The following is a 72,089-nucleotide window of genomic DNA, read 5'->3' as shown; positions in this document are numbered from 1 at the left end:
AGCACTATTGTTGCCACAAATCCATAAAGAAATATAACCATATTGGTGTAGTTGGGATAGTGGAGGTAAAAAAGACTGGAGTAAATTGATGATTGTGGCATATGTGTAATCATTGTGTCTCATATATGACATAGTACAGTGCTAAAATTTGACTTTAAAGGGTCAACTTTTCCGAAACAAAATGAAAAGGTGAAAAACTGGGTGGGGATTTGACATCCCTGCTCTTCTTTTTGCAGCACCTCCGAGATGGATCAGAGCGATGCTCTGTGCCGACATTGACAAATCAGAAGTGCTCTGATCTGCCCCGAAAGTCCTGCAGAAAGAAGAGGGAGAAGAGCAGAGATTTCAAATCCCTGGAGTGCTATACCAGCTGTGCAGGCACTGGTAGCTCATCACTTTCAGAGGTAAGTACAGTAAGGACCTGGGTGGTGGGGGGTACTTTGTTAGTTAGCCTTTTTCATTTTATTTGATTTTTACACTTTAAAGGAGATGTAAAGCCAAACCTCGTTTGGGTGTATTTCTCCTGTGGATCAAAGGAGTGCAGTTCGTTCTACCCTCCTGTAACCCGTTTTCAGCAGACAGCAGGCTTCAGTCTGCTGTCGGCTGATGTCACAGAAGTGGTCCAGGCTTGGGAAAGATCGCAACCATGAATTCCAGGGACTGCATTTAATTTTGCAAATGATTTATCAGCATTTAACAAATACACAAGCTCATCTCTCATACTTGAATACTTGTCTAGAGAGCTGTTATTAAATACTGATCTCTTAAATACCAAGATTTCTGATTTTGGTTACATCAGGCACTCATTGGCTGGTAGCGCTTCAGTGGAAAATTGTTTCTCTATGCTGAATTTTCATGCTCAATTTCTATTGTTCTCCTGAGATATTCAAAAGATAAGCTGGCTCCAGAGGAACATGCTCGGTGCATTGATATGAACTAAAAAATTATCACTTGACAGTTAGACTGTGCCGCCATGTCATCAAACATGTGGTCAATGGTCATCACACGTCTATGACTACCTGGGTTTGTTTTGTTTAATGAGATGTTAAAGTCTGTTTTTAACAATGAGCCTATTTTGCTGGATTCATTGAGTGTTTGTTCATTGAGCAGCACTAGAACTAGACCTAGAGGGGGCAGTTGTATGCCTGTGAGTCCCTATCTCCAGCAGATCTTGCATTCCTCTGTACTGGCTGAGTGGCTTCCAGTCTACGTGTGCCTGCCACACTTCACTGCCTGCACTCATGTGTGCCTGACTCAGAGCTTCTGTTTTATGATACACACGTCAGTTCTCAGAAAGCTACCAGATAAACCGTATCACCAGGGAAAGCTTATTTTTTATGGGTCAGAATATACAACAGTCAGCTTGACAGTTTTACTGTCTATGTTGCTCAAACACCAACCAGGGTCCATTATATGGGGCCACTGTTTCCATGTAACACACAAGTGTGGCGAAATCATTTTAATGTAACTGTGTTGAAGCTTACAGATACATTTTCAAGATCCTGAATCTACCCTTATATATGAATTGCAAGATACTCTGCTAGGCATAGTTTTCTGTAGTAGTATTCTTTTCATTTTAGCTGATCCTCTTACAATGTGTGCTAATTAACGCTTAGCTAAAAAAATGCTAAATCATAACAAGGGACAGTAATTACAATCAGTGTGTGTTATGCTGCTGGCTGTTCTCTCAGTTGAAATCCAAAGATCTCTGCCTATACAGCCCGCCCCTCCCCCCCCCCCCCCCCATAGCGGTACCCATACCCATGCAGTTGTAATGTTTCAGCGCTATGGAGGAATACAATAAGCCGGAGCTGAGCCTAAGGCCGCGTACACACGGGCGGATTGTCTGCCCAACTTAGTCCGCTGAAACGTGTTTCAGCGGACAATCCGCTCGTGTGTGGGCTTCAGCTGACTTTTTCAGCGGACAGTCTGGCGGACTAAGTCTTTCGGAATTTCCGTAATTTTGTCCGTCCAAACTTGGTTTCAGCGGACAGTCCGCTCGTGAGTAGGCAAGTTGGACGGACTAAGTATGGCGCATGCTCAGAAAGGATTTACACGGCCGAAGGTTGCATTGCAGTGTATTGGACGTCGTATTTCTAGTCCCGTCGTACGTGCTGTACACGTCATCGCGCAAGCTTTCAGCGGACTGTCTGTTCGTCGTGTGTGGTCAAGTCCGTTCATTTAAAAGTTGGACGGACTGTCTGTCCGATTGTCTGACGAACTTAGTTGGGCAGACAATCCGCCCGTGTGTACGCGGCCTAACACTTGTCAAGAGTGCTGACTATGTCTGCCCTTTCAGTCCCCCTCCTCCATTCATAATATAAGTTGAATCCTTTCCTAGACAGTTGCAGATACAACTGACATTTTTTTAATTGAATGGCTTTCTGCCCTGGTGACAATGATCAAGAGAGAATGAATCTCCCCAACAGGATAACAGACATTAACAAAATGTTGGCATAATAAATTGCTAATATATTGAATGATGTATTTTTTTATTTATTATATATTTCTATGGATTGATTGTATATTTAGGGGGAGCAATAAGGAAGGAGTTTCCCTATTTGTTGCCCTGTACAGAGTTCCATGCACAATAGTAGTCCACGGAATTCTTATGAATATATATTATTTCTAACAATTATACAGATGATTCTGGGAATTTGGTAGCAGGAAAATCCCACTTTTTGATTTTATTAACTTTGTAAAAACCTATGAGATGTTGGAAGGTGGGAAGTAAAATGTAGTGTACAATCTATGTGAAGTGCTACCCCCAAAGGAGCCCCTTGATAATTTGGGGCATCTGTTGTGCACCTCGACTCCAAGAACATCCTCAGCCCCTCTGACAACCTAGCTCAATGAAAGTTGCTGAAAGTACTTATAAGAACACGGGTATAGTTAACTTTAACTCGGCTGTGAATTTGAACCAGGAAATGGACAGTTTAGGGGTAAATGAACTCAATATATTGGTACTGGTTAGAATAAATGGTTGTTTGAGCATAAATGAACACACAGAAGTTTGGTTCAGACACAGTCCGCTAAACGATATAATTACTATGCCAAGGAAATTTAGAATAGAGTTATGTATTACTAGACTGTGATTAACTCATGAATCAGCAAAGTCAGCATTAAACAGTGCATATAAACAAATAACTGCAATGTGAATAATAATGCTATAACTAGTATCGAGTGAACTCTAGTGGAATAGCAAGGATATGATGCAATGTCCCCTGAGAAGTACCTCTTAGCATAAGCAATAGGTGAAGGTCTCTGTCTAGCAGCTATAAAGGGACAATCTTTAGTCCTGAATCAACAGGCTAGGGTTGGGGCCCAATTTTGCCACTGGTGCACATAAGAATAGTCCCAGTCAAGCCTGCAGGCAGCTATATGGTTACAGGTGCCTATATGGTTAGTTTCTAAAGGGCTCAGTCTATCTGCCAGCAGATAGTAAATTCCCACAGCAGCCGCTCACCAGTCCCAGCGATACTGCAGTTCACCTTCTGGTCACATGTATCCTGCTCTGGCCACCGATATGCAGCAGTGTTGGTGCACATTGGACAGTGATGTACACTCTCCAGTCTTCCTCATGCCAAGAGGAAGCTGTGTCCTGTACAGCTTGTGAAAATGCAGATCTTTCTCTCCTCCTGGCAATCTCCCTCTGGGAAATGCAGTTCAAAAGCTCTTGATTACAGTAGTCTCTCTCCTCTGAACTACAGTTTCCACAGTACAGTGCTGCCTGGCTCAGTCTATTGAACTCTTCCTGCTCAGCACTCACTCCTCTTGCTGATATAGCTGGTAATCAGTTCATCACTGCAGGGCAGCAAATACAGAGAGCAGCTGCAGATAGTGTTTCTCTCACTCTTCATTTACAGCCAAGACCTTCTCTACATACACATATCTATCTTTATAGGAAGGTAATACAAATCTGTTGGATGTTCTAACCTAATCCCTACTCTATTCAAGTTGAAAAAATGCATAAGATACACTTTAATAAATTAAATAAAATGAAGAGAAAAATGCATGAACACAACTAATCAGCAACCAGGGCAATTAGTCACCATTCATCTTTATTTTTCTACTGTAAAGATGTCAGCAATTTACATCTCATTTAAGGTATAGACCATAAATATCAGCTAACGTGGTTTAAGCTGTTTGGTTTTAGTTACCGTATATACTCGAGTATAGGCCGACCCGAATATAAGCCGAGGCCCCCAATTTACCCCCAAAAAACTGGAAAACTTATTGACTCGTGTATAAGCCGAGGGTGAGACATGGCTGTCCATCCCTGTGTGTCCGTCCATCCCTGTGTGTGTGTCCGTCCATCCATCCCTGTGTGTGTGTCCATCCATCCATCCATCCATCCATCCCTGTGTGTGTGTCCGTCCATCCATCCCTGTGTGTGTATCCATCCATCCATCCATCCCTGTGTGTGTGTGTGTGTGTGTGTATTCATCCATCCATCCATCCCTGTGTGTGTGTGTGTGTGTGTGTATCCATCCATCCATCCATCCATCCCTGTGTGTGTGTGTGTGTGTGTATCCATCCATCCATCCATCCATCCCTGTGTGTGTGTGTGTGTGTGTGTGTGTGTATCCATCCATCCATCCATCCATCCCTGTGTGTGTGTGTGTGTGTGTGTGTGTGTGTGTGTGTGTGTGTGTCCGTGCAGCCTTGTGTGTGTGTCCAGCCTACCTGTGTCCCAAGCCTCTGTCCCGAGCCGCCGTCGTCCCGAGCCTCCTCTGTCCCGTGCCTCCTCTGTCCCGTGCCTCCTCTGTCCCGTGCCTCCTCTGTCCTGTGCCTCCTCTGTCCCGTGCCTCCTCCGTCCCGTGCCTCCTCCGTCCCGTGTCGTGCCGATGGATCGCCGCTCCAGGATCGCCGCTCTTCTCGGCGGCCATTCTACAATTCAAAAGCCGCGCCTCCGTCCTCCGCCTGTGATAGGCGGAACACTCAATTTCCCAGCAGCCTGTGTTCCGCCTATCACGGACATCCTCTCATACTCGTCCGTAGTATGAGAATGAACGGATGTCCGTGATAGGCGGAACACTGACTGCTGGGAAATTCAGTGTTCCGCCTATCACAGGCGGAGGCGGAGAAGGAGGCGCGGCTTTTGAATTTTAATGTCCGCCGTCTGTCTGCTCGATACGCTGATCGAGCAGTCAGACAGCGGTGACTCGAGTATAAGCCGAGGGGGCACTTTCAGCCTCAAAAAAGAGGCTGAAAATCTCGGCTTATACTCGAGTATATACGGTAATACTAATTTATTTTCAATTGTTTTTAGATATGAAATCCAGCTTTCTACACTTTACAAGTCATCAATGTTTTTTGCACTCCATAGTTGGCTAAGCCCAAATTACCATCATGATTTGGAACTTTTAGACTGGAATCCAAGGATCAATATTTATAAGGAATAAATAAAGAAATCATTAACTGAGAGTCAAGTCAAGTGGTGGAAAAGTCTTTTCTCTTTCGTTCATTGACGAACACAGCTTTAATTCTTGACCTTAGGGTTATCACGCCACCTTCAGGAGAGGACTAGGCAGAACATGTAACACATGTAAAAACAGCAAGACTGCACAGCAACTCCAAGAGGGCGGTCCCTCTGGCTATAACCCCTCACCCTGCTTCCTGCAGCTCAGTTTTTTTCTGCCTAGTGTAGGATAAGGACCTGGCTCCCTGAAGGGACCATTGGTCCTGGGAATTTTTTAATTTTTCTACAATTTTGATCCTGTGATCTACAATCAACAGCCAGGCTGGGTGACAGGATGGATAATATAGATCCTTGTAGTCTCCCCAGCCTGGCCATCAAGCGTGAGCAGTCCCTAGGTATGTGCTGGGTTGGCCACGACATGTCCCTTCTACTCCAGGGTCAGCCGGTGAGCTATATGCTCTAGGACACACATATGACCGGGCTATTGCTGTCCGTGTCACAGTGTGCCGAGGCCAGCAGCCCCCCCATACTGCTGGGGTGATGGGTCTGTGGTGGAATGTGTCCAGCAATCCTGACAGGAGAGGTAAGTACGGCTATCCCTGCCTCAGCAAGGTAGAGAAGCTGGGCATTCCCTGGGAGGTTGACTAGGGGGTCTCTTACTCTCCCTTTCCTCTCTCGCTATCCCTCATTCCCTCCTCCCCCTGCTGGGGCCGCTGTGTGACTGAGCATGAGATGCGGTGTATGTACCTGGCCGGGGGGCTGCGCTGGCTGTTAGGGTCTTTTTCTTCTTTACTGCCTTTTTTTCTTCACTGTGAGTTGCTTGAGTGCCGCGCAGGCCGCGGCCATTTTGCTGAGGCAGCGGCCATTTTCCTGTAGTCTTATGCAGTGTATGTGCTGTCAGTTTTTTCTAGAAAGATTGGCGGGCATTTTCTTGATGACATTTTACTAGGAGGGCCGGCGGCCATTTTCTTGTAGCCTCAACCTAGTGCTGGGTCTGTGTACCTCAGAACAGCGCGGTTTTCTCTCTGGGCACTTTGTGACTGACACAGGGCAAAGGGGTCAGTGGCAGCACAGTGCAGCACTCAGTCAAGGTGGTGAGTCCTGCGGAGGGGCCCCCTCAGTCTGCGAGCAGCTAGGAGGGTTGGATTTTGTGTACCTTGCCTTAAGTCCCTAAGTTGTGGCAGGCGAGTGAGGGTCAGCATGGCATTAGAAGCTGGCGCTTCTTCCCCAGACATCCCTGCTATTGCAACCAGTTCACCTGACAAAAATGCATTGCCTATGGACGCTTTGTCGGCTGTCCTGGAAACCTTTGTTGCCAGGGTGGAAGCGGCGTGTGGGCGCAAAGAGGGTAAATAACGCCCCCTTCCACCTTGTCTTCTGGGGAGAGCTCTGATTCAGACTTGGGCCCCGCAGTGACTGGTGGCCCCTGTTCTGATGTGTCAGAGGATGCAGAGCAGGACCGTTCGGACAGTGAGAATGACTCTGTGTCCAGGTTAGCACAGGAAAAAGCTGGAGCACTTATCACTGCAGTGCAGGATACCCTGAAGATACAGGATCCAGCAGGAACTTCTGCTGAGGTGGAGGTCCCTTTTGGGTCCTGCAAACCTGCCCGCACGCCTAAGGTGTTTCTGTATTTGACTTATTTTGATAAGTTCATCTACAAGGAATGGGGAAGTCCGCAACGGGCCTTTTCAGTCCCAAGAAGAATGGCGGTGTGTTACCCGTTTGAGGAGAGCCTCCTGAAAAAATGGGCTTCTCCACCGGTATCCAGGTTAAATAAAGTAACCACAATTCCGGTAGAAGGGACTTCTGCCTTCAAGGACCCTGCCGAAAGGAGGGCCGAGGCAGTGGCCGGTCCATGTTTACAGTGGTGGGGTCAGCGTTCCGACCTGTGCTGGCCACGACCTTGGTGTTGCAGACGCTTACTGAATGGGCAAAGTTTTTGCACCATGAATTGGAGAAGCAACAGTCTCCCCCGGTCTACGTAGAACTGGCAGATCAGTTGGTGCATGGACTTAAGTATGTCTGCGATGCGGCCCTGGATACGGTCCCCCTGCTCTCTAGAGCATCAGTATCAGCAGTGGTGCTATGGTGCCTGATTGGCTGAAATTATGGTCTGTGGACCAGGCATCTAAAAAAGCACTGGCGGATTTGCCCTTCCAAGGTGAGAGGCTTTTTGGAGCTTCCCACGATGACATTATTAAAAATTTTATTGGTGGGAAGAGCTCATTGCTCCCACTGTCCAGGAAGGGTAAGGAGCCACGCCATAGGCAAGGGCCTTCTTTTTCCACTCAGAAACGGCTTTTTCACCTGCCCGGGTTGACAGATAAGCATTCCCAGTCCGACAAGGCACCTGCTGAAGGACAGAAGCGTCCCTGGTTTTGCAAGCCAAACAAGTCTGCAAACAAAAATTTTACCGCATGAAGGTTTGCCCCTGCCCAACTCTCGGGTGAGGGGTCGTCTTCAGGAGTTTGCAGCTCGGTGGATTTCCCTACTGTCCGACCAATGGGTTTGCAAACTGGTTTCATCGGGATAGAAGATATAGTTTCTTTCTTGTCCACCAAACTGATTTTTTCCCTCCAACCTACCTCTACTTCCGGCTCATCGGGAAGCCCTGTTTGGGGGCAGTGCGGGACCTGCTACTGCACGGGGTGAAAGTACCTGTACCGACGCTGGAAAGGTTTCAGAGATTCTACTCCAATCTGTTTGTAGTCCCCAAAAAGGAAGGGGTACGTCCAATCCTGGACTTGAAGGCCCTCAACAGCTTTGTGAAAGTGGAAAGGTTCAGGATGGAATAAGTTTGCTCCATGGTCGCTGCACTCCATTAGGGGGACTTCCTGGCGTTCCTGGATATCCACATTTAGGCATTAGAGGTTTCTGCGGTTTGCAGTCGGGGAAGAGCACTACCAGTTTGTGGCTCTCCCTTTTGGCCTGGCGTCAGCACCCTGAGTCTTTACCAAAATGTTGTTAAGGCAATATGGGATCACAATCATGGGTTACCTAGATGGCCACCTTCTGAGAGCAGCTTCTGCCTCAGAATTAAGGGGATGTAGCGATCACCATGCAGACTCTCCGGGAGTTTGGTTGGGTGCTGAACCTAAAGAAGTCGGTCTTAGTGCCAACTCAATGCCTGGAGTAACTGGGCTTAATGTTGGACTCCTCAGAAGCGGGAGTTTTTCTCCCTTCAGACAAGCTGCAAACTCTTCAAGCTGCGGTGAAGTTGTTGATGAACCGCAGGTGGTCATCACTGTGCGTCTGCATGCGAGTTCTGGGCCTCATGGTAGCCACTTTAGAAGGGGTACCATACGCTCAATTTCACACTCAAGTCTTGCAGAAGGAGATTTTGTCAAAATGGAACAAATCTCCATTGTCCATGAATTGTCAAATTTGGGTGAGCCAGTTAGTCAGGGATTCCCTTGTCTGGTGGCTGAGGTCCGAGAGATCGTTCCTTCCTCTCCATTGGACAGTGATCACAACGGATGCCAGCCTGACCGGTTGGGGGGAGTTTTGGGTGTACAGTCAACCCAGGGCCTCTGGTCATGGGAAGAATCCCAACTGCCGATCAATGTGCTCGAGCTTCGGGCGATCAGAAGGTGCCTCTCCACATGGTCCAGGAGGCTACAGGGGCATCTGGTCAGGATCCAGTCAGACAACGCCAAAGTGGTGGCATATGTCAACCATCAAGGAGGAACGAGGAGCTCAGCCTTTCTTTCAGTTACAAGTTTGTTGTGAACGCATCTTTGATGCATAAGTTGGCCGCAGGTTATGATGGCGGCCGTTTAAAACGGCAACTCCTCTGTTATGGTGTTCCTTTTGTTGTGGGTGAAGTTATGTTTTTGCTGTTTCCACCCCTTGTTTTTTTGACACTACTTGGGGACATCCCTAAGGTTGAGAATAAAGGAGCTGTGTCCATCAATGAATGAAAGAGAAAATGGGATTTTGTACTCACCATAAAATCCTTTTCTCTGAAGTTCATTGACGGACACAGCACCCACCCCTCCTATTTATGTTTGTACTGCTTTTTGACGACCTGAGCTTCAGGAAGCAGGGTGAGGGGTTATAGCCAGAGGGACCGCCCCCTGGGCAGTGTTGTGCAGTCTTGCTGTTTTTACATGTGTTTCATGTTCTGCCTATTCCTCTCCTGAAGGTGTCATGATAACCCTAAGGTCAAGAATTAAAGGAGCTGTCCATCAATGAACTTCAGAGAAAAGGATTTTACGGTGAGTATAAAAAATCCCATTATTTCCTTAGCATAGCTGAGACATTGAGTCATCACTTTTATGCTACAGTCTTAGCGTCTACAATCTTCTACATTTTCACCCACTTTTTAACTAGTTTAAATGTTGACATAGTTTACAGTTTTACTGTTGGGAACTGATTGATACTCGTTATCAAAATAATAAATGAGTCTTTTAAGTCCCAATTCTTATCAATGTGATTCATTTAACTATCTCATAAAAATTCCACACTGCTCAGTGTACACACAGTTTCAGTCCCTAGGTAGGTAAACCTACAAGGAAACACCTATACTGTGAATGCCCCCAAGGTAACCACCCTGAGTAAATGTATCAAGAAAGGAGATATTATACTCTTAATGAACACTCTACAGGTCTGGGTATACTATACACTAAAAACATTGCTTTATATTCTTCATGTCAATTACTAATTGTTTTGGGTTGTGTTGTGGCCTCTGCTTTTCCTCCAGTGCTGTTTCCTAGAACTACTGCTAAAGGCCAAGCTAGGTGCCTGGAAACCCATTACCATGCCATTTGCTCCAACATCAAACTCCCATGATGGCAGTGTTGACTTTAAACTTTACTAAAACTGTGCCCTGCTGCACTCCAGGACTTATTTGAAAGAGACTATTTCCCTTTATATATTTCTCATAATTATTCTATGAATATTGCACACCTCTCAAAAAAAGCAATGCATTTGGTGTTCCAATTTATCCCCAGGGTGTTTAGTAGGGTTGAGGTGAGGGCTCTTTGCAGGAATCTCAAGTTCCTGATCACCAGAGTTCTCACACCATATCTCTTTGGAACTGGCTTTGGTGAATGGTTAAAACGGTCATGTTGGAACAGTATAGGGCCTTCCTCAGACTGTTGGCAAAACGTAGGAAGAGCACAATTTTTAAAAATATTTTTGTATGTTGTATCATTAACAGCACCTATCACTGGAAGCACCTTAACTCAATAGGGGGAAAAGACTAGTTACCGGTATTGGCTTATGGTCTCACTGCAGCTGATCTTTTCCTATTATTGACTCACCATGCCTTGTTCTGCACTGTGTTTCTGATGGAGGTAGCCATCTTGTTTAAGGCAGGGCTTTACTTTCTCATGTGAGAGTCTCCAGCAAGGAGAACAGTAGGCAAGTAGTGATATCACTAAAAATCTCTCACCAAATCTCACAAAACTAACAGGCAGCAGTGACTTAAATCTAACACTGAAGGTACGCATCTATGAAGCTTTAGGCACAGGAGTGCATAGTCCCTATGTCATGCCAGAAAGTGCACCTTTATTCTTTTAGGAAGACAAGACAAAAGGTAGATAGTTATAACTAGGAATGAACTTAGGTTCAGTCTGAACCTAAGTTCAGCTGAACTAGGAAGGAAACTGTCAGTGCTGGCCCAATGAGCTGCTGCTGGAGGATTCTGTGTCCTACAGCTGTACATAAATAAAGGGGCAGGGATGCATATTAAATCATTACCCTATTATGGCAGTGATGTCACAATTTCTAATTAACACAGGGGACACAAGCACTTTTGTTACTTAGGAGTGATCTGCTTTGTTTTCTATGCTGTCTGTCACATCTCCAGACACGGCATAAAGAGCAGGAGAGCTGAAACTGCTTGCTCTGGATCTCTCTGAGCTGCCCCATACTCCCCCCACTCACCCGTTTGCAAGGTCAAACCTGGTGAGCATCTGTTGCAGTTTTATTTATTGAAAACTATTGGGATCCCTTTATTAATTAAGAACCCATGTCAGTTTCCATTTCACTCTAAAATAGAAACTTGTGTGGTTGGTGCAGAGACTTGAAACGGGTCTGTTTTTGTTAAAGAGGAGGGCCAGTTTTGAAAAAAAAAAAAAAAAGTCAGCAGCTGCAAACACTGTAGCTGCTGACTTTTAATAAGTAGACTTACCTGTCCAGGGTGCCCGCGATGTCGGCCGCCCGAGGCTGACCCGTCCCTCAGTCTCGGGTCCCGGCGGTGCCATTTTGGGTAAGGGAAACAGGCAGTGGAGCCTTGCGGCTTCACTGCCCGTTTCCTACTGCGCATGCGCGAGTCGCGCAGCACCTTGTGAATGGGACGCGCTGTGTTCTGGGACACACAGTTCCCAGAACACAGCGTGACCCATTACCCAGAAGACGCCGCACAGAGGAGGGAAGAAAGAAGATCTCCGCGGAGGAGGAAGAGGCAGATTAGGATGATGTGCCTAGCAACAGGCATTTCTGGTAAGTAAAAAAAAAATATATTTTTCTTTTTTTTAATGATTTTTTTCACATTTTTAATGTATTTTCTTTTTTCAGGGTGGCCCTCCACTTTAAGGTGGTGCACGCCACTCACATCAGTTTCCTGTGTCATTATGAGGCTCATGCACACTGGACATTTTGATATCTCTCCTAGACGCTGTTCCTCCTGGCAGCAGTGTTTTGGGAGAAAAAATGGTAGATGCCTGTAAACACAGGTAACGTGTTTAAGCACACCAAGCTCTTGGGTGTTAATTCACTCTATTTGCCAAAATAATATTCTGCGCGTGTTTAGTAAGAATGGCCGGACTGACCCCTGTTCGGTTTGCACCAGAACTTTTGAAAAACAATGCAAAAGTTCAGACCTGAATAACGAATCCCATTAAAGTCAATGGGACCCGAACGTCGAAAATCAAAAGTGCCCATTTTGAAGGCTTATATGCAAGTAATTGAGCATACAATGGTTATAGGGGTCCAGATTTGTGAAAAACATAATTTTTAAATGAGCAGTGTTTTTTTTTATTTTTAAAGTGCAAGCATAAAAATGAAAAATGCTTTCCAATATACTGCCTGGGGTGTCCCCTTAGTCTACCTGTAAAGTGGCAGATCTGTACCATGTCCAGAATCTGCTGCAGCAATAATTGCATTTATAAAGCCCAAAAAAAAAAATGTTCCCTGCAAACTGCCTTGATTTTGCTCAGCAACAGCAGGGGAGCCAGTGTGTATGATGAGGCCACAATGGTGTCACTTTGGCTGGTAGAAGTAATGGGTGTGTAAAAATTGGTCTTTGGGTGTAGGTGGCACCTTCCCACCTCAACCCTATAGAGGTACTCTTAATGAAATCAAGAATTGGCCTTGCTGTAAAGAATTGCAATGATATGCACCTGTCAAACAGGTGCAGAAAAATGTGTCTTTGGGTGTTGGTGGCGCCTTTCCACCATAACCCTATGGAGGTACTCTTGATGAAAGCAAGAACTGGCCATGCTGAAAAAAATTGCAATGATATGCACCTGTCAAACAGGGGCTCAAAAATTGGTCTTTGGGTGTTAATTGTGCCCATGAAACCTATACCAAAACATTCTTCCAGATGAAATGATTGAATACCCTCAAAGCTAAGCAACCTCGAAATCCCGCAGAGATTCCACATCCAGTAATGGCTAGGCATCATCAAGGAGCAAGTGGCTGACACTTTTGGTCACCTCCATGGCTGTTGTTGGGCTATGGCAGGAATAGTTGTGGACAAAGAGGCAGGTTTATCCATTCTGGCAACTGCAGGGGACTGCACACTTGTCTCTGCTTGCATGACAGAGGATGAGGAAGGTTTAATAAGCCAGTCCACCACCTCCTTTGCATGCTGTGGCTGGATAGCACAGGCAAACTCACTAAACTGACCACCATGTCCACCTTTGCCTGTGGACACATTTATTGCTGGCTCCCTTACAATGCCAAGGGAACGTCTGCCTCTCCTTGTTGTCCTCCCAGACATTATTGGGAGGGAGAAATCTGTATGCAGATGCACTTTAATCAATGTAAAGTGGTGTTTGGTGCACTTTAATTTGAGTACTTACACTACACAGACACACTCCATGGATACATTATAATATACTGCAATATAATGAGCCAAGTGTACCGTACCTTATTATATGGCGCTAAACTGGCAGTAAGGCACAAAAAACTATATGGCATTAAACTGGCAGTAACGCACACATAAGTAAATGGCGTTAAACTGGCAGTAACGCACACAGAAGTAAATGGCGTTAAACTGGCAGTAACGCACAAAACTATATGGCGTTAAGCTGGCAGTATTGCACAAAGAACTGTATGGCATTAAACTGGCAGTAACACACACAAAACGATATGGCATTAAACTGGCAGTAACGCACACAGAACTATATGGTGTTAAACTGGCAGTAATGGACACAAAACTTTATGGCGTTAAACTGGCAGTAACGCACACAGAACTATCCCTAGACGGACACTAAACTAATATTCTACACTGACAATTGAAGCAAAATAGCACAGTATAGCGCACTAACTAACTAATAGCGATGAATGGAGCTCTGTTCTATCCCTCTCCACACCAAAATCACACTGAAAATGTCTTCTATTGAAAGAATACTTTCATATTGTGGGGCAGGAATGAGTCATGATTGGATAAAGTCATGATGACAGTGTCCAATCGTGACTCTGACACTGCTCTTTGCTCCGATTGGCTGAAGCTTTCACTGCTTCAGCCAATCAGGGCTTGCAATACACTGTTCAGTGCCTCAATGCATTGTGGTCAGTTGGGGGGAGGGGGGGTGAACAAACGGTTGAACGACCCATTTGTTCGGATGTCCACCAAACGTCCGAACAATGAAAGTTCGGCCCGAATTTATGCTTGGGCCGAACCGTTCACCCATCGCTAGTGTTTAGGCATGTTTACAGGCATGAAAATTTTTTATGCCAAGATACCACTGCTCTTGGACACACTGCCCGTGGATTTTTTTTCTGCCTCTAAACGCTCCTGTGTCTAAACTCCTCTAAACACCTATGTGTTCATGGACACATAAGCTAACATACAGGGGGGTTTACAGGCAAGAAAAAAATGCCAGAAGCCCCTAGAAAAAAAAAAAATCCTGTGTGTATTATAAGACCTAATGGCATAGGAAACTGTTAATTATCATGTCAACTATGCATCAATACACTTAGTACTGACAACTAGTAATGTAGGCAAAGCGGTTTGATCTGGAGGGCCCGTATGGAACTATTAACTAGGGAAATGTATTATTGACAGTCAGGAAAATTATGTGTTGAGAATTGTGTGCTGCCCAATTCTGCCACCCTAGGCCACGGCATCTGTTGGCTATAAAGAAATGTGGTCTTGACTGCTTCAGATACATACAGTATAGCTACTGGCAAGGAATGAAAGTGAAGGTAAATCCAAAGTTTTGGTTTTCCACCAGAACAGGAATAGAGGGGAAATATTAAAATGGGACAACTCACAATTTAAACATATCCTTTCACTTCCTGTTGAGTCTACCGGTCAACAAGAAAAGAGAAATCTTCCTAAGGAGACAAAGATTTTATTCTTATAAAGACATTCTAATTGGTAAAGTGGCCAAAAAATAAATAAATCTGACCGTGGGTTTTCTCCTGTATTCCATAAAAAAATAAAAAATAAAATAGATATTCTTTAACCACTTCAATACCAGGCACTTAAACACCTTCCTGCCCAAACCAATTTTGAGCTTTCAGCACTGTCGCACTTTGAATGACAATTGCGCAGTCATGCTACGCTGTACCCAAATGAAATGTTTATCATTTTTTTCCCACAAATAGAGCTTTCTTTTGGTGGTATTTGATCATCTCTACAGTTTTAAAAATACCGAAAATTTTGAAAAAATATATGTTTTTTTTGTTTCAGTTTCAAACTTTGTAAATAAGTATGTTTTCTCCTTCACTGATGGCCACTGATGGGGCTACACTGATGGGCACTGATAAGGCGGCACTGATGGGCACCAATGAGGTGGCACCAATGAAGTGGCACTGATGAGGTGGCATTGATGGACACTGATATGTGGCACTGGTGGGCACTGATAGGCGGCACTGATGGGTGGCACTGATGGGCGACACGGATGGGCACTGATAGGTGGCACAAATTGGCACTGATAGCTGGCACGGATTGGCATGGATGGGCGGCATGGATGGGTATGGATAGGCGGCACAGATGGGCATGGATAGGCGGCACAGATGGGCATGGATGGGCACTGATAGGTGGCACGGATGGGCACTGATAGGCGGCACAGGTGGGCACTGATAGGCGGCACAGGTGGGCACTGATAGGCGGCACAGATGGGCACTGATAGGTTGCATTGTATTACATTATACTGTACTAATGGATGCCAATCAGTGCCAAACAATAATGCATGCCAATCAGTGATGCCCATTGTGGGCACTGATTGGCATCCATTATGGGCACTGATTGGCATCCATTGTGGGCACTGACTGGCATCCCTGGTGGTCTAGGGAGGATTACCTTGTGCTGTGCATCCCTGGTGGTCTGGTGGCGTCCCTGGCGGTCCAGTGTGGGCATCCTGGGGGGGGCTGCACTGATAATCGATCAGCACAGACCCCCCCTGTCAGAGGAGCAGCCGATTGGCTCTCCTCTACTCGCGTCTGCCAGACGCGAGTGAGGAAAAGCCGATCACCGGTTTTTCCTATTTACACTGTGATCAGCCATGATTGGACACGGCTGATCACATGGTAAAGAGTCTCCGTCGGAGACTCTTTACCGAGATCGTAGTTGCGGGGTGTCAGATTGACACCCCGCAACAACGATCGCCGCAATACGCGCCCCCAGGGGCGCGCAGCAGCTCAAAATCCTGATCACGTCATATGACGTCCGGTCAGGATTTTGGAACCACTTTGCTGCCGTGTATCTGCTATAGGGCGGGCGGCAAGTGGTTAAAACCACTTCAGCACCGGAAGAATTTACCCCCTTCCTAACCAGAGCACTTTTTGGGATTTGGCACTGCTTTGCTTTAAGTGTCAATTGCACGGTCGTGCGACGTTGTATCCAAACAAAATTGGTGTCCTTTTTTTCCCCACAAATAGAGATTTCTTTTGGTGGTATTTTTTTGCACTATAAACAAAAAAAGAGCGACAAATTTGAAAAAAACGCATTATTTTTTGCTTTTTGCTATAATAAATATATTTTTTTCCCTCAGTTTAGGCCGATATGTATTCTTCTACATATTTTTGGTAAAAAAATAATAATAATCGCAATAAGCGTATATTGATTGGTTTGCGCAAAAGTTATAGCGTCTACAAAATAGGGGATAGATTTATAGCAGGGGAGCCAGCCTGCTGCAGTAAAACTGCGGCGGCTGGTCCGGAAGTAGTTAACTGTAGGTAGGTAAAAGCACTCTCATATATGTATTTAAAGCTGAGTTCCAGCCCCCCCTCCAAAAATTAAAAGTCAGCAGCTACAAATACTGTAGCTGCTGGCTTTTAACATTAGGACTCTTATCTGTACAGGGATCCCAAAATAACGGCCCCCCAGCAGATTTTTCAATCGACTTGTAAGGGAAACTGGCAGTGAATCCTTGCTGGCTGACAGGGCCTGAAAGAAACAATACTTCCAGAAGCAACTGACCTGGGCAGAAGGGGAGGCAGCAGGTAGAATACTGGCCCAAGTAGCTTCTGCGCAATCCCACTTCAGTTGTGGCTCTAAAAGATCGAAAGGGGCAGGTATGTACTAGCATAAGTTCTATTCTTTCTATTTTTCATTCTTTTTATTAGAAACTATTTACATAAGGGGTAAATATACTACTACTCTTCCTGCACTATTACAGGCAGATCAAGAATTTCTTAATGCCCCCCTTATTGCCCTCCCAATGGAATCCTTGAGGCTTCACAGCCGGTTCCCTACTGCGTGTGCGTGAAATGCACTGCGCTTTCTGAATGGACTGGTGGAAGGAGGAGGGGGGCCGAACTTCTACGGGAACCGCGCTGCGGCAAGGTCTCCTGGAAGTGGGAATGGGTACCTAACAAAAACAGGTACCCGCTTCCACCTGAAAGGTGCGAAATATGGCAGCAGACGGGGGGTGGGTGGGGGAAGCAAACAAGTGTAGCTTCCCCTTTTGGGTGGAGTTCTGCTTTAATCTGTGTGTTTAGCTGTTTGCTTAGAGTTCATTAAGGCAGAGTAAAAACATTTTACGGGCTCTGAACAAAAACTCTATACAGAGATAGCATGTAATTAGAATAATAAAAAAGCTTAACGACAAAGTGACAACATTTTGAGGTAAGCGTTGTTCATTAGCACTTTGGTGAATGAAGTCAAGAAATATAACTATGAGGAAGCTACAAATCTGTACCTGAAGTGCAGTTTCAAAACATTAAAATATAAAAAAATGATAAATACACTTTATATAAATATTTCAGTAATTCTTCAAAATGTAGATTTATTGAAAAGTCCCCCTTAAGGATGAGCCACACCCTTCTTACCCTGATAGAAAACATTTCAACTAAAGTTGCTGGAGATAATATTCAAAGTTATGGGCACCAGACAGCTATTAAATGAAATGTGCGGCCTTATCAAGTTACTCAAACAGTTTGGACACAAAAGAGTTTCCATACGTGATCTAAGATTGCCTGGATGTATAGAATTCCATGCTGTCTCCCCATTTAGATTCAATTGTATCTGTTCTTGATCACAACAAACCAAATAAGACACGTTATTTCATTTCAAACAGTGTGGATTAATATAAGAGTCTCTCCTTGCCTTGTGATTTTTTAACCTAAGGGGGAATTCCAGCATACACTGGCTTATTTTAAAGTATAACTGAATGAAAAACTTTTTTTAGTTTTTAGTTTTGGATAGAGTGGAGAAGAATTAGAATCCCGGGCAGGTCTTTATTGTGGTTAGTGTCCCTGGTGGGGAGATTTATTGTCTCTATTTGTGATGGTGACTGTTATCACTAAGGCCGCGTACACACGCGCGGACTGTTCGCCCAACTTTGTCCGTCAAACAGTTTCGGCAAACAGTCCGCTCAAAATTAGCATGGACGGACATGGCCACACACGACGAACGAACAGTTTGCTGAAACCGTGCGCGATGACGTGAACGGCACGTACGACGGGACGATAAATACGACGTCCTATACACTGCATTATAACTTTCGGCGTGTAAATCCTTTCTGAGCATGCGCGGAACTTAGTTTGACGAACAAGCCTACACACGGGCGGACTGTTCGCTGAAACAAGGTTTCAGCGGACAGTTTTACGGAATTTCCGAAAAACCTTGTTCGTCAAACTGTCCGCTGAAACTGTCCGCTGAAAGCCCACACACGAGCGGACTGTCCGCCCAAACACTGTTCAGCGGACAAAGTTGGGCGAACAGTCCGCGCGTGTGTACGCGGCCTAAAAGTAAAAGAAAATCCTACATTTTGAGTGATTACCAGAACAAGGAATAGAGGGGAAATCTTCCAATAGGCACCCTTTTTTAGTGACCCTGTTGATTCCCTCGCTTTGATGGGATTTGTTTTTCACTTCCCACTGTGGCTATGGGACAGGATGTGAAGGGAATTTCCCCCACTGGGACATAGATGGCAAAACCTGACAGGAGTTATAACTAGGGTTGCCACCTGGCCAGTATTCACCCGGACAGTTCGGGTTTTGAATCATGTGTCTGGGTTTCAGACCCCCAAAAACCCGGACACAATATTCACAATGGATTTTGGCTCCCCAAGTAACCGAGTACCACATTCGCTGAGTGCATAGGGCATTTCCATACATGAACAGGAGAGGAGAGAGAGCTTTACCTACTCCTCCTCCTCCTCCCACCCCTTCCCCTCTGTCTGCCCACCCACACACTCCAATTCCTGGTGTTCTGGTCCTCAGGAAAAGGAATGTGTGGGCTGGAAACGGGCAGATACATTGTGGATAAAATGTGTCGATACCTGAGCCTCCATTCTCAGGTGAGTGAGCTCACGATCCAATGTCTGTGACTGAAGTCTCCCCCCACCCTCCCTTCTCTCTCTTGCCTCTGAGCGAGTGAATATACTAAGATAAGGGGGAGGGACTCAGATGTAAGGGGTCTCTTACCTGGTGGACTCTGATTAAAGGGGTATTTGGGAACCCTGATTTAAGCAGAAATGCTGGGAACTCTGATGTAAGTGGGAGGTTTGGTGAGCAGAGTCCACAGCATTCCCCTCTAAAAAATGTTTTTGCTGTGAGCTGCTAAAGCATGGGTCTTCAAACTATGGCCCTCCAGTTGTTCAGGAACTACAATTCCCATCATGCCTAGTCATGTCTGTGAATGTCAGAGTTTTACAATGCCTCATTGGATGTGTAGTTTCACAACAGCTGGAGGGCCGTAGTTTGAGGATCCCTGTGCTAAAGTGTTCAGGTTTGGCTTGAAGAAAAAGTGGCAACCCTAGTTATAACTAGGGATGGTCCCGATGTTTGAGTCGAACGTAAGTTGCCCGTTCGGCAAATACCAAACATTATGGGGCGTTTGCGCAAATTAAACTGCCACGGAACGCCCTATAATGCACTGCAAGATCGCAGTGCATTGATGTCTGATGATTGGCCAAAGCATGCACCTGACCTACATGCTTTGGCCAATCATAGCGCACTCTGCTGTATGAGCCATGATTAGCCAAAGGCAGGGTGCCGTTAACCAAATATGGCCAATTAAGTCCACGCCCCACGCTATATGAGGCTGCTTACATGGCGGCCGTATATAATGTAATAATTGAGAGAACGTTAGCTAGAGGCAGGTTAGTTAGTGTCATGGAGGCAATTTAGTATATATTTATTTATATATATATATCGTCAGTGTAGTGTAGACTATAGATACAGTGCAAGCAGTGTATGAATATATATTTATAATGTGTAGTATATATATTTATATATACACTGCAGTGTAGACTATATATACAGTGCAGGCAGTATAGTATATATACATAATATATATATATATATATATATATATATATATATATATATATATATATATATATATATCTATATATATATATATATAGATAGATAGATAGATAGATAGATAGATATAGATATATATATATATATATATATATATATATATATATATATATATATATATATATATATACAGTATCTCACCAAAGTGAGTACACCCTTCACATTTTTGTAAATATTTTATTCTATCTTTTCATGTGACAACACTGAAGAAATGACACTTTGCTACAATGTAAAGTAGTGAGTGTACAGCTTGTATAACAAATCATTAATGTTTAAACCGCTGGCAACGGCAGCATTGTACCCCTACCCATTCACCAAAAAAAGTGTAAAAAAAAAACAACCTTTTTTTTATTACTTTGGCTAGAGTATGAGAGCCTTTTAGCCCCATTCATTTTTTTCTCTCTCTTTTTTGCTACCTGTGTCCTATTGGGGACTTTTCCACTTTTATTCTCATAGCCAAAATAGGTAGGAAGAGGAAGAGGAAGACACTTAGCTATTCACCCGTAGGCAAGTTCTAAATACCCCCTGAAATCACCTATGTGCTTTGGTGTGCTGCATTAACGTAAGTGTGTTATGTCATATGTTACCGTGCCTTGCGTTAAGGCAACTGGTTTATTTTGAACAAGCTACCAAGTGACAAGAATGAACAGAAATAAATATCTGCACCTTTTTTTCCTGATACAGTGCACCACAGCACACTTGTGCACTACTCATGGTGCTGAGCACTGGGTACCATTCAAAATGAATGACACCACCATGCAGGGGCATAACTATAGGGGGTGCAGCAGTTGCGACCGCAACCTGGCCCTGTGATGCAGGGGGCCCATGCAGCCCCCTCTACATATGGCTGCTCTTTAGTTGTGCATTACCCGCATGACCTGTGTCCTCAGCCGGCTCTTCAGAGTACCCCTCTCCTGCTCCATGCATTGCCGCTCAGTCCGATGTCTGTTCTCCCCAGCCCACCCCGAGTCCGGCCCACACTGCACTGCATACTTCTCCCTGGTAAACAAACTTTAAGAACACAGATGCAGTGAAGCCCTATGAGAGTCGGCTCCCCAGAGGACACTGCAGGCTTGTCTGCCAGCCCCCCCTCCTCCCCGTCATACACAGATGATGAAAGGTCTTCCTGGGAGATATGCTGATCGCCCGTCGAGCACACTGGATGGAGCCCAGGCCAACATGGATGAGTGCGCGGCCTACAGCTTGGTCATGGTGAGTGAGAGGACCCCATCCCGAACACACCATTACATACCCCCTCCATCTCTCCCTGGAGACAGGGACCCCTTCTCACGTGGGGACAGGGACCCCTTCTCACCTGGGGGCAGTAACTTCATCTGCCCTGGAGAAAAGGACCTCATCTCTTCTGGGGACAGGGACCCCATCCTGCCTAGGGACAGTCCCCCAATGGGACACCTAAAAATAAAAAATAAATAATAAAAAATAAATACTGATACCAGTGGTGGAACTACAGGGCTCACAAAGGGCATACCTGTGACCACGCCCTGGAGTTCCACCACTGGACTCGGAGGGAAGGGCCCTGGCTGGGGTTCAGGGGGGCCCTTCATGGTTTCTTGCATCGGGGGCCCTGAAGGTTTTAGTTACGCCACTGCCACCATGGACCAATGTTTAGAACATGCCTTACCACAACACAATGGTGTGAATCCAAAATATAAACCTGTGTTCCACTCTAGACATAAAAAGTAATAGAAGTCTCATGCCAAACTGAATATAATAATATAATGATAATTGTACTGTATACTCACATTGCAAAGCTATGGCAGATCATCGACTAAGCTGTTTTTTATTTTTATCTGTGTTTATGAATATTGCTTTTAGAAACATATTGGCATTGGCTTGAAAACAGCTTTATATTCAAGATTACACATGGAACCTATTTTCTTCTGCTTCGGTACAGATTGCAGGCATCATGGAATGTTCCAGAACATGTTTAATACATAATACCCAGATCATCCAAGAAAAAAAAAGAAGCCATTCACCTTTTTTTTCTGCAAGAATGTACTGATAATGTGGCCATATAACAGCCAATGTTCTCAATTTCGCCTCCTTTACTTCTCAAATATTTAAAGAAAAAAAGTAGACATTTAAAGGGAAACATTTCTGGGATCAATTTATTAATACATATCATTCTCCCTTGCTGCATTTCAAAGAACCTTGCTTGAGCAGATATTTCCCTGTATAAACCAGAGACTTCTGCTGCTTTTCCTACATCAACAATAAAGGCCATGTTTGGGAAATTAGAAAATTCTCCCTTGCAGTGGGGCTGCGCCTATACTGAGCGGGTTAACTGCTGTATAAATATAACTGTGCTTAGTGCTAACAAAAAAGTAACGAAAAGATAATATATAGAGACAGCTGCACGCATTAATATTTCAATAAAAGAACATCAAAATCCTTAGAAACAAACAATGTTGCACTGTCCCCTTTAAGGCTTATATTTCAAGTTGCTGTAATACTAGTACATAAACTAAATCGGTCAACAATGTAAACACTCCAGAGCCCTTAATGATGTCTGTTATGACGAAACGCATCAAAGGGAGATAGCATTGATGTCACCACACCTGACTGGCTGAGCGGCTTTGCTGTTCCTATGATGTCTTTTTATATTGCAATTTGAGTACCTTTCTTTCACAATAAATGATAGTGTTTTAATGCTAAATCACAAATTCCCTTTGTTATTTCCTTCATATTGGATATTATTTGACGAAATGGAGCTGAGATTTGGAGCAGCAAACGCTTTGTCTGCATTACTGTTGGAAGTATCTTGATACAAATAAAGGGCAGTGAGACTGTCAGAAACCATGAAATCAGGCTGAGACAGAAGTACAGTTAAATCACACTTGTTTAATAATAAAAGTAAAAAGAGCAAACATAGTCAAAACATAGTCAAAAACAAAGTTCAGTAACCGTAATGGATAGTCAGCCAAGCCAGAAGTCAGGGATCAATGTAGTGGAACAGCAAGCAGGATTTGGAGCCAGAAGCGATGTCAGCAAAGCAAGTTTTGAACAGGATCGCAGGAGATAGTTTCTGAGATGTTGACCGAGGCGAAGGCAGAGCTCCTCTGGACTGGATGGCTTAAGTAGGCAGGACTGATAAGCAGGATATCATCAACAGCTGAATAACTGTGGAGAGAGATAGGAACTGGCAATTAGCCGACAGCTGAGCAGCCATCTCAGAGAAGGAAGGGCTGAGCCCAGCCCTCACAGAGACCTCCTTACTTAATGAAAAATTAAATGACAATCTTAATCACATAGATGTAGTTGTGAGTTAACACACTAACAGTGAGAGAAAAAATGTGTGATAAATAAATTAGAACTGAATAAATAAATTAATAAAAAATAGTCCACAACAAAAATGGAGAGGTAAGTCTTCAGTCCTCAATAATGACACCGCACACAACACCCTCAAAGAAGTGACAGGGTGCACCAAGGGAAAGTCCTCCACCAATTAAATCACTGCCGCTTACCAGCTAAATCTCTTTTTAAGGAGATCCAACATGTTCGTGGTTTATTCCCCAGCCTGGGTTTCTGTACAGGATTATGCACAATGTGTCCCAATGTTCCACTTGAACCAGCATAAACAGTTCCGTTTTAACTTCTCCTCACAGCCTTATTGATAGATACCAGCATTTTGCTGATCTGGATGTCAATGGGCACATTCTGAATGTCCTGCATCCCGGCTCCGGTGACTCTTAGGACATGTGTACCGGATACTCCGTTCTCCAGCAATCACAGCTTGCTGTATGTCACACCAGAGCTGGTTAGAAGTTAGAACGGGAGTGTTTATGCTGGTTCAAGTGGAACATCGGGACATATTATGCATAACCCTGTACAGAAACCCAGGCTGGGGGATAAACCACTGTCAGGTCACCTTGAGGCAAGGTGACAGATGCACACCGTAGGGATCAGGAGTGCACCGCAAGGTTGTGGACACTAAGGCTGACTGCTGCGGACGGAGACAGATCCCACCAAGGTTAGAGCGTAAGATTCCCTGGGGCGCGGAGTCTAAGAACCAGCAGGTGTTCACCAGAGCCTCTAGTGGTGAGGATGGACTTGGCTGCAACTGGCTCCAGGTCGCGACCCCCAGGGTCCCCCAGTTCGCACCCACAGTAGGCAACAGGAGGATAGGGATAGTGAGGGATAAAGCCAAGGTCAGGGCCACAAGCTGACACGAATAGTCAGGGACACGCCAATAGGTCAGGATCACAGGCAAACAGGGATAGTCAAGGACACGCCAAAGTCGGTAACGGAACAACAGAAGAGCACACGGCAGGTAACAGGAAGCTAAACACACAAAGGAATACACAATGGTTGATCAGCAGGGTTGGCCTGCAGTGCACAGGTTAATATAGAGTTCTCTGATAGGAGCTAGGGTGGAGTCATGCCAGAGGATGGATTACAAAAGCAGTCAGATGAGGGTCGGCTGGTCACTAGAGATGAACACATGGAACAGGTAAGCAGACAAACTCTATTGCATAACCATGACAACTACGTGTATGTTGGATATCTTTAAAAAGAGATTTAGCTAGCTGGTAAGCGGCAGTGATTTCCCTTGGTGTACCCTGTTACTTCTTTGAGGGTATTGTGTGCGGTGTCACTATTGAGGACTGAAGAATTACCTCTCCATTTTTGTTGTGGACTATTATTTATTTATGCAGTTCTAATTTATGTATCACATATTTTTTCTCTCACTGTTAGTGTGTTAATTCACAACTACATCTATGTGATTAAGATTGTCATTAAATTTTTCATTGCACGTTGAGATTATTATAGGCTTACCTGTAGGTACAAGTGGTGTAACAGAGTATACAACCACTTTAAAGCAGTGGTTCTCAACTCCTGTCCTCAGGACCCAATAACAGGCCAGATTTGAAGTATTTTCTTGGGGAGATGCAGACTAGAATATTGCAATCACTGAGAAGCAAATTATATCACTTGTGATGTATTTCAGTTATCTTGCAAACCTGGCCTGTTAGTGATTCCTGAGGACAGGAGGGAACAGTGCAACATTGTATGTTTCAATGGGTTAATTGCTTGCTTAGGTCTAAAGGTAAAAGCACTTTTACTTAAGTAGAACTAAAGGCAAAACATTTTATTAATTTAGAATAAAGTAAGGGAGGGTTATAACACCTGTCATTTTTTTTACATCTGAGTCCTATTGGGGATGTATCCCTTTACTACCTGTCCCATAGCCAAAACAGGAAGTGAGAGGAAATCCCAGCAAAGTGGGGGATCCTTAGTTGTCACCAGGGTCCCCAGAACTAGTGTTCTCACTACAAATTTTCCCCTCTATTAGTGTTCTGGGAACAACCCAAAATTTGGGATTATCATTTATACTGAAACCACACTGAAAGGAAGAATTACCATAGTTTGGCTTCAACCACTTGCCGGCTACGCTATAACCAAAAGATGGCTACAGTGCAGTTGTCCAGTTCTGGGAGGGCATCAATGGATGTCCTCCCAGAATCCCATCCCCATGTGCCTCCTGCGGCACGCATCAAGCATGCTCTGTGACTGCTGTGTACTTTGGACAAAACTGATCACAGATCAGGGTAAGGGACCAATCACAGCTAATCACATGTAAACAGACTTGCCGTGTCTAAGGGAGGAAAGGAGAGCCGTTAACTAGCAAGCCTGTTAGGACATCATTTTCACCAATAATCAGGGCACTGATCATCAGTACCAATCAGTGCCCATCAGTGCAGCCCATCAGTGCCCATCAGTACAACCCATCAGTACCCATCAGTGCCACCTATCAGTGCCTCCTCATCATTGCCCATCAGTGCCCATCAGTGCTGTCTATCAGTGCTGTCTATCAGTACCCAACTGTGATGCCTATTAGTGCCCATCAGTGCCACCTATATGTGCCCATCAGTGATGCCTATCAGTACCTCCTCATCAGTTCTGCCCCATCAGTGTTGCTTCATCAGTGCAGTCTATCAGTGCCCATCAGTGCAGCCTCATCAGCACACATCAGTGAAGAATAAAAATTACTTATTTAGTTCTATAACAGAAACTAAGAAAAACATTTTTTTTCCCAAAATGTTTGGTCTTTTTTGTCTGTATAGCAAAAAAAACAAAAAAAACAAGGGTGTTTAAATACCACCAAAAGAAAGCTATATCTGTCTCAAAAAAATGATCAAAATTTTGTTTGGTGCCCATCAGAAAAAATACTTATTTCATTACTTATTTGCAAATTTATAACAGAAACTAAGATTTTTGTTTGCTTGTTGTTTGTTTAGCAAAAAACAGTGATTAAATGCCACCAAAAAAATCTGCATCTGTCTCAAAAATAAAAAAACTTAATTTGGGTACAGTGTTGCATGACCACACAATTGTTATTCAAAGATAAGATAGGACTAAAAGATAAAGAAGCTGCATATTTAGTAAGTAAATACGTTAGCAAAGCTGAACGTGATTTAAAAAATGAGGGTTTACTATCACTTTAAAGTGAAGCCTTTCAGAAAGTCATGCATGTTCCTGGGACATGTACATGTGGTGGTCTCCAGCAGACTGGGGAATATATATCACCCCTCCATAAACAAAGGAAATAATGTTAGTGCAGCATCCTGATTTTGTTCATCTCCACGTCAGTAAAATATCTGATGCCTGTTGTCAACTATAAAAGGAAATCAATTATGTTTGGTAAGTAGTAGATTACAAGCGGAACTAGGCTGGCAATAATTTCTGCTTCCGACTTCTGACCTGCGCCCTGAAGCCTGGGAACAGACTGATAAATTGTGAGACTAAATATTTAGTCAGTGAAATTAATTGCACATTTTCTACATGCCTGAAAAATCTCAAGTTTGGAATAGTTCCAGGCTTACCACCTACTTTTCGTGATGGATGATTTATTCATCTCACTCTTTGGTCTTTAAGTGGTTTTACTTACTTGATCAAAGTAGCTCCATGTTGCATGGACTGGTAGTTAATGACTACTCACTGGACCTGTAAGGGTATTTCTTTGTCCCAGTTCTGCTTTTCTAAAACACAAAACAAAATCAGCATAATGACAAAGGTGGAGAGCTAAACTGGGTAATATAAGACTTAAATTGTCTTTAAAGATAATATATCTGGCTAAAGCTAAGGAAATATTGCCTAGTTCAAAACAGCCTAGTTCAAGCAGGTATTGAGCTGTAATATGTTATGGGTATAAAAGGGTCAGGGGGATACTGAGAAATGTACTTAGTAAGAGTAACGCTTTGATTAACTGGTGTGAATCAACCATCTACGAACCTAAAGGGGACCCATATGTTAACATTCTTGCTGGAGTGATTAATGGAGGGCTGAATTACTTTCCTTTACAGAAAAATTATGTTACAGGTTCTCTGAAGTGCTGGCCTCATGTCTGAAAGCCTACTCAATTGGTCATATGATCTCTTTTGATATGAAGGTGCGATTGGCTGATTCTATCTTTCATCAAAGGTCATGTGCCCTAGTTTCTAGGACTTAGCTTTATGTTACCATTTGAGTTTAGGTCTGCATGAATGTGCTGAGTATGATTATAGCTGAGTAGAATAGCATATCTTGACTACCTCCAGGAAATTTTAGATGTATGGCAGTCATACCAATCCTCAGACCTAACCTCTTTTTTAAGGATGTACTCACTCTAGGCACGGTTGCCATGTACCATGCCCTAGTATGACTGTACCCCCTCTCTACTCACCAGCTGGTTCATGCTTACATTGTGCCAGGCCTGAGAACACTTTTGTCATCACCTCTGCCAGCCAGACCCCAATGATCCCTACTTCTGTGCGCCATAAGTGCTCAGTGATCCATGAGAGTTCTGTGCTTGGACAAAGTTAGTGATCACATATATGTTAATTGTACCCGGGACTACTTCTTTCAAGTAGGCCAGGGCATGGTACTCTGAATCATGCTGGAACACTGTAGTATGGAGCAATCACACTAGTCTATATACTGTGTGTGTACATATATATATATATATATATATATATATATATATATATACATACATACACACACACACACACACTATATTGTCAAAAGTATTGGGGGGTGCCTGCCTTTACACGCACTTGAACTTTAATGGCATTCCAGTCTTGGTCTGTAGGGTTCAATATTGAGTTGGCCCACCCTTTGCAGCTATAACAGCTTCAGCTCTTTTGGGAAGGCTGTCTACAAGGTTTAGGAGTGTGTCTATGGGTATGTTTGACCATTCTTCCAGAAGCGCATTTCTGAGGTCAGGTACTGATGTTGGACCAGAAGGCCTGACTCCCAGTCTCTGCTCTAATTCATCCCAAAGGTGTTCTATTGGGTTGAGGTCAGGACTTTGTACAGGCCAGTCAAGTTGCTCCACCCCAAACTTGCTTATCCATGTCTTTATGGACCTTCCTGGCCTCAACCTTTGGGTTGATTTAGAGTGGAGACTGCGAGCCAGGCCTTCTCGTCTAACATATAGCTGCAAAGGGTGGGCCAACTCAATATTGAACCATACAGATTAAGACTGGGACGCCATTAAAGTTAATGTGTATATAAAGGCAGGGGTCCCAATACTTTTGACAATATAGTTTATATTGTATATACTGTATGTAGCACCCTCTAGTTAGGTAGGTGCTAGAATGAGGATTTTTATGGAAAGTAGGAAAATTTAGGCAGGCCTAGCTGGGGGTTAGGCCTGTTTGTTTTCATTCTGGGCTGGGAGTGGCCTAGGGCATGCTGGGTGACTCACAGGTTGCATCACTGTAACTACCCTCTTCCTTACAGAAAGTGCTGGAAGGAGAGGAGTGGAGGGGAGGTGGAGCTGCCTGGGGTATCTTGAGGAGCCTTGACCAATCCCCAACTTGGATTGGCGGGGGGCAGGCCTCCTTAAATACCTGGGGTCAGCCCAGCTGGGAAGCAGTTGTCGGGTGGAAGAGCTGGAGTGAGAGAGTGTGGAGGCTGTCGGGGCCCACAGGGAGCTCCCCTGGTGGCGGGGGATGACCCTGGGCCGGGGCTCAAGTGTATCCAGGAGGAATAAAGAGATCATGGTAGGAGAGGCACATGAGAGTGCAAGTAGAGGACAGCGGGAGAGAACACTGCTAAGAGCCTCCAGGTAGGACAACTGGTCACAGCAAGTGAAGTGCTGGTAAGTGAAGCAGTCGGGAGGACTAGGGAGGCATGCCTGAGAGAACTGGGAGATTGCAGTTTGTGATGGGTGCAGAACCAGAAGAGAAGACTGTGGGAAGGGCAGTGGAAAGAGGTGATTGCAGCCAGGCTGGCTGGCAGGGCCTGAAGATAGCTATCTGGGAATTGTAGCTGTGCAGAGGACAGTTTGCACCTGAACTAGTTCCACACCAGAGGGGCCCGAGGTCCCTGCCCGCAAAAGGCAGTTCACCGAGGTCTAACTGAGTTATTGTTAGGCCTAACAATGCGGTGCTAGCTAGTCTGGAGGAGTAACTGGCTGCAGCAAGGGAAGTGCTGGAGGAGTAACGGGATACAGCAAATGAAGTGCTAGAGGAGTGAAGAATAAGAGGTCTTAAGCAAGATTTAGTGCTGGAGAGAAGTCTGGAGTGTATATACTGGAGAGTATATAGAACTCCAGAACAAGTTCGCACTGAATATTTCTAGGCATCCCATAATTCCCAATTTCCCATCCAAGTTTAATCACCTCAATAAAAAAACAAAAACAAAGCTATGAACTGTTCTATGTCTCTGAGTGACTGAGAGATGGATGTCTGGCTGGGCAGGGTGACAGGTGGACCACTACATTCAGCAACCCCTAAGGGAGCATGGATACATGTATATTTATATATATACTATTAGATCTTTTTCATTCAGTCTGCCGGCTGAATGAAAGAAATTTAATAGATTCCTCCATCCATGCTAAACAGCATGGGTGGATGAATCCCCTTGTGGCCTATTTTCTAATTCTGCTGCCAGCTGTCAGAATATCCAAACAGCGGCTGCATTTGGTTGGATGCATCCACTAATTGCTTGAAAATCTTCCAGCAGGCTTATTTGGCAAAAGTAAACTGAGTGTGTTTAGTAGGACCAACAACTGAGCAAATATTGGCAGGTTTGTCAGGAATTGGCTTAGATTTGCTCAGTGTATTGCCAGCTTTAGTCACTGACCCAGAAAATCAAGTCAAAAAGAAGAATGAACTCCTGATCTGCATAGTTTTTCCAGGTCAGTGGATCAAAAAGTTCTACAGCCGAATGACCAGCATCACAGCCATTAAAGTGATTGTAAAGGAAACAAATATGTTATACTCACCATTACCAATTCCATTGCACAGAGGAGCTCCAAATCTCCTTTTCTTGGGACCCCTGCTGGTGCTCCTTGCTTTTCCTGGTCTCTGTGTGCCACCATAGGAATCCGCTTCCTATTGTGGTACACCTGCAGGCTTGATCCTGAGTTGCAGTGCTTACATCCATAGACACATGCAGCCCCACCCCCACTCCTTCCTTACAGGATTCGACTGACAGCAGTTGGAGACAATGGCTCCTGCTGTGTCAGCAAAGCCTATGAAATTGGGGAGAGAAGACAGAGCCGCTGCAGATGGGCACAGCACTGGATCGAGTGAGGTCTCAGGTAAGTATAAGGGGGTGATATTGATAACTAAACATTTTTTGCATTAATGCAGGGAATGCATCAGGGTAAAAAATGTTTAGGCTTTAGAACTAGCATTTTCAGAAGGATGGGTCAGTGATGGTGGTCTTTGTATTTTTCCAGATATATGATCTCTAAGAAATGACATCCTTTTGAACCCTGGATAAGCAGGAAGTATATTCAAATTGTGTGATGACCACATCTGTTGTAGACTGTCATTATATTGGCCACAGCCTTTGCATGATGCAGTTTGGCCATTAGCCATAGTGCAGTTGGTACCACATGTCCACTAATAGTCAGGCCGAGACTGAGACAAAAAATTGGCCTGGGCATTTAGACAGAGGAGCCCTTTTTTGTGTTCATAGGGGCGGTCCTCTGCACTGTAATGTAAAGGGGCATTATGACAAAAAAGGGGAATGCGCTGTAAAGGGGCACCGTAATGATTACAGTGCCCCTTTACAGTGCAGTCCCCGTTATATCACAGTGCCCCTATCAATCACAGCCCCCCATCACAGTGCCCCTTGCAGTTATGCCCCCCCCCCTTTTTCTCTCTAATCACAGTGCCCACTTTTACTCTTACCTCTGGCAGGGCGGAAGCAGGGTTCAGCCCGTGTGTCCTCTCCAGGGAGGAACTGCAGAGCTGCAGATTACCTGCTTGTTAATATGAAAAGAATCCCCCTCTCTGTGCAAATCTGCAGCTTTTCACACCCCTTCTCTGCTGATAGGGTGAGAATGTTGGTGGGGCAAGAGAGCGGGGAGAGGAGACACGGGCATGGCCACGTAGCAGGAGGTGAGAGGTGACCTTGGTCTGTGTTAGCCCTGTCCAGACCGCAGTCACTGCTTACCTCCTGCAGTGTGGCCTGGTCATCAACAAGTCAAGGACCAGGACCCCTGCATTAGCCGTCTGTTGTTAGGACATGCAGCCCGGTGTCCCCAGCCCATCGGGCAAATGCCCTGTGTGGCCTATGGCCAGTCCAGGCCTGGTACCAGTTCATTCAATAACATACCTACACATTTTTAGCATGTTCTGCATTGCAGACATCCCCAAGGACCAGCTTCCTGAAAGTATTTAATTCCAAAACTCTTTTACATTAATAACATTTTATAAAACCACAGTTTAAATAAATCAATTCCTTTGAAATGATGTTTGTATGAACGCTTGTTTTCAAGAATAAAAAGAACACTTCTTTTTTTTTTTTCCAGTTAGTTAGGTGTGACTTGCTCTTTCCAAAAGCTCTTAACCTCTTTTGCTAACAGGGAGGCCAACAGAACACTGGAAAGACTTGTGAACTCCCACAAAGAAGAAGAACTCAGATGTTCTTTGTCATTCCCAGATGTGGTGGCTGGAAGAAGATGTGCGGAAACCAGTCAAGGAAGTTGTAGTTCCAAGTGCTGTAAACTTGAGCTCCTGTTTCTCTGGACGCACGACCAAACTGGGGCAGGACAGCTGCTGGGAGTTCACTGGAGCAACACTTTCCCACAGTCTGGAGATGTGACACATGGCTCTCACACATTCCACAGCCTGCAGACTCAGGCCAAGCTTGGCCAAGAGTCAAGGCAGCACAGAGCGGCTGCTGGGAGCTGCCGGTTAGCAGGTTCCGGGAGCTGGCATGTGTACAGGCCTTTTAGGGTGAAATATGCACAGGATGCACATTGCCGCATATAGCATATGCACAGAGCCATTTAACCCCTTCATTTCATGACATGCAACGCAAGGAATGTATTCATTCATTTCATTCTTTTCTTTGCATTACTTTATTTTAATAGCTTTCAACAGCTGAGAAATTACATTGTGAGGTTATCGTATTACAAAAGCAAAAAAAAAAACATAGCAGACAAATAAAAGTTGAATCAGTTATCAGAATGGAATATAAAAGATAAAAATGACAAACATATGGTAACAATAAGTAAATTAAGGGACTGTTTTATCGTTTAGTCCCTATAATGGCAATTTTTCCCTGCCCCGGCCCATCTTTTTACCCTTCTTACTCTTTTTCCACCATTCCTCCTTTTTTGTCTTATTCTAATAACATTTCATTAATCTTATTACCATTTTATTTTTTCCAAAAAAGTGAAGTTCCACTTTTCCACCTGCTCCCTCTCTCCTTTTTAGTTTTTTGGCACTTTTTTTTGGGGGGGGGGGGGTACCTAGTTTTAGCAGAAGTGTGGAAGTTCGCCCCCTCCTCTCTTTGCTTGCAGCCTTCTTGGACACATCACAGGTCCCCTGAAGGACCATTTACAAAGCACAGCACAGCTTGCTCATGCACAATGTGAAGCCGCATGTGAAGTCTCAACTGGTTTCCCACACTAGACATGATGGTGCCGGGGACCCGAAGACCAGTGAGGTACTGGGCCAGGTGAGGACAGTGCTGGACCCCTGACAGGTAAGTGTTCTTTTATTTAAAGTCAGGGAGCTATAGTATTTTTTTTTTTGGAGGGGAACTGTAGAACCCCTTTTAAGTTGGCCATACACAGCATGAAGTTATAGAAATCTGCCAAAACTTGAGCCTTCCGTGGTGCTGAAACCATCCAGCTTGACAAACATCAACTGAGAAACTGAGAGAGCTGGAAGGAAAAAAGTAAGTTGAACAGTGACTGCATTCAATCACCTGCAGTCACTGTTCAGGTATTCTGACAGCCACAGGCATTGGCTGTCAGAATATAATAGCAGAATGTGGGATGTTTTGTCTGTCCCCGCTGTTTAGTAAAGAAGGTGGAATCTTCACGTGTATGGCAAGCTTTAGTAAGTATTAGGATGACTACTACAAATAATAAACAGTGGTAAGAGACCCCCTGAGCTATGGATTCAGCCTGAACCTGAGCTGATAACATACACTATCTTTTAGCTCCATAAGTGACCATAACATCATCAAACACATAGTCCTGTAGTTGTTTACATTCTTATTACTAACAGGACTCTGTTATGTGATACTGTTATTATATCATTATCATTTGTGTGTGTGTCATCAGCTATCAGCCATTGGCAAAGTATAAACATAGACTTTGAGGATTCAGATTTGAGCAGGCCCCCTGAAGACTCCAATGTGAGGGGACTCTGAGGACTCTGATGTGAGAGGGGCCCTGATGACTCTGTTGTTGAGGGCTCTAAAGACAATGATGTGAGGGGGGCTCAGAGGACTCAAATGTGAAGGAGGCTCTGAGGACTGTGATGTGAAGGGGCTCTAAGGACACTAATGTAAGGGGGCCGAAGACAATGATGCAGGGGGTCTCTGAGGACTACAATGTGAGGGGGGGACTCTGAGGACTGTAATGAGAGGAGGCCCTGACCAGGGACGTCTTTAAGGAGGGCAAAAGGGGCAGCTGCCCTGGGCCCTGTCATTGTTGTGGGGCCCAAAACAGCTGCCTCATACTTGCCAACTATCCAGGTTTAAATTCCCTCGTCCCTTGAAGTTTTATTCCTGTGCTGTGTCCTAATATCTGTGTGAAGTGCTGGCACTAATGCTGCACAGCTCTGCCCTATTGTTGTGTGCAAGTGACTCACCGGCAGACCCTGTGTTTACATATAAATAACCGGCATTCATATGTAAATAGCGGTGACAATACTAAGTAAATAGCTGCATAAATCATGCTCCCCTGCTGTGAGGATGTGATGTGCTGTAACCTCTAGCAACTAATCAGTGAGCCGTAACGTGTGCTGTAACCTCTAGCAACTAGTCAGTAAGCACTAATGATATGCTGTAACTGCTGGCAACCATTCGCAATTGCTGCCTGATCTGATACAGAAAACTGATTTTAGGTCTAGCTGCTATTTATTGTATGTCTCAGAGTAGGTGGAGAGGGAAATTGCATGGGAGGGGGCCCAAGAAATATTTTGCCCAGGGCCCAATCTATATTAAAGACGGCCCTGGCCCTGACACTGGTTTGGAGGGCTTTTAAGTTTTTGATGTAAAGGTGGCTCTGAGGACTCTGATGGGAGGGTAGCCCTGAGGGAAGGGATATGAAGGACTCTGATGTGAGAGGGACCCTGAGAACATTGATGTGAGGGAGCTCTGAGGACTGGGTTAGTGAATCAACCACTCTCTGTCATGTAAATATTGTTAATTAGAAGGTTAACAAGTTTGACTTGCGTTTGTGAGTTGATATTATGGCAAAGTGGACATAAAAATGATCAGAATAATGTGATTGCACACTGATACAGCTTCTCTTCCATTAACATACACACACACACACACCAATCGAATGAAGTAGCTAAACTGGTAGTATTACTAGAATAGAAAGGTGGATGAATTGCTGCAAGCCTTTGAAATACTCAGTGAGGTCAGAATTGATTTTAATAACTGAATGCTCATGCCAGGAATACAGACAGAACAATAGAACAATAGAAAGAAAATCATAATCCAGGAACAATTGTATGACGTACTCTTCCAAGGTCATGGAGAGAATTGGTGACATCTCTAGGATCAAAGCGTATGATTTACAAACAAAAAACGTTTAATGTTTTACTTTTTTTAAAAAGCCATGTTTTACGGGACATCTGGCTGGAAACCTAAAATGTTATCCACCCACAAACATAGGACCTGGATTCACAGAAAAAAATCTTTTTGAGAAAAAATTGATCATCGCGGTAAACAATTTTTCCTACTGAACTTTTGGTCAGTTCTTGAGGAACCTGGCAAAATTCGATAAGCGTGTGTCCTTGTCAGCTGCCTCCCACCTGACACCCCTTGATTGAAAAATAAAAGGGAGTAGGCCAGAAAACAGTCAAATGAAAAGCAGCTGCATCCACTCAAATTTAGTTGCTGTTCAGGTATTTTGACAGCTAGAGGGGCCTGGCTGTCAAAATACAAAAGCTGCAGTGGGAGATCCATTCATCTAAGATATATACCATGGATGGAGGAATCTTTTTTTTTTTTGCCCCAGGATGATCAATTTATAACCTGGAATGTGGCTGATAACTGCTGTGGAACGTCTTCCTTTGTTGCTGCTGTATTATCCTTCTGCAATGTGGACATGGTTAAACTGAATATTCATTAATGCAGAAGTGCAGCAGCCATTTTTAAGGAGACCATTTTGCAATGCTTATCAATGGAGTGTCCCCATTGCAAGCGGCAGCAATTTTGGCTGGGTCTGGATTGAGTGATTGGCTGATATAACAGAGCAAAGGGACAGTGAACTAGGCTGCTCTGTCACCAGCCTGGAAAATGCAAGGAGGAAGTCACTGTGGGTACCATGTGCTGCTGCCACCATTTCCTGTGCTGAGCAACTGAGAGAGAGCAGCACAAGTTTGCAGTAAGCGGGAACAGGTGTGTGGCAAGAGCTTGCTGGAGCTATCTGATACTGTGCTGCCCAGGAGAAGTGTAATGATCAGAGACCGCGGCTGCCATCTAACTCTGTGCAGTGCTACATGTGAGAGGACCTGGACCATGTAAGTCCATGCTGGGGATCAGTGAATCACTTGCTGGATGTGGCAAGTGGCTGTGACTATCAGCACAGAACCAATGCTGGATTACTGGCTTGCAGGGGAGGACCCTTTTGCAAACCTGCGTAGAAACACCTAGGGTTTGGAGAGTGCCACTTGTGGTAAGAGGCCACTGACTTTTCTTGTTTACTGGTTCCGTGAAATAGTTCTACCTAGGTTGCCCTAGTTCCCCTTTGAAATACAAAGATTGTACTGGAGAGAACTCCTAGCACTTGTAAGGAAGTAAAAACAGGATTGAAAGAAAGAGATCACAGCAACATCTCTCCCTGTTTGACTTGAACTTGACTTTTACTGAATCAGAGCATGTGTTTGGAGACCCAGAAGAGGGTTCCCTGGGTCTGGTAAGAGACTACTGCCCCATACATACGATAAGACTTTTGGTCGGAAAAAGCTCGGATGGTTTTCCCGACGGAATTCCGACGGGAATTCGCTCAAGCTGTCTTGCATACACACGGTCACACCAAAATCCAACCGTCAAGAACGCGGTGACGTACAACATGTACGACAGGACTAGAAAAAGGAAGTTCAACAGCCAGTAGCCGATAACTTCTGTGCATGCATGAGTTTTTGCGTGTCGGAATTGCATACACATAAATCGGAATTTACAATAGAAACGTTTTCCTTCGGAAAAATCGAGAACCTGCTCTCAATCTTTTGCTGGCGGAATTTCGGTCAGCAAAATTCCGATGGAGCATACACACGGTCGCATTTTCAGACGAAAAGCTCTCATCTGTCTTTTGCAGGCCAAAATTCCGACCGTGTGTAGGTGGCATAACATTATACAAGTTAAAGGGGTTGTAAAGGTAAATGTTTTTTCACCTTAATGCATTCTATGCATTAAGGTGAAAAAACATCTGACACTGCCTGCGCCCCCAGCCCCCCCGTTTTACTTACCTCACCCCTCGAAAGTCCCGCGCTCGTCCCCCGACGTCCTTTCCACCGTTCAGCCTGGCCGCTGATTGGCTGGAGTGGATGGATGGAAAGCAGCGCAGCCATTGGCTCGCGCTGCTGTCAATCACATCCACTGATGTGGAGCGCCGGGGGGCGGGGCCATGTGATACAGCGAGCGGCTATAGCCGCCGGCTGTATCACGGGAGCGCGCCCGCAGGTGCTTCTCACCATGCGAGGGAGCTCGCATGAACGTGAGAAGCACCTGCGGGAGGAAGCAGAGACAGCCGCCGAGGGACCCCAGAAGAGCAGGTTCGGGGCCACTCTGTGCAAAACGAGCTGCACAGTGGAGGTAAGTATAACATGTTTGTTATTTAAAAAAATAAAAAATAATTCACTTTACAATCCCTTTAATCTGTTGTCTGCTGGGAACTCTTATGCTTTCTTCAAGAGCTCCAACTTTGCCAGCCAATGTTTTTTATTTTTTTTATTTTTTTATTATCAATCACTGGCCAGTGTGACAAAAGAAGGACTGTTGTCACAAGTTAGGATGGTCTTTGTATTGTGTTTCTGGGTAAATGCAGCTCAGTTCTGTTAATTACTGTTGTTCAGAATACTGCAGGTAGATAACAATATCTTTCAGAATAATGTTATTATCTTATTGATTGTTCGCAAAAAAGGCACTTGCTAATCCTCTCTTCTTTTAGGCTAACCTCGACCTAAAATATTCTGTAGAATACCTCAAGGTGTGTCGGTATCGGTAAGTGCTGCTCCAGAGCCATTGAGGTTGATTTACTAAAGGCAAATACACAGTGCAGTTGTACTCTGCAAGAGCAGTTTCACAGCCTGGCAAATGAGCAGAAGCTCTGCTGACTTCCATCATCCAATCACGTGCAAGCAAAAATGCAGTTTTTATTTTCCTTTCTCGTGATTGGGTACTCTATACAAAGTGAAGCTTTACCTCATTTACTAAGCTCTGGACCAACTACACTTGAAGAGTGCAACTGCATTTTTCAAAGTGCACAGTCTATTTGCCTTTAGTAAATCAACCCTGTTACATCCAGAAGCTTTTGACAGGCTGGTTGTACAGAAGTCAATCAATAGATCAACTTCTGTACAGCCAGCCTGCCCATACATGGATCAAAATCTGTCAGGTCCCTGAATTTCGATTTATCTATGGCCGACTTTACACTTCATTGTCCTTCCCATGCTAATGTCCCCTGCCTCGTCTTTCTCCATGTGACAGACTAAAGGCTGCCATACACACATAGAATTTTGGCTGATTCAGCAGGAATCTTTCTTGTGGGCTATTGTATGCTAGAACAACATACTCAAAGAGGCGCTGGGAACTTTTTGAAAGTGTAGTGAAACTTCAAACGAGATCAATAGCTCTGGTGATCTGGCTCCTACACAGTACTGAACACTCTTCATGGAGGAACAATTTGACAGCAATTGCCGAGCAACAATGGAGCTGCTTCCAAAATGCGTTGGCTGTTTTTATATTTATTTTTTTAGCAACCATTACAATTATCTTGGACTCTTTTAGCAGATTTTGGTCCATTCCTTTCTGTATTTCTATGGCTTGGGCTAATATATTCTGACATTCGGTGCCCGCGGCTGTCAGAATACTCAAACAGTATCTAATTGGATGCAGGTGTTGTTCAGCTGACAATTTTACACCCTGCTCCTTTAACAAAAGTTTATTTCAGCAGGATTCAGATGAAATTTGAGCCATGGGTGCCCCTGCCAGCAACATCCGGCTCAATGAAAGTCGATTGAGTGGAGATTTGTCCGTCTACGATATTTAGCATGGATGAAGGAATGTGTATGCCAGATTTACTGTTTGGGAACTTTCTAATGTCGTGTCTGGCAGTGGCGGCTGGAGCTCAAAATTTTTTTGGGGGCTCAAACAAACTAAACAAATTCAGAAAAATACTGAAAAATACATTAATTGCAGCCACTGTGCCCGTCAAATGCAGCCACTGTGCCCATCAAATGCTGCCACTGTGCTCGTCAAATGCCGTCACTGTGCCCCTCAAATGCCACCACTGTGCCCGTCAAATGCCACCACTGTGTCCATCATATGCAGCCAATTGTGCCCCATCAAATGCAGACACTTGTGCCCGTCAAATGCAGCCACTCTGCCCATCAAATGCAGCTACTGTGCCTGTCAAATGCAGCCACTGTGCTTGTCAGCCGCTGTGCCCGTGCAGCCACTGTGCCCCCACCCGCTCGCTGACTGCCCGGCACTTACCTCATCTTGGTGGGGGATCAGGCAGCAGATGATGGCAGCGACCTGTGGAATGGTGGGACGAGCAGCGGGTCAGGCGGCGGCTTCTGTGTCCTCCATTTGTCTCTTCTTCCTTCTGCTAGGTGTCCAATCGGAGCTCCTGTGCCTTCAGCCAATCAGGTGACGAGTATTAGACCGCCTCCTCCTGATTGCCTGAGAGGAGGTTCAGTGTTAGAAAAGGAAATATTAATTCGCCTTTCTAAAACACCTGGGTGGACTGCGAGGGCAATGCATTACGCTCTGAGTCCGCCCTTTTTGAAGCCTATTAGAGCCTATGGCTCTAATCAGGTGCTTAAAAAAACCACCCCCCACCGCTGTAATTCAGGCGCCGGAAGCCTGACACCTGAATAGGGGATGGCAGCGGATAGATTCATGCAATGCATGCATGAATGCAATTAGGGGTCAAGTCCTGGGAAAAAAAGTGTAGGAACTCACCCAAGATTCCCCACCCAATCTAAAAAAAAAAAAAAGTGTGTGAAATAATACGCACTCCTTTTTTAACAAATAAAGTGCAACATTTATTGTAAAGTGACAGTTTACGAGGACACCTTCAAAATTCACATGCATCAAAAAAATAAATATAGAATAGATCTTAACAACAAAATAATTTAACCTGCATGCCATATCAACAAAAAAAACACAATGTGTGATAATGGTTCAATGCAGACTCACTGTGCCCATCATTGCAGTCTCACTGTGACCATCATTGCAGCCTCACTGTGCCCATCAAACCAGCCTCACCGTGCCCATAATTGCAGTCTCACCGTGCCCATCAATGCAGCCTCACCTGTGCCCATCAATGCAGCCTCGCCTGTGCCCATCAATGCAGCCTCACTGTGCCCATCATTGCAGCCTCCCTGTGCCCATCATTGCAGCCTTACTGTGCCCATCAATGCAGCCTTACTGTGCCCATCAATGCATCCTCACCGTGCCCATTATTGCAGCCTCCCCCAAGCCCAAGGTGAGAAGCGCTGCAAGCCAATGGGAATTTGCAAAAATCTAAACACATGCTGTCCTCAGTGGCAGAGTGTAGCGTGTGTAGTACTGCAGCAATGGTTAATAGATCATTGGGCACTCGGCAAGCTCACGCTGTTCACTGCCAGATTGTCAGGCTTGGACTGACTGACACGATTCTATACCACCAGGCAGCATTGAACACAGTGATGGCAACACCCGTAGTCCCATCCACCGCTAGAGAATAGTGGGCGGGACTATGGGCGCCACTCCCAGTGTGCTTAGTGCTGCCTGACAGGGTGGGCGGGACTATGGGCGGTGCTCCTGCTGTGTTTAATTCTGCCTGGAGGTGTAGAACCATGTCAGGCAGCCCAAGCCCAACAATCTAGCAGTGAACAGCATGAGCTTAGCGAGTGCCCAATGATCTATTAACCCTTGCTGCAGTACTACACACGCTACACTCCGCCACTGACAGGGACATCATGTTTTAGGAGGAGAGGAGGAGGGAGGGCAGGGTCCGCCCCCTGCAGCCACAGTGCAAAGGGAATGTCGTTGTTGCCGTAGAAAAAGTACAGGAACGGCGTTCCCATGCGTTCCTGCAGGACTCGAGCCCTGAATGCAATGCATGAATCTATCCATTCTACAGAGAGGGAGTGGCGTAACAGAGGGGGCGGGTCGCACGGGTGCCCCTAATGGACGCACCACCATTGGTTTCTAGAATACACCAGATAAATGTACTGGAGGAAAGAAGGGAAATGGGGAGACATGATTGAAACCATTAACTATATCAAGGGGGTGAATAAGGTTCAAGAAATCAGTTTTTCAATATGAAACCAAAATCAAGAACACGGGACATTACCTCAAACTAGCTGGAGGAAAGTTCAAAACGAATCTTATAAAGTAAAGTATTATTTTACTGAAAGGGTAGTTGATGCTTGGAATAGACTTCCAGCAGAGGTAGTGAGCCAGTCAACAGTAAATGGCTTAAAAAATGGCTAGGACAAACATAGATCTAACATTTAGACAAAAATATTACAGAAAAAAAAAAGCACAAAAAAAAAATTGCCAGACTCAATGGACTATTTGGTCTTTTTCTGCCATAATTTTTCTAAAAAAATGGCAGATAGTTGTCAAAGGGTGAGTGCAGCAAGGCTATATTATTTGAATGAATATGTTAGCCATGGCCTAGGTCATTGTAATGGATCAGAGACTAGAGAGTCTTTTTCAAAGTGACTCCAAATGAGGCAGTAATAGTACAAACAAGAGGAAAAGACAAAAGGAAAAACAAAGAAAGGCAGGTAGGTACACCAAAGAATGAACAGTGCCATCAAAGCTAAACTCATACAGAAATAGACTAAAGTGTAATCCTACATAGTTACATACGCTATTTAGTCAAAAGTATTGGGACTTTACATGAACTTTAATGGCATCCGGTCATAGTCTGTAGGGTTCAATATTGAATTGGCCCACCCTTTGCAGCTATAACAGCTTTAACTCTTCTGGGAAGGCTCTCCACAAGGTTTAGGAGGGTGTCTATGGGTATGTTTGACCATTCTTCCAGAATCGCATTTGTGAGGTCAGGCACTGACGTTGGACAAGAAGGCCTGGCTCGCAGTCTCCACTCTAATTCATCCCAAAGGTGTAGAGGTCAGGACTCTGTGCAGGCCAGTCAAGTTCCCCCACCCCAAACTCGCTCATCCATGTCTTTATGGACCTTGCTTTGTGCACAGGTCCAAATCATTTGGTGGAGGGGGGAATTATGGTGTGGGTTTGTTTTTCAGGGGTTGGGAAAGGGACCTCTTCAGGCGTTATCATACCAAGACATTTCGGCCAATTTCATGCTTCCAACTTTGTGGGAATAGTTTGAGGATGGCCCATTCCTGTTCAGTTTGTAAAGTTGAAAAAGTCCAGTTTAACCAATGTGTGTGTATGTGATTTTTATTCTATAACAATTATATATATATATTTAGATATATATATAGATATATCGATAGATAGCCCTGTATATTCAGCCTCCTGAGGAAGACATCTAAAAGTTTTTTGAAGTCGCAAACACTATCAGCTATTACCAATTCTTGAAGGAGTGCCACGTAACCTATATTAAAAATTTAAAAAATGTGTGTTTTTCTTTTATATTATGTTCTTGTAACACTTGCAGAGAAGAACTGAGAATGGGAGAGGGAGGGGCAGTCTATATCAAAGTACTCTAAAGTTATGCTGGTAAGTTAATTGGCTTCTGTCTAAATTGGCCCTAGTATATGTATGAATGAGAGTTAGGCACCTTAGATTGTAAGCTCCTTGAGGGTAGGGACTGATGTGAATGTACAATGCATATGTAAAGTGCTGCGTAAATTGACATATATACAGTGGTGTGAAAAAGTGTTTGCCCCTTCCTCATTTCCTGTTCCTTTGCATGTTTGTCACACTTAAGTGTTTCGGAACATCAAACCAATTTAAACAATAGTCAAGGACAACACAAGTAAACACAAAATGCAATTTGTAAATGAAGTTGTTTATTATTAAAGGTGAAAAAAAATCCAAACCATCATGGCCCTGTGTGAAAAAGTGATTGCCCCCTAAACCTAATAACTGGTTGGGCCACCCTTAGCAGCAACAACTGCAACCAAGCGTTTGCGATAATGTGCAATGAGGCTTTTACAGCGTCCTGGAGGAATTTTGGCCCACTCATCTTTGCAGAATTGTCCTAATTCAGTTACATTAGAGGGTTTTCGAGCATGAACGGCCTTTTTAAGGTCATACCACAACATCTCAATAGGATTCAGGTCAGGACTTTGGCTAGGCCACTCCAAAGTCTTCATTTTGTTTTTCTTCAGCCATTCGGTGGTGGACTTGCTGGTGTGTTTAGGATCATTGTCCTGCTGCAGAACCCAAGTTCGTTTCAGCTTGAGTACACAAACAGATGGTCAGACATTCTCCTTCAGGATCTCTTGGTAGACAGCAGAATTCATAGTTCCTTTTATCACAGCAAGTCTTCCAGGTCCTGAAGCAGCAAAACCGCCCCAGACCATCACACTACCACCACCATATTTTACTGTTGGTATAATGTTCTTTTTATGAAATGCAGTGTTCCTTCTACGCCAGATATACTTGGACACACACCTTCCAAAGAGTTCCACTTTTGTCTCATCGGTCCACAGAATGTTGTCCCAAAAGTCTTGGGGATCATCAAGATGTGTTGTGGAGAAATTGAGACGAGCTTTGATGTTCTTTTTGCTCAGCAGTGGTTTTCTCCTTGGAACTCTGCCATGCAGGCCATTTTTGCCCAGTCTTTTCCTGATGGTGGAGGCATGAACGCTGACCTTAACTGAGGCAAGTGAGGCCTGCAGTTCCTTGGACGTTGTTGTGGGGTCTTTTGTGACCTCTTGGATGAGTCGTCGCTGCGCTCTTGGGGTAATTTTGGGCAGCCGGCCACTCCTGGGAAGGTTCACCACTGTTCCATGTCTTCGCCATTTGTGGATAATGGCTCTCAATGTGGTTCGCTGGATTCCCAAAGCTTTGGAAATGGCTTTATAACCCTTTCCAGACTGATAGATCTCAATTACTTTCTTTCTCAATTGTTCCTGAATTTCTTTGGGTCTCGGCGTGATGTGTAGCTTTTAAGGATCTTCTGGTGGACCTTACTGTGTCAAGCAGCTCCTATTTAAGTGATGCCTTGATTGTGAACAGGTGTGGCAATAATTAGGCCTGGGTGTGGCTAGAGAAATTGAACTCAGGTGTGGACAACCACAGTTATAGTATGTTTTAACAAGGGGGGCAATCACTTTTTCACACAGGGCCATGATGGTTTGGATTTTTTTTCACCTTTAATAATAAACACCTTCATTTACAAATTGCATTTTGTGTTTACTTGTGTTGTCCTTGACTATTGTTTAAATTGGTTTGATGTTCCGAAACACTTAAGTGTGACAAACATGCAAAGGAACAGGAAATGAGGAAGGGGGCAAACACTTTTTCACACCACTGTATATGACTATATAAGTACCTGAAATAAATAAATAATATTGACACCCATGTATTGTTAGGATGTATGTCCATACTCTGGAATTTACTTTTCTAGCACATTGTGATATATAGTATAAAATATTTGGGTATCCCAATATATTTTAAATGGCATATAAATAAAATGTAACTTTTTATTATTATTTGGGATTTATATAGTGCCAACAGTTTGTGCAGCGCCTTCCAACATTTTCTAAATCACTTTGTGCATTTTGTCCAAACCGATACAGAGATAGTCCATCTTTTCTTGTGTACGGGTGACCCGTTGGGGACTGGTCTCCCTTTCTCCGTTTCTTGATTGGGAGAGTGAAGTTCCACTTTAAGCCTTGACAGAAAACCTGGAAGCTGATTGGTCGCTATGCACAGCTGCACCAGATTTTGCACTCTGCCGTTTTAGTAAACCAACCCATATATTCCTAAGGCCCGTACACACGAAAATCGAAAGTACAATTTAATCCGACAAATGATCTGCCAATTTTCGTTAGTATGGTGCTTTCAACAACCGATTTTGTTATTATTATTATACAGGATTTATATAGCGCCAACAGTTTACGTATCACTTTACAACTTGAGGGTAGACAGTACAAATACAATTCACTTTAATACAGTAGGAATCAAAGGGCCCTGCTCCTAATGTCCTGTACACACGGAAAATGTGCGATCGGATTGTGTTGTCGGAAAATCCGATCTTGTGTGAGCTCCATCGGACTTTTTCCGTTGGAATTTCCGACACACAAAGTTGGAGAGCTGGATCTAAAATTTTCCAACAACAAAATCCGATCGTTTAAATTCCGAAAAAAAATCAGGCGGATTTTGTTGACGGAAAGTCCGACTGTGTATACAGGGCATAAGAGCTTAGAATCTAAGAGGGAAGGCGAAGAGATACAAGAGGTAATAACTGTGGGTGATGTGCTGATTGAGAAGATAAATGTACAGTTGTTAGGTGGGGGCCAGATAGGCTTCTCTGAAAAGGCTGTTCTGTTTTTTTGTACGACAAAAGCTGGATGTGCAGACTATAATATTTTTGTCATAAGTGAACTCAACGTCCGATTTTCGTTTAATTAGTATGTTTTTCGTACGAAAAAAAATTGTAAGAGCAAGACTACACGTGCTCAGAAACAAAAGAATACATACAAATCTATTCAACACATTGGGGTTTATTTACTAAAGTGCACTTGCAGTACAAAGTGGATTTGCCTTTCGTAAACCCCATTACGTCACTTCTGAAGTCGTATTCTGTTGTACGAAAATTCTCGTATGGCGAGTAACCTCTTCACTTTCGACATGAGACAAAAAAAAAACGGACAGACGGTTGTTCCGGAAATCTGATTGCGTGTACGAGGCTATACTGCAGATCTTGACGGGTAAATAGTTATACACCTATTTTAACCCTTTCTTCTTCTGTAGTACACCTAGGTGGCTGAAACGAATAACTATAACTAATTGTCATGTCCCATAAATCAGCAGTCCTGTGGGACTGATGGAACGCATCTCTCTTTTTTCCACTTTATTAAGCAGGGTAATTGCCTGATTTCTTTTATTCTTTTAATGAAAAGTAAACATAAACAGCAACAGTGGGGAAGGAGCACATTGTAAGTACAGCGGGAAGTCTGAAGTGGTGACAATGATGGGAAATTGTGAAGGGGAACAGTAAGGCAGCAGAGAAAGCCCCTTGACATTGTCACTTCCTGGGTAATTAAGAGCTTCTACAGTTCCATGTCACTGGCAGAGCCTAAACATATAAAAAAATGTCCATTCTCTTGCCTCAGTCAAGATCTCTTCAATGAAAAGGGGAAATAAAGGCAGTTTGTTCAGGGAGTCCGTGAAAGGGAAGATGAAAGAAGAAACCTAAATTTTTCAGCACAGTCTGTTTCTGACATGGGAAAATAGCACAGACAAGAATAGATAGTTTGTTCACTCACTCGACAGATTATCTGTGTGAATGTAGCGTATTAGGCAGGATAGAAGACGCCAACTTTTTATATATAGATATTTTTTTTTTCCCTTCTCGATACCTTGAAAGTAATAATCAAAGAACTGTAGCGTGAAAAGCACAGAAAGGATTTTCTTTTAATGAAACAAGACCCCGTGTTTCTCTCTTTGTGTACCCCCCACCACTCCCTCAATCCCCCCTTATACTGGAAATAAAAAGAGGCAGGCTGCTGGAGGGATAGCATGGGATCGCCTTCAAGTCATGGCCGCGGCTGAGAATTTAACCTTTTACCCTGCCATGGCGTCCACAACCGTCTCAAGTGTAAACTTATACACTATAACGTGTAAGGTGTAGAAATAAACCTGCCATGGCAGCTAGAAAGAAAAATGCCTTTTTTTATTAAGGGGATATTTTGACATAGAAAAAAGCAAAATGTAGGCTGAATGTTTTTATTGTAACTTTTTACAAAAAATGTTAGCAATACTTCACTAGACCTGAGCTGCAAATCAACACGCAATTCTTGGAATAAAAGTGGTATTAAAACCCAAAAGCAAATATTTATTACTACAAATAATAAAGTGCAGCGCTAGGTTTAAGCACAAAATGACGCTGTGCATAAAAAAAACGTATGTAAAATAAGACAATATTAGAAATGTGCAATATAACCTAAGACACGAATAGCATAAATTCAAATAAAGTGCAACTGTGCAGTGCAATATAACCAAATAGTTGTTTATACTGCACTAATAACAACTACCGTATATACTCGAGTATAGGCCGACCCGAGTATAAGCCGAGGCCCCCAATTTACCCCCAAAAAACTGGGAAACCTATTGACTCGTGTATAAGCCGAGGGTGAGATATGCCTGTCCATCCCTGTGTGTGTGTCCATCCATCCATCCATCCCTGTGTGTGTGTGTGTCCATCCATCCCTGTGTGTGTGTGTCCATCCATCCATCCCTGTGTGTGTGTCCATCCATCCATCCATCCCTGTGTGTGTGTGTGTCCATCCATCCCTGTGTGTGTGTGTCCATCCATCCATCCATCCCTGTGTGTGTGTGTGTCCATCCGTGTGTGTGTGTGTGTGTGTGTGTGTGTGTGTGTGTGTGTGTGTGTGTGTGTGGCCTTGTGTGTCCAGCCTACCTGTGTCCTGAGCCTCCGTCCGGTCCCGAGCCTCCGTCCGGTCCCGTCCCGTCCCGAGCCTCCGTCCGGTCCCGTCCCGTCCCGAGCCTCCGTCCGGTCCCGTCCCGAGCCTCCGTCCCGTCCCGTCCCGAGACTCCGTCCGGTCCCGTCCCGTCCCGAGCCGAGCCTCCGTCCGGTCCCGTCCCAGGATCACCGCTCTTCGTCGGCGCCCATTCCCCTGTTCAAATGCCGCGCCTCCCTGTCTGTGATAGGCGGAACACAATTTCCCAGCAGCCTGTGTTCCGCCTATCACGGACATCGTCTCATCCTCGTCCGTAGTACGAGGATGAGACGATGTCGGTGATAGGCGGAACACAGGCTGCTGGGAAATTCAGTGTTCCGCCTATCACAGGCGAAGGCGGAGCCGGAGGCGCGGCTTTTGAATTATAGAATGGCCGCTGTCTGTCTGCTCGACACGCTGATCGAGCAGGCAGACAGCGATGACTCGAGTATAAGCCGAGGGGGGCACTTTCAGCCTCAAAAAAGAGGCTGAAAATCTCGGCTTATACTCGAGTATATACGGTATTTGGTTGTACATAGCACAATTTATTAAATTGCACTGCACAGTTGCACTTTATTTGAATTAATGCTACTTATGTTTTAGGTTATATTGCACGTTTATAATATGGGGGTTATTTAGGAAAGGCAAATCCACTTTGCACTACAAGTGCAAACTACAAGTGCAAAGTGCACTTGAAATTGCACTGAAAGTGCACTTGGAAGTAAAGTCGCTGTAGATCCGAGTGGGACATGCAAGGAAAATAAAAAAACAGCATTTTAGCTTGCACATGATTGGATGATAAAATCAGCAGAGCTTCCACTCATTTCAGATCTTCCCCTCAGATCTAGAGCGACTGCACTTCCAAGTGCACTTTCAGTGCAATTTCAAGTGAACTTTGCACTCGTAGTTTGCACTTGTAGTGCAAAGTGGATTTGCCTTTCGTAAATAACCCCCATAGTGTTGTACTTATTTTACATACGTTTTTTTATACACATTTTGTGCTTAAACCTAGCGCTGCACTTTATTATTTGTATTACTATTCTGTGCCAAATGTCTGGGTTATAGTGTTCAGCTGCAGGCCACCAATTGGTAATTTTTATATCACTTAAATCACTCAATCACTAAGCGCAGATATGTATTTTTTTTATTTTTTTATTTTATAAACTTTATTACTGTATATCCCTGCTTACCAATTCTTAGATGTGATGGCTGCATTACATTCATTGTTTTAGGCTTTCTTTCTTCTATTTTTATCTGGTGATCCAACTAGTAAGTCTGTTGCTTTTCAAAAGAAAAGCTCTCCTGCAGTTACAGGAATGAGACAGACCATTTAAAACTGGCAGGGGTGCTTAAAGTGATATTAAAGTCTCAGTTTTTTTGTTTAAAAATAACAAACATGTACAGAGAAGCCCGAATCCTCCTCTTCTTGGGTACCCTGCCGGCGCTCCTAGCCCCTCCCTACTGCCGAGTGCCCCCACAGCAAGAAGCTTGCTATGAGGGCATCTGAGCTGCTGCTCAGTGTGTCCATTCAGACATGAAGCTGTGGCTCGCCCTTACCCCCTCTCTCTCCTCATTGGCTCACTGACTTTGAATGACAAAAACGGGTGCCAATGGCTGCTGTGTCTCAGCCAATCAGGAGGGAGAGTCCCAGACAGCTGAGACTCTCGTGCAACATCGCTGGATCCAGATGGGTATCAGGTAAATATTAACCTCCCTGGCGGTATGATTCAGTCCGGTTTTAGGTGCTGAAAGCGGTACAATTATTTTGCATGGGAATTTGGCGTTTTATTTTGTAGTCCTGTAATTCTTAGGAATAGCTCTCTTAAATCTGTTCAAACCAGAGTCTAGCAGACATCCCGGGTGTGATAAAGTTTATAATATAATAAATAATAATAAAAATTATTCAATAATGTAATCAAATCCTAAAACACTGAAAAAGGGACACTTTTTGGTTGCTATGGGCAATCTCCAAATTCCAGGCAGAAAAAACAGTATTTATAATATAAAAGTGCATGCAGGGCACTGCACAGACCACTAGGGACAAAGGGGGTGTGTATTTTTTAATACAACACTGTAATCTGTATTTTTACTTTTTTGAATTTGCCGCCGTTCTCTGCTCCCGTGCGCCGTAACGTTGCAGGGAACGGAGCTCGGCGGCATTCGGCACTGTGAATCGAGCGGAGGACAGCTGGATCACACAGCGCGGCGGACATCGCTGGATCCAGGGGACAAGGTGAGTAAGTCTCCCTGTGTCCTCCCCTGCATCCAGCGAAGCGATCCCGAGTCTGGCTCGGGGTTACCGCTTCTATCAGTAAATTTCTAACCCGAGCCAGACTCGGGATTACCGCTAGGGGGGGTTAAGGGGGCCGAGGGGGGTTGCTGTACGCAGAAGGTTTTTTACCTTAATACATGAGGATTAGACATCCCCTGGGTACCACGGACATAACTACTCACTGACAATGCTGGAAATATTCAGACCATTCTGCATTGAACACAAGATCAGTGCTGACCACCAGGATAAGAAAGAGAGAACTGTTAAGAACTGCTGAGGGTATGAGGTACAGCTTCACCACACCCCAGATTAATATTTAAAAAAACAGAGTAGGATGGGATTTTTAAGGGGAAAATTTCATTGCATAAGCAAAAAAAAGATATGTAAAAGCTATACATTTTATTTTTTACAAAGATTAAAAGTTGTACATGTATACACACATTACAATACATAAAGCAGGGGTTTAGACCCTGTGTTGTTATAATATTGATGGTTCGAAATGCACTAATCTCTACATGTTTTGTCAAAACTGGCTTCCTCAGGAAGTGTTTAAGTGTGAATAAAATTACTGGATGGAAAAACCATAATTAATAAATAGTACATACACAGGGGCCTAAACCCCTGCTTTATATATTGTAAATTGGGTATACAAGTACAATCTTTTAATCTTTGTAAAAAACAAAATGTATTTCTTTTATATATCTTTTTTGCTGGTGGATTCAAATTGCACCTCAAAAATCCCATCCTATTCTATTTGGCTGACCACCACAATGCCAACAAGGCATTTCAGACAGTTTTGGTCTCTGCATGTAAGCACAGAACCATTTAGACTTTGGAAATGATCTTTCAAGGATCTGGTCAGAAACCCTTGAGATTACATTTTTAACTGGTGTTTCTGTGCAAATTCACTGTAATCAGCAAATGAAGGTGTAGCCTTCTACTTACAGTTTGGACAGTCAGACCCCGCCATCTTATCTTAAGAAAACAGGAAAGGCAAACCTTAAGAGTACAGTAGGTTACACCCTGATATAGGAGACTGCCGCTAGTTAAGAGGTGCTTTGTAAAAAAAAAAAAAAGGTGAACCTCTGTGCATACAGTTAAGGGAAACGCGTGTACCATAACAGGTCTGTTTGCATATAAAGTAGACAAACGTACAGGAAGCCTGTTCTCTTTATTCTAGAATGTTATCAGACGCGTGCCTCTACCTCCATTTCTCACACTGTACGTGCATTTCTGACAAAGCTTGGGGCTTAATCTGTCAGCATGACCTGCCACTCTGTAGACTTGACATACGCCTCAGGTAAAAAAAAAAGAGAAGACTAAATATGAGTCGTAAATCAGGCATCACGTCTCCTGTTTGTGAACTCTTACCTCTCCCTGTGCAAACAGCCACATTGAAAACCTGTTTGTTAATAGTTATACGGAAAATAGTTCCTTGACAAGGTCTCAGCTTTCTTCAGAACACAGTTTAACCCTCACTACAGTGGCTGTACTAACTTCTTATAGAACAAGCTACAGTTATATAATGATACAGTGGTGATGATTTGCTAAAGGCAAATAGGCTGTTTACTTTGAAAGGGAATTTGCACTTTGAGAGGGAATTTTCCCTTAGCTTAGTGAATGTGGGGGAAATTCACTTTGCAAAGAAAAACTAATCATGTGCAAGGAAAATAAAACAAAATGGATTTTTTTTCTTGCATATAATTGGATGTCGGAATTCAGCAGAGCTTCGCCATAGTCACTAAGCTAAGGGAGAATTCCCTTGCAAAGTGAACAGCCTATTTGTCTTTAGTGAATCCACCCCACTGAGCATTGACACCGTTTTTCTTGAGTCAGGTAACAAATGTAAACTTTGCTTTAAAGAAAGGAGGAGCAGGCCTGTAGATGGTGATTCTAGCCACACAGTAGATGCCAAGAATAAACATATACCAACCTTTCTCAACTTTTTTTTAGCATGAAGGAACCCTTAAAATAATATCCATTTTCATTAGATCTCCCCTGATCCGACCCACCAGGGACAGATGCGAATGTAGGGCCATCTGTCTGATTTTATCGGATCGGACCGGGTCGGATGTCAGCGGACATGTCACCGCTGACATCCGTCGCTCCATAGACTAACATGGAGTGCCCCTTTAGGTCCGCCGAAAAAACTGACAGGCGGACATGAACAGTCCGACAGTGAGAAAGGGGCCTTAAATCTTCAGCCAAGGAACAATATTGTGATCAATACATTGTAGCTATAATAAAAAGTAATAGAATAAAGAATGTGTAATGGCATTGTGTGACACCTTACTAGGCAGGTACTCACATGCTGTTTTTCTCTGGGCTGTTATTTTATAATAAAAGTTTTCGATTTACAATAAATTTTATTTTGTTTCAAAAAATAAATACCGTACCAGTTTTAGAATATTAGAATGACAAATAACATAACAACTGGCAAGAAGCAATACAGTGGGTTCAACCTTCACCAATTTTCAAATGGGGTCAGTTGTTTCGGCGTAGAAGTGCAATGAGTTATAGATAAGGGTAGAGAGGTAATGATGAATATGGGTATAATGAGAGTCTTCTTTTATTGGTAGATTCCAGTGTTTTTGAAGAAAAGTAAAGGATTTAACCACTTCAATACCAGGCACTTAAACACCTTCCTGCCCAGACCAATTTTGAGCTTTCAGCGCTGTCGTACTTTGAATGACAATTGCGCGGTCATGCTACACTGTACCGAAATGAAATTTTTATCATTTTTTTCCCACAAATAGAGCTTTCTTTTGGTGGTATTTGATCACCTCTGCGGTTTTTATTTTTTGCTAAACAAATAAAAAAATACTGAAAATTTTGAAAAAAAAAAGTTTTTTTTTGTTTCAGTTTCAAAACTTTGTAAATAAGTAAATTTTCTCCTTCACTGATGGGCACTGATGGGGATAAACTGATGGGTAATGGTAAGGCGGCACTGATGGGCACCGATGAGGTGGCACCAATGAAGTGGCACTGATGAGGTGGCATTGATGGACACTGATATGTGGCACTGATAGGCGGCACTGATGGGCACTGATAGGCGGCACTGATGGGTAGCACTGATGGGCGACACGGATGGGCACTGATAGGTGGCACAAATTGGCACTGATAGCTGGCATGGATGGGCGGCATGGATGGGCATGGGTAGTCGGCACAGGTGGGCATGGGTAGGTGGCACAGGTGGGCATGGATGGGCACTGATAGGTGGCATGGATGAGCACTGATAGGCGGCACAGATGGGAACTGATAAGCGGCATTGTATTATAATATACTGTACTAATGGATGCCAATCAGTGCCAAACAATAATGCATGCCAATTAGTGATGCCCATTGTGGGCACTGATTGGCATCCATTATGGGCACTGATTGGCATCCATTGTGGCACTGACTGGAATCCCTGGTGGTCTAGGGTGGCATACCTTATACTGGGCATCCCTGGTGGTCTAGTGGCGTTCCTGGTGGTCCAGTGTGGGCATCCTCGGGGGGGCTGTGCTGATAATCGATCAGCACAGGCCCCCCCTGTCAGAGGAGCAGCCGATCGGCTCTCCTCTACTCGCGTCTGACAGACGCGAGTGAGGAAAAGCCGATCACCGGCTCTTCCTATTTACACTGTGATCAGCCGTGATTGGACACGGCTGATCACGTGGTAAAGAGTCTCCATCGGAGACTCTTTACCGAGATCGTAGTTGCAGGGTGTCAGACTGACACCCCGCAACAACGATCGCCGCGATGCGCGCCCCCGGGGGCGCGCAGCGGCTCATAATCCTGATCACGTCATATGACGTCCGATCAGGATTATGAAACCACTTTGCCACCGTCAATTTGTAATAGGGCGGGCGGCAAGTGGTTAATACCATCAAAGCAATAAAAATTATATATATATGTATTTAATTTTTTGAGACGCCACCAGCCGAATGCACAAGGATTTCCATAATCTGGGGCAAAGGAAGTGGTGTCATGTATTCCAGATAATAGTAGATGTGGGGAAATAAGTGTTGTGGATAAGCCACCATACTCTTTTGTGCTATTAAGCGCCCTTCCACCTTTTTAGTATAATGCATCTTTAAACAACCAGTGTCTCCCGCGTTTCCCCAATAAACAGACATAGTCACCATCTTAGCTCCATCGTTCCTTCATCTACCTCTCCTGGGCAAAGGCTCTTGACTTTTATTCATGGACAACAAAAGGAAGTGACAAACAGAAAGTCATGGCCCCAACAGCCAATCGCTTCCACCATACAAAATGATAAAACAGGAAATGACATCACAGGAGATTACACTACACAGGAAATTACACTACACAAGAAATGACACTAAAGGGGAGGGCATCCACAGGAGTGGGAGGGAGACGTGTACATGTCTCATTCACTTGAGGTATGTACACTGCTCTCCGCCCAGCCACATCCACCATCTTAGTCAGTATGGAGACAACTCAATACTGCTCAGAGTAACCAGTATCTAGTAAGATCATTCTACTTGTTCTTACAGGCTTGAGAAGATCTGCAGGGACATTGCTACTGCTGTTGTCAATATATGGTACGAGTATATTAACAAGGCAGATATCAATGCCCTCTTATTAAAGCAGATATGTATCCAAAAGGGATAGCGTAGCCAGACACAGAGCTATAATAATATGTTTCTCTCATTATGCAGACTTTGCTTCTCTAATGTGCATAGACATTTGAAGGCAAGAAGCCCAGCGCATTGCGCTTGATACTTACAAACGCCCACATACACTGAGAACTCGTCTCCAAGCCCATGAGAAGGTTTTCATACTGACGGTTTTACTGCTGGTCCCGATTCAACCCAAGAAGTGCGCTCTGCTAGAGCGCTCCTTCGTTAAATCAGACACAGGGAGAAAAATTACATAACACGTGATCAGTAAGAGGAGAAATAGTGCCCCATCACTGATATTCATGAGAGAAATAATGCCCCATCATCGATGTCAGTTAAATTAATTATTTGGCATATAATTGGGATCCCCCACTCTAGCAACCCCTAGCAACCTCTGAAAGAGCTTAGGATTCCACAGACCCTTGGTCGAGAAAGGCTGCTATATGCAACCAAACAGGCTATACAGGGCATGTGTGGCTGGCATAATGAAAGCTTCTAACCAGGGGAGTTGCTATGTGGGAAAAAGACCAGGGTCTTAAGCTCGAAGTTACATTTGATAACCCCTCCCACATGTGGCACTTTTTGGGGGAAGCAGGTATCTGGTTTTGACAGGTACCCGCCCCACTTTCTGGGAAGATCGCTGCATGGCGATCTACATCATGTCCAGCCCCTCCTCTTGCTCCCCGCTACATTCTGGGACCTGTGTGTCCCAGAAGACGGCAAGACCATTTAGAAAGCACAGTGCAACTCACCCATGCACAGTAGGAAACTGGCTGTGAAGCCTGAAGGCTTCAGTGCTGGTCTCCCTTACTTGCAATGCTGATGCCTGCCCGCCACCCAAAGCCGATAGATGAATTGGCTTGGAGTTCAGACATTGCGGGATCCCTGGACAGGTAAGTTTATTATATTAAATGTTAGCAGCTACATTATTTGTATTTGTTGCTGCTGACTTTAAAAACATTTCCCCAGACTGGAACTCCTCTTTAAAGTGGATGTAAACCCAATTCATAAAATTTGAGCTGGGCACATATACCTGCAGTGATTTCTTATCTCTCTTCAAAGCCCTAAGTCCCATAGCTTTCTCCTGCTCCATTAATCTGGTATCAGCATGATAACTTCTGACAAGTTCTCTGTCAACTGAGATAAAACCAGGCTGAAATTCGTGTCTGGGAGGTTGCTATAAATAGATTAGCAGAGAGCTGAACTATTCACAAAACAGCTCTGCAAGACTCTGCCTGTCTCTGCCTATGTGGAGGGAAAGTGTTTGCCTTTCATCCAATCAGCTGTCTTGGCTGTATGCCCAGACTTCACTTCCAGTGCTGAACAGGAAGAGAAAATCTCTAACACAATGTGCACTTTCTAAAGAATATATAAAGCTGAAGACAGCAGATATACAAGTAAAACTTATGTAGGGAGATTTGTTTTATCTCTGTGTATTATCTGAGGCTATTCACTTCACTGGGTATACGTGAGTGTTTACATCCACTTTAAGATCACAAACACATTTTAGATACTTTGTTCAAAGTGAGCAATTGCCATTACCAATTTTTTTTCTTTATTTTATGGGGTGAAATTGGAAAAGCATGTACATCTTAAAGTAATGGAGATCGGATGGTAAGGACCCTTTTAAGGAAGGTTGGAAGATGAAGGATGGAGATAGAAAAGAAATAAAGCCCTATACAGCCCTTCATACATACTGTAGCATCACAATAGAAAAGACTGAGGATTCCTAGGGCTCTAATGCCCATCAATGCAGCCTAAACAGTGCCCATCCCATCACCAGCTCAGCCTTACCTGTGCCCATGCAGCCTGATCAGTCCCCATCTCCTCACTGGCTCAGCCTTATCTGTGCGCATGCAGCCTGATCAGACAGCAGTACTCATCAGGAGAGGAGAGCCGCAGATTTACACAGAGCGGGATTCTTTCACTCACCTGGTGCAGCCCGCCTCCTGACTGGCTCCTATGATGGACATCACACGTTCTGGCATTGGACCAGTGTGACGTCCATCATAGGAGCTGGTTCAGGTGCTAGGACCTCGTATGTCACTCGGCTGCACCGGGTAAGCGGGAGATGGTGATCCCCGCTCTTCCTGGTGGTGCTCTCTTCCCCCCTTCCCTTCAGAGGCAGCCTGGCAGTGGCCCCAGGGCAGGGGGCCATTAGCCACGAGTTCCTGGCCAACCTCAGGCCATGGGACTCAGGGCTAATAATTGTCACTGTTAATACTAAGACCCTCGGCTTTTTGGGGGCCCACTCTGGGTTATAGTCCTGGTCAGCACCCCCTTCCCCACACCACTGCTTCTAACTATCTTTATAATTAACAGATGCTAGTACCTGCCTTAGCTGCATTGAAAATATTTATGTCCCCAGTCATCATTCTCAGTTACACTTGTGCATTCGCATTAACCTACATCAAATTTGCATGTCTGCTAAAAGAGTGCACTTCCCTTTTGTTGGATTTTTTTGCCAGCTTCTGTATATTGTTTGTAAACATTTACATGTAAACCAAGCCTAGTAGCTGCTTTATTATTTATTAAATCCTTTATAGAATGAATTTCCAGTTTTTTATACAGGTATTTAACTGAAGAAAGAGGAGATTAAAGTAGAACTATAGGCAAAACTTTCATTTTGGATAGAGTAAGGGAGGGTTATAATCCCTGTAAATTAAGGGAATTCCTTGGGAACCCTCAGGTTACCGGAGCTAGTCTCCCTATTAGAAGATTCGTTTTTTGGGGACAGGGCAGAAAAATAGAGAGGGTGAATCTCCTTAACCGATTACCGGCTGTCATATGACAGCCAGGTGGCGCCGCTCTTGTTCTGGGCAGGTGTCATATGACGTCTGTCCATTTAAACAGGGCATAAGCGCGATCGTGTGCTCGTAGCCCTGTACTGTCAGTGGTGGGGTGTCACAGAGACACCGCTCGTCACCGAGGGGGGTGAACAGCCATTGGGCATGGCTGTTTACCATGTGATCGGCCGTGATGAAGTCATGGCCGATCACAGATGGTACCTCCCCACTTTGCACGGCGCATACACGGGATTGTGAGCATACTGTGTGTGCACGTCAGTGGCAGCGTGTTCCCGGGAACACTGCTCATCACCGACGCTGGTAAACAGCCATTGGCCGGCGGTTACCACCTGATCGGCTGTGATCCTTGCACAGCCGATCACTAAATGTAAACACAGAGCGGTAACAAGATGTTACCAGGTTCTCTTCCTCACACACCAATAGTGTGTGAGAAGGAGATTGCAGTAACATCTCATTACCACTTACAGTGTACACCAATCACACTGATTGCCCCCCCCTCCCCCGCAATAAAGAGGACCTGTCACCACCCATCAAAGTACCTGTCACCACCCATTAAAGTACCTGTCACAGTCCATCAAAGTACCTGTCACAGTCCATATGAGTACCCGAATACCTGAGTACCTGTCATAGTTCATCTGAGTACCTGTCACAGTTCATCTGAGTACCCGAGTACCTGAGTGCCTATCACAGTTCATCTGAGTACCCGAGTACCAGTCATAGTCCATCTGAGTATCTGTCACAGTTCATCTGAGTACCCGAGTACCTGTCACAGTTCATCTGAGTACCTGTTACAGCCCATCTGAGTACCTGTCACAGCCCATCTGAGTACCTGTCACAGTCCATCTGAGTACCTGTCACAGCCCATCTGAGTACCAGTCACCAGCCCATCAGAGTACCTATCACCAGGCCATCAGAGTGCCCGAGTGCCTGTCACCAGCCCATGAGAGTACCCAAGTACCTGTCACCAGCCCATCAGAGTACCCGAGTACCTTTCACCAGCCCATCAGAGTAACTGAGTACCTGTCCCCAGCCCATCAGAGTTCCCGAGTACCTATCTGCAGCTCATCAAGTTACCCGAGTACCCGTCACCAGAATATACTGTGGGAATATAATATGGGGTGTTTGCTTTCCAAAATGGTCATTTTGTGGGTAATTCCACTGTCCTGGTGCTCAAGGACCTTCAAAAGTGTGATAGGTAGGAATGAAATGAGGTGTAATTTATGCTCCTAGAACGCCTGAAGGTACTACTTCAATGTTGGGCCTTTGTATGTGGCCAGGCTGTATAAAAGTCTCACACATGTGTTATCACATACTCAGGATGAGTAGCGGAATGTGTTTTGGGGTGTAAATTTTGCTATATATGCTATGTGTTAGAAATATCTTATAAACTGACAACTATGTGTAAAAAAAAGTGTTTTCATTTTTTCTCCACATTTTCCAAAAACTTCTGAAAAAAAATTAACCATTCAAAAGACTTATTTTGCCTCAGATTATATGTTGGGGTGTTTCCTTTCCAAAATTGGGTCATTTTGTGGGCAATTCCATTGTCCTGGTGCTCCAGGGCCTTCAAAAGTGTAATAGGTGGTTAAGAAATGAGATGTGTCATTTATGCTCGTAGACCTCCTGAAGGTGCTACTTCAATGTTGGGCCTTTGTATGTGGCCAGGCTGTGTAAAAGCCTGGCATCGCCATACTTGGGAAGAGTAGCAGAATGTATTTTGGGGTGTAATTTGCACAAGCACGTACCGGTACGTTTCTTTTTAAGTGCCCAGCTGTGGGTTGGGAGCGCGCCGCCGGCGGTGCGCTCCCGACCCGGTCCTGAGCTCCATGACCGTGGCCGCGGGACCAGCGGACCCGATCTCCACTGGTGTCCCGCGATCGGGTCACAGAGCTGAAGAACAAGGAGAGGTCTGTGTAAACAAACCTCTCCCCGTGCTTCCTACTGTGGCTGTCACCGATCATCTGTTCCCTTTTATAGGGAAAAAGGATCAGTGACATCACATGCCAGGCCACGCCCCCCTACAATAAAAAAACACATAACGTCATACATAACACGTACACTGCCCCCCAGTGGTTAACTCCTTCACTGCCAGTGTCATTTACACAGGAATCGGTGCATTTAAATAGCACTGATTGCTGTATAAATGACAATGGTCCCAAAAATGTGTCAAAAATGTCCGATGTGTCCGCCATAATATCGCAGTCACAATAAAAATCGCTGATCACCGCCATTACTAGTAAAAAAGCTATCCCCTATTTTGTAAACGCTATAACTTTTGCGCAAACCAATCAATAATCGCTAATTGCGATTTTTTTTTACCAAAAATATGTAGAAGAATACGTATCGGCCTAAACTGAGGGAAAAAATGTTTTTTTATATATTTTTTGGGGATAGTCATTATTGCAAAAAGTAAAAAATATTGCATTTTTTTCGAAATTGTCGCTCTATCTTTGTTTATAGCGCAAAAAATAAAAACCGCAGTTGATCAAATACCACCAAAAGAAAGCTCTATTTGTGGGAAAAAAAGGATGCCAATTTTGCTTGGGAGCCACGTCGCAATTGTCAGTTAAAGCGACGCAGTGCCGAATCGCAAAAAGGGGCCTGGTCCTTTGGCTGCAAATTGGTCCGGGGCTTAAGTGGTTAATATGACAATTTTGGAAAAAATAAATAAATAATTTTTTTAAATAATTTTGCAAAGAATTGTGGGAAAAAATTACAACTTAAAAAACTCACCATGCTACTTACTTAATGCCTTGGAATGTCTACTTCTCAAAAAGGGGTCAATCGGGGTGGTATTTGTACTTTCCTTGTTAGTGTCTCAAGAAATGGCCTCACATCAGGTGTGATCAGATGTGATCAATTTTCAGTGATTGACAGCATGGTTTGTAGACTCTATGACTTTCACAAAGACCAAATAATATACACTAATTTGGGTTATTTTTACCAAAGATATGTAGCAGTATAAATTTTGGCCAAAATGTATGAAGAAAAATTACTAATTTGCAAAATTTTATGACAGAAACAACCCAAAAGGCATTTTTTCACAAAATGTACTTATTAAAATGTATTTATAGCACAAAAAATAAAAACCCACTAGTGATTAATTACCACCAAAAGAAAGCTCTATTTATGTGAAAAAAAGGACGCAAATTTCATATGGGTACAGTGTTGCATGACTGTGAGAGCACCGAAAGCTAAAAGTAAGTGCCCTGTATTGGGGTGATTAATGGGGACACAGACAGCAATAAAAACTGGCAGGGGTTCTATTCCCTATCCAAAATGTCAAAAAAAAAAAAAATTGTAATTAGTTATACTTTAACACATCTAGATTGGAAATAGTAAAAAATGTCACAAACCATCCCGGATTATATGACACTTGACTGTTTAATTGGAGTATTACTCTCCTTTATAATCCGAACTGCATAACCCATTGTTCTCTTTGATGTTGTTTTATAGGGACTGTGTCCCATTGTTATTGCTTACTTCTTGTACACCGAATATTTTCGCATGCACAAAATCTATATCGTACTGTGTAATTATTTTATTACTTGCTAATAAAAATTTTTTGAAAGAAAAAATGTCACAAACCAAAGAGCGATATCAGAAATTATGTTGCACTGTGTTTCTTAAAGCGGGGTTCCACCCTAAAGTGGAACTTCCACTGATCGGAACCCTCCCCCCCTCCGGTGTCACAATTGGCACCTTACAGGGGGGAGGGGGGTGGAGATACCTGTCAAAGACAGGTATTTACACCCACTTCTGGGCATAGACTCCCGTGGGAGTCTATGTCATTTCCTGTCCTGCCGCACTGTCTGCTGGGACATACACGGGTCCCAGTGACAGCGCGGACAATTCCTATTGCGCTGCGCGACTCGCGCATGCGCAGTAGGGAACCGGGAAGTGAAGCCGATTCGCTTCACTTCCTGATTCCCTCACCTAGAATGGTGACGGCAGCAGCCGAGAGCCGAGCGATCGATCGGCCTCGGCTGCCGGCATCGCTGGAACCCGGGACAGGTGAGTGTCCATTTATTAAAAGTCAGCAGCTGTAGTATTTATAGCTGCTGGCTTTTAATATTTTTTTTTAGGTGGAATCCCTCTTTAAGTTGACTAATAACGTTTTGCATATGTGTGTCTCTGGCATTTTTGAGTAATATACAACTACATTCTCTTTTATTTCTATCAATAAAATCTATACTTTATGAAGGCAATACAATCGGTAAATTGCACGTGATTAACATTAAAAAACATTTTATCACTTACAAATAATTGTTGACTGTTTATGTCTGAAGTGGTAATAAGGTCATGTTTTCAGACAAAAAACATAACTCACAGACATTAGATTTTTTCATTGACCCTTGTCAATTCTGTTATATTCCTGTTCTCTCTTTGTGTCAGGGCCTGGATTTTAATCTGGAACCTCTGCTATTTCAGGCAATGTCTCTTGCTGAGTTACCTGGATTGCTGGACAGTTCTTGGAAAAATTCCTTGAATGATCCTGTCTTGAATCTTGTTTGTCTTGAACCCTAACCTCTTTTCTTCTTCCCATGAACTTCCTGATTTAAGCCATGTCTCTGCACTTCCTGTTTGCCAGATTATTGTGCTCTCTTTAGCCAGTATCTCCCTCTCGTCTTCCCTGTTGCCATCCATATTTTGCGACCACTCGTTATTGACCCTTGGCTTGTTTCCTGACTATGCTTCTTCCTGATCCCAACCTGCAACAACTTGTTACTGACCTTTTGGCTTGTTTACTGACTATGCTTCTGTTTGATCTCTACCTGCTTATCTGCTACTGGACCCTGGCTTGCTCACCTCCTGGTGGGGTGATCCTGAGGACCGCAACTTAGTACTAACGAGCAGCAGAACCCCTCTCCACCATCAAGAACTCTGGTGAACACCGGTTAGTACTTAGACTCTATCCTTCAGATGATCCTGCATCATTCACCAGGGTGACTGCCTGTGTACCTATCCTGCTTTTCAGTGGTAGTTCCGCTACTGCTACAGCAACTGGTCTTTGAGCCTGACTCCTGATCGCGACACTGTGTCTCTCTGTGCCCCCTGTTCTGTTGGGTCTAATAGAGTCCTGCGTGAGACTCCCGCTCTGTACTACAACTCTACATGCAGCACTTCAAAGTGCTGCACACACAGCCAGTGCTAGAGGGACACACAACCTCTGTCAATCACCATTGCGGAGGAGGAGTTTTGACAGTGTGTTTGTGTGGAGCTTTAAATGGCTGCATGTAGCGTTGTAGTACAGAGCAGGAGACTAGAGAAAGGGAGTGCACACGATGTGGAGACGCACACAGGACTCCATAGAGAATATAGTGGTGTGGCCAGGGGACCATTGTAAAAGAAAGCTCTGGGGAGTAAAATCCAAAAAAAAAATCAAATGCATGTTATGTTATTTTTTCTGATTTAGGAAATGTTTTGCTTTAATATACTTATAAGCAGAGTTCCATCCACAAATTGAACATCCACTTTAAGTGACAGTGACCCCCTGACATGCCACATTTGGCATGTCATTTTTTTTGGGGGGGTAGCGGATACCCTCTTTCTTAGGGGCATCCAGCCCCAACTTCGTTCCCATGCTCCACGAACCCGTAAGGAAGTTCACCTCTCCCCCTTCCCTCCCTGCAGTCTTCGGGGACACGTCACAGGTCCCAGAAGATTGCTTGGCCAATCACAGTGCGCAGCGCGGCTCACGCATGCGCAGTGCATGCCCAGCTGTGAAGCCACAGCCGGGGCACCCACAGTAGTGATGCCGACGCTGCAGAGAGGAGGAGGAGAGGATCAGGGCTTCGTTCACCCACATCTCTGGAACGTGGGACAGGTGAGTAACTGATTATTAAAAGTCAGCAGCTACACTTTTTGTAGCTGCTCCGCTTTAAGGTAAAGAAAAGGTTATAAAAACAGGTGTATGGTTAGAAATTCAATGCTGCTAGTGATAAAAATGTGTGATAAAAATGTATGACCAGGGGCACATAACGATGATCAGCAAACATATAATCTAAACAAGATCAGAAATGTTTGGCCTTAGCATGATATTTTTAGTCTTGAAAAGCATTATTTGCCAAGTATCTATCTATCGCATGTCATTTATAGAGTACAAAAGTGCAGAAAGGGGTAATAAAAATGTTTTCCATTACTGAATTAATTGGCATATTGAAAATCTCCCTTGCAGGTGAATTTTGGGAAGTCAATATAGACTATAGGTTAGGAGGAGGTTTGCAGATTCCAAAAATAACAAAGGGAATTCTCTTTGATATAAGCAGCCAAATGCACAAATACCAGACTCACCTAGTTTTAGTCTACGGTGAGCTGTGGATCCAGTAATTATTGGCAGGGGATCCCTGAGACATTAAAGTTTCTTTCAAGGGTCCTGCATGTTAAAAATGGTTAGATCCCCAGCACTGTGCAATGCCTGATAAGCTCACAATGGTTAACCATCAGTTTTAGTCTGAAATCTACTGGGCAGCAAATGGTGAGAAAATTATATATCAAGCAGTTACACTAACATCATTATCAATACATTTATGACTTTTTTATGACAACAAACAATACATGGACCTGGAGGTCCACTTTAACCACCTCCCGCCAGCTGTATTGTCAATTGATGGGCGCAAGGTGGCTCTCTCCTTCTGGGACAATCACAGCGCAGCACAGCGATCAGGGGTGAGTTGTGTCCCTGGGACACGGTGCATCACCAATCTTGGTAAAGAGCCGATGACGAGGCTCTTTACCCATGTGATCAGCTGTGTCCAACCACAGCTGATCACATGTAAATAAGGAAATGGTAGTTATTGACTCTTATCACACTGACAGCATGTGAGGAGAGGAGACCCAATCAGAGGAATTTCCTCACAGGGGAGATGTGCACAGATCAGCAGGGCACTGATTATCAGTGCGCTGATGATCAGTGCAGCCCCACCAGTGCCCAGCAGTGATTCAGTCCCCCACGGTGATGCCAATCAGTGCCAAGCAGTGATGTCGATCAGTGCCCATCAGTGATGCCAGTCAGTGCTGTCTTTCAGTGCTCATCAGTGTCTGCTCATCAGTGCCGCCTATCAGTGCCTCCTATCAGTGCCCATCAGTGCCGTCTATCAGTGCTCATCAGTGCTGCATATCAGTGCTGCCTATCAGTGCCCATGAGTGCTGCATATTAGTGCCTCCTCATCAGTGCTGTCTCATCAGTGCCCATTGGTGCAGCCTGTCAGTGCCTGTCAGTGCAGCCTCATCAGCGCACATCAGTGATGGAGAAAATGACTTACCGTATTTACAAAATGCTATAACAGAAACGAAGGAAAACTTTTTTTTTTCAAAATTCTTGGTCTTTTTTGGGGGTTTTTTTGCAAAAAATAAATAAAAAACTCAGTGGTTATTAAATACTACCACAAAATAAAGTGCTATGTGTCTCCAAAAAATAATAAAAATGTAATTTGGATAGAGCATTGCATGACCGTGCAATTGTGATTTGAAGTGCGACAGCGCTGAAATCTGAAAATTGGCTTGGCAGGAAGGGGGTGAAAGTGGTTAAATGCCTCTAATACACACACTAAAATACTCCACAATATAACTTGGACAGAAACTACAACGAATTTGGATTCAAAGGATATACAGCCCCTTCAAAAGCTCAGTCTACTGAGAATAGTCCTTTATTTTACCAAGCCAGCACCCTGAAACTAGCTTGAAGAAAATAAAAGTCGCTTTTTAATGCAAGGGTCAGCTTGTTGCTGGAGGGAGCCAGATGCATTAAGCCGGACATAATTTGCCTCCCTGTCAGACAGTGACGTCTTTTACTCTGGGAAATATGAGTCAGACTAAGAAAAGGATTCTGTACATCCTACAGAAGAAATAAAACCTCTTATTCCACTGACATCTACTTAATCTTTCCGGCCAAGTCAAGTGTTCTCTAGTAGTGCAATATGTACTAAGAGCATATTAATTGTTTGCTGCTAAAGGGGTTGGCAGCGAGGGCACAGCATCAGACAAGCAAGCAGTGTTATGCCCTGTACACACGGTTGGACTTTCTGATGGAAACTGTGCGAACGGAACGCGTTGTCAGAAAATCCAATCGTGTGTGGCCTCCATTGTATTTTTTTCATTGGAATTTCCGACATACAAAGTTTGAGAGCTGGATCTAAAATTTTCTGACAACAAAATCCGATTGTTTAAATTCCTTTTCGTGTGCAGACAAGTCCGACGGAGAAAGTGCCACGTGTGCTCAGAATAAATTACGAGATGACAGCTATTGGCTACTGGCCTCTTTATAGGCCCGTCGTACGTGGTTTAAGTCATCTCGTTCTGAACCATTGGATTTTCCAACAACTTTGTTCAACCGTGTGTATGCAAGACAAGTTTGGGCCAAAATCCGTCGGAAAAAATCTGATGGATTTTGTCATCGGAATGTCCGACCATGTGTACAGGGCATTAGGCTCATCACTGTTTAGAAAGGAATGCTAAGGAATTAACTAAGGAAAAATGGCTTCAGGAGGCCAAAAATGTGACATTCTAATCACTTACTTGCATTATATTTCAGAGATTGTTTAATGAAACACCTTTGGCACCTTTAGGAACACTTAAGGAAAGTATTTTTTGGTCTTCTGCTATGTGAATATGAGCATGAATCCTGAACTAACACAAAATCCAATTTAATCCTACTTGTACCTATAGAAATCTGGTTAAATACATTAGTATGGTTGACGGTAGAGCTTGAAGAATTTCCTAGGATGCCAAATGTTCATACTGTTTCAACTCATTTATTGCGGGGAAATCCCATATTCAGTTTTTAAACAAATACCAGAATGGAAACATAATCAACCAGTTGTTGCAGATGTTATATAGACTTCATTTTTTCCTATTGCGTGAAGTACCAGTTGTAGATTTGTAAAGTATAAAATCAATTGTGAAGAACAGTTACCTTTATGCTACAACCAATGCCCCTGGTCAGGACTTTACTTAGTATACAGTGCTCTGAAAATTTATTTGCCCCGTCTTGATTTTATAATTTTTTTGCATAAATGATTCAGTTCATCAAACAAATTTGAAAATTACAGAAAGATAACCATGAGCAAATAAAAAATGCAGTTTTTAAATTATGATTTCATTTGTTAAGGGGAAAAAGCCTGGTACTATGTGAAAAGTAATTGCCCCCTTAACTCAATAACTGGTTGTGCCACCCTTGGCAGCAACAACTGCAATCAGGCGTTTGCAATAACTGCCAATGAGTCTTGCACATCGATATGGAGGAATTTACAACTTTTTTTTTTAAGCAAAAGGTGGATTTACCTTTTAAATGGTCTGATGTTCACCTGAGGGTCAACCTGGGGAACTGAATCATGGGCAAATTGTCTTGTTTATGGTGACCCTAACATGTTACATGATCCCAAACTTTAAAGTAGTTCTAAACCCTTACATATAACCAGTAAAGTGACTATTCTCTTGTGATAAACAGAGATGAAACAAATTATTCTACACAAGTTGCACCTGTCTATCTACAGTCTTCTTTTCTCTACATCTATTCAAAGTCCAGAATTTATAAAGCTTGTCTGAGCTGTCAGAAAGCAGGGGGCAAGAGAGCTGAAGTTACACTCTGCAGAGCTCAATGAGGAGAGCTCTGAGAGGAGATTGGGGAGAAGGAACACACCCCTTTACACAGTACACATGACCAGAACCCTGTGCCGAAGATACCTCCACTGTCACCTTTTTTCTCCTTGTGTCAGGAAAACTTGTCAAACTATCATACAGATAGCAGAGTAACAAAGCAGCAGACAGAATTGACACTTAGTGCTCTGGATTGAGACAAGTAGACACTATAGAGGAATATGCTTTTTAACACTAAATTAGAGAAGTCATTCACATTCACATGAATCTGCAACTGAAATGTAGAATGCAGGACAATTTAATAATTGTTTTATGGCGCATGGAAATTAACCTTAAGGGAATTCTGTGACAATGCCATTTTTGCAGGCTTCGCTTGGTTGAATACAGTTCATATACAGTATGTATGCTTTTGCAATAGAGTTCAGCCAAGACTAGTAATATATATAAAATATGAGCCAAATTAAACTACTGATTTAACTAAGTGTAACTTAAATTCTGAAAAGCACGGCACCCTAATCCTATATGCCCTAAGAGACACAAAAAGAGTTCTTCTAAGTAAATATGTATATTTACTCTGAAGATTGCCAAATAATTCCTTTCCGTTTTATGGAAATATTAAAAGATGTCTGGCACCAAAAGGTTAATAAGAAAGCATCCAGTAATAGACTCCTGACTGTCTACCTGCAGATGGAGGATGACCTCATACCTGAAAGTGTTCCCATGGTATCAGCTTTCAGCTTCTATCAACAAGTCTTTCATCACCAAACTACATCATACTTTCAAAAACAGCTAACTGTTCATTGTCATTGCACTTTATAACACCTCCAAGTGACAGTGGTTTATGGTTTCAATTAACCTCCAGGCTGTTTGGAACTATCCATTTCTACAAGTGAAACTCACAGTTAGTTTAACCCTTACAGCCCTGTTTATGTTCAGTATTTCGCACGCATGTGTACTGTTTTGAAATCATGTAAACTGAATACTCGACCCGTTTTTCCTATACAAGTGTCAGAAATAGCTAATGTACAGTTTACCAATTACCAGTTTGTGAGTTTTTTCAAATATAGTTTTGCTCCCAGGTCATTTTCCCACTTTTATCACTATAGTATTTATTACACCACCAGAAATATGCCTTTTTACTCTTCTATATTATTATTATTGTTATAATACACGATTTATATAGGGCCAACAGTTTATGCAGCGCTTTACAATGTATAGGGGGGGACAACACAATTACAGTACAATACAAATGGTACAGGAGGGCCCTGCTTGTAGAGCTTACATTCTAAAGGGAGGGGGTGATGCTACAAAAGTTAATAGCTGCAGAGAATGATTTGATGGGGGTGGCTCGGGGACAGTTGTTAGCTGGGTGGGGGATAGGCTTCCCTGAATAAATTAGTTTTCAGGGATCTCCTAAAGGTGGACAGGGTAGGGGCTGATCTGATATACAGGGGCAGGGAGTTCCAGAGGATGGGAGAGGCTCTGTAGAAGTCCTGAAGGGAGCTAGAGATCAGGAGTATATATATAACACTATATAGCACTATATATCATGGCTACAGGCAGTCCCGAGTTACGAACAGGTTAAGGACTACCTGTTTGTTCTTAAGTCGGTCTTGTTCGTAATTCAGACGCGCATGCGAAGAACAGCATTTTCCGATGTTTTCCACTGTTTTACGTTGTTTTCCGATGTCGTTTTCCAATGTTTTCCACTTTTCCGATCTGCCCGCCGGTGCTGCCTGGCGTTTGTAAGTAGGAATTGTTCGCAAGTCGGAGGTTCGTAACTCGGAGACTCCCTGTGTAGTGCTTAGGTGGTCATCTTCTGTCCTCATTTATTTTAGGTAACCAATAGTTTTAACTTTTTCATTTATGCACAAAAATAATATTAGGTTACTCTTTCTTTGCATTTTGTTTGTCTTTATTTTGTTTGCAAATATTATATACTGCATTTCTATGGTTTTTGTGTACAGGTTTAAGTGCATTTTTCGGTTCTTAGGTCTATACTGTATGTGCATTAAAAACTTGAGTATGATGATAGGTGTAGGAACCAGTATGATGATAGGTATAGGAACCAATATCCTTTATAAGTTCCATCAGTACAAGCAACAGTTTTATGTGCTACGAACGCTACTTATGTACACATCTGCAATGCATGTATTTGTCAGTAATCCTTACTTATTCCTTAGGCCGCGTACACACGCGGGGACTGTTCGCTCAACTTTGTCCGCTGAACAGTGTTTCGGCGGACAGTCCGCTCGTGTGTGGGCTTTCAGCGGACAGTTTCAGCGGACAGTCTGCTGAACAAAGTTTTTCGGAAATTCCGAAAAACTGTCCGCTGAAACTTTGTTTCAGCGAACATTCCCCTCGTGTGTAGGCTTGTTCCTCAAACTAAGTTCCGCGCATGCTCAGAAAGGATTTACACGCCGAAGTTTGCATTGCAGTGTATAGGACGTCGTTTTCTAGTCCCGTCGTACGTGCCGTTCACGTCATCGCGCACGGTTTCAGCGGACTGTTCGTTCGTCGTGTGTGGGCAAGTCCGTCCATGCTAATTTTGAGCGGACTGTCCGCTGAAACTGTTTGACGGACAAAGTTGGGCGAACAGTCCCCGCGTGTGTACGTGGCCTTAGATCAGTGATGTCCAACCCATTTTAATGTTTTATGACCCCAAATCAAGAATGTTCATATGTCATTTACCAGTATGTCATGGTTTTTAAAACCATAAAAATATGTGGATCCTAATAACATGAACAACGAGTTTAACCACTTCAGCCCTGGAAGGATTTACCCCCTTTCTGACCAGAGCCCTTTTAGCGATTCGGCACTGCGTCGCTTTAACGTAATTGTGCTGTCGTGCGACGTTGCACCCAAACAAAATTGATGTCCTTTTCTCTTCACAAATAGAGCTTTCTTTTGATGGTTTTTGATCACCTCTGCAGTTTTTATTTTTTGTGCTATAAAAAAAAAAGCGTACATTTTGAAAAAAAGCAATATTTTTTACTTTTTGCTATAATAAATATCCCCCAAAAATATATAAAAATATATATTTTTCCTCAGTTTACGCCGATATTTATTCTACTACATATTTTTGGTAAAAAAAAAATCACAATAAGTGTACATTGATTGGTTTGCGCAAAAGTTATAGTGTCTACAAAATAGGGGATCGTTTTATGGAATTTTATTATAAATTTTTTTTATTAGTAATGGTGGGCGATCTGCCATTTTTATTGTGACTTCCACGTTATGGCGGACACCTCGGAAATTTTTGACACTATTTTGGGACCATTGTCATTTATACAGCGATCAGTGCTATAAAAATGCGCTGATTACTGTGTTAAGTGGCTAAGTGTGTTAACTGTGTTCACTGGCAGGGAAGGGGTTAAACACTAGGGAGCATTTAAGGGGTTAAGTGTGTCCTAGGGAGTGATTCTAACTGTGGGGGAGATGGGCTACTACTCACATGACAGCAATCACTGCTCCCAGTGACGGGGGGGGGCAGTAATCTCTGTCCTGTCACTAGGCAGAATGGAGAAATGGTTTGTTTACAAAGGCATCTCCCCGTTCTTCCACTCTGTGACATGATTACGGGCACCCGGCGGACATTGAGTTTGCGGAACCCGCGGTCACCCACAATGCCACACCTGTATGGCCATTTGCCCAGCTGTGCAATTGTGCCAACGTATATCGTCATGCGCTGGTCGGCATGTGCATAACCACATGGAAATCCCCAAAAAATACTGTCACTTACCTAGATAGGGCAACTACAAAGGCAAGGGTAGCCTCTCCACACACCCCTAGGTAGAGGAATAGATATATAAAGATAAAGGAGTGGACCAAATGGCAGTGATGGAGTGATATTGATGTCACAGGAAAGTTAAGAACATTTTCATCAAACAATTTAGAGCAGTGTTTCTCAACCTTTTTTTAGTTGAGGCATCCTTTAAATTACAGACAATCTCAAGCCACCCTTTAAAATTATGGACATTCTCGAGTCACCCCATTCTAAAATGTAAAAAACTATTCTAATAGCTTTACATAATGCAGCACAATCCACACATAGGACACCCAACGCTAGAGGTGATTTATTCTTCTTCCAAAGCAAGTACACTTTTGTACACTGGTACTGACTACTATTCCAATATTTCTCTTCTCCCTCATGCTCTCTCCATCAGTCAGCTAATGTCACCCCAGGGCTGTGGAGGCAACAGACATCCTCCTTATTAACTGATGCCATTGGTTGTTAGTAGGGATGCACCGATACCGATATTGGTATCTGTATCAGTGCCGATACTAGGCATTTTCACGAGTATCGGTACTCAGGAAAATGCTCCGATACTGAAAACCAATACCGGAAGCGATGTCAGTTGGGGGCGAGACACCTCCTCCTCCCCTCCGGCAGTGGGGTTCGGAGCAGTATGCGCCTTACGGCACCAGGATGAGGGGGGAATCGGGAAAATCCCCAGCACAGTGGGAACAGGCTGACAGCTGTCTACACCGACACTCCTGCTCCTGGCTGTCTTTTTTTCATTATGCAGCACTGCTGCTATCCTCTCCTGCCTCTGTAAACAAGAAGAGGGTGGGTGATGTCAGGACTCCTTTTATCCTGTTCCTGCATAGAGAGAGACAGAGCTAGCGGGATGGCTGTTCGCTATACAATAACAGAGAGTGGGTGGGTTAACAAGGGAAAGGGGCTGGACAGCATCAGCACGTGTGTTTTTATGAGGGCAGCTGTGGAATTGTCCCTGGAAGCATAATCCAGTAATGAGGCACCCTCCTAACGCCCTGTATTGGGCCATCCTAACACCCTCCTAATGCCCTGTACTGCACCCTCCTAACGCCCTGTACTGTGCCATCCTAACACCCTCCTAATCCCCTGTACTGTGCCCTCCTAACGCCCTCCTGACGCCCTGTACTGCACCCTCCTAATGCCCCCTGCACTGCGCCCTCCTAACACCCTCCTAACGCCCTGTACTGTGCCTTCCTAACACCCTCCTAAAGCCCTGTACTGTGCCTTCCTAACACCCTCCTAATGCCCCATACTGTGCCATTCTAATACCCTCTTAATGCCCTGTACTGCGCCATCCTAACACCCTCCTAATGCCCCGTATTGTGGAATCCTAACACCTGCCTAATGCCCTG

At 43.9% G+C, this 72,089-nt stretch overlaps 1 long non-coding RNA gene across 1 annotated transcript; it reads right to left on the bottom strand.

Moving 5' to 3' along the window:
* Positions 1-23,219: 23,219 nt before the first annotated feature.
* Positions 23,220-50,980, bottom strand: LOC143990165 (uncharacterized). The gene is made up of 3 exons (XR_013277188.1): positions 50,873-50,980; positions 27,288-27,378; positions 23,220-23,518 (listed from the first exon to the last, which is right to left on the bottom strand). It is a non-coding gene; the product is annotated as an uncharacterized LOC143990165 (long non-coding RNA).
* Positions 50,981-72,089: the final 21,109 nt, after the last annotated feature.

The sequence above is a fragment of the Lithobates pipiens genome, unplaced genomic scaffold (genome assembly GCF_037356315.1).
Source record: "Lithobates pipiens isolate NorthernLeopardFrog02 unplaced genomic scaffold, aLitPip1_a1.2 Scaffold_18, whole genome shotgun sequence".
NCBI classification, from domain to species: Eukaryota; Metazoa; Chordata; class Amphibia; order Anura; family Ranidae; genus Lithobates; species Lithobates pipiens.
The sequence above is the reverse complement of the archived record's forward strand: the minus strand, read 5'-3'. Positions and strand labels throughout refer to the sequence as shown.